This window comes from Podarcis pityusensis, assembly GCF_964106645.2.
Source record: "Podarcis pityusensis genome assembly, chromosome: 4".
Taxonomy (NCBI): Eukaryota; Metazoa; Chordata; class Lepidosauria; order Squamata; family Lacertidae; genus Podarcis; species Podarcis pityusensis.
This window is the reverse complement of record NC_138027.1, coordinates 27,098,797-27,169,877: the sequence shown is the minus strand read 5'-3', so window position 1 is coordinate 27,169,877 and position 71,081 is coordinate 27,098,797. Positions and strand designations below refer to the sequence as shown.

Genomic DNA, 71,081 nt, shown 5'->3' with positions numbered 1-71,081 from the left:
TAAATAATGTTGTGATGAGGAAATTGTTCCAAGTATCAGAACTGAAACTGATCTCATAGTGCTTCCACACACAAATCCACTCTTTGTTACCACCCCACAGCTATTTTCTTTATTTCAGCCACATAATTAGGGGGGGCAGGGAGTCATTTTGTTGCTGTCACTGTTAAACAAGTGGGAGTCAGAAATCCTTGCCAATGTACTGGGAGTCATCCAGAGATTGCCCATAGATCCTGGCCTACCGTCTCCCCACCCCTGATATAAACTGGAGGGTTGATGTTAGGGATTGGCATAATCAGGCACCTGTCTAGACCAGTGCTATTTTTCTAGAAAAAGGGGTGCTGGAACTCACTATGAAGGCCTCCCTTGTTCTTCTTCTTCTATTATTATTATTATTATTATTATTATTATTATTACTATTACTACTACTACTACTACTACTACTATTACTATTATTACTTATTGAATTTATATACTGCCTTTTACCCAGGGGTCTCAGGGTGCTTCACAGAATAAAACCAAGATATAAAACCACAAGATACCTAATAAAAATAAAAACAACAACCCAATAGCCCCCCACAAAGAACACATTTTAAAAGGGCATAGGCTGTAAATTGGATCAACCAAAGGCCTGGTTAAAAAGGAACGTTTTTGCCTGGCGCCTAAAAGTGTATAATGAGGGCACCAGGCAAACTTCCCTGGGGAGAGGATTCCACAGACAGGAAGCCACTGCAGAGAAGGCCCATTCTCGTGTTGCCACCCTCCGAACCTCTGAATTGGTAATGGCACCCACCTGAGAAGTGCCAGAACTGAGTTTCAGCTGAAAAAAAGCCCTGGTCTAGGCCCATGCCCACTACCAATCCCTAGAGCCTCCTGTCCTGACCCTTCCTCTGGTTTCTGCTGTAAACAAGACTATGTTTCCTGTGAGTCCGACTAGGCAGTGAGATATATTTTTCTGTGATAAATGAGGTGAGTGAGCCTTTAGCGGGCTCACTTGTAAAATTATGCCCAAGCATATGCACCCTGAGCCGCTCTACAGTTTCTCCTTCCTTGTTACTCCTCAGGTCCTGCCACACACACAGCCTGCTATGAGGCAGTGTGATAATCCGGTTTTCTCCAAATGGCCGAAGGATGTGACAAATGAAGGGGATGGTCAGTCATAGGACCAGAGGAGGACCAGGGCAGGAGGCAGCAGTTGTGAAAATCATTGCATCAGCTATTGGGCATTACCTATATTTTTCAGAGGAAATCCTTCTGGGCTTCCTATAGGAAATACCTGGAAAATAAAAAATAGGCTAGGAATATGTTGTTGTTTTTCCTTGACAGAGGGTCTGTGCCTTTGGCGGCTGCATGAGAAGCAGAAATTCAAAAGGTGCAGCTTTCCACCTGTTACTGCAGGGATGAGGAACCTGTGGCCCTCCCAGTGTTGCTGGACTACAACTCCCAGAATCCCTAGCACATTGGCCATGCTGGCTGGAGCTGATGGGAGTTGGAGTGCCATAGGTTCCCTTATCCCTGTGTTACTGCGGCTCCATCTGGAGGAAAATGGAGCCTGCTGAATCTCTGCCATGCACAGAGCCTCTTTCAAGAAAAAAAGAATATATGGCAATCATCACAGAGCAAAGGAAAAGAGAAAGAGCACTGCCCTGTAACCCTTCAGAGAGAAAGCCCCAGAAAAACCCTACAAAGCGGGAGGGAAGGTGGAGAAAATAACTCACTGGCTTCGTATATAGTCACCAAAACAGCACAGATAATTCGGCCATCACATCAAACTTAATAGGAGGAAACAAAGATGCCTGGTGTGCTTCTGTCACTAAGTAGACCTGGATCTAGTCAGCCACCTAGATGGGAACAGCTAGGATATCATTCTAGTGATGCATCATCCAATATCCCAAATATGATTCAGTTCTCTGAGTGCCATTACTTTTGTAGCCAAAATGACAATAGTCATGCACAACATGGAGGTATCAGCAAACCAGGGGTAACCTTGAGGTTTTTAGAGAGAGAGAAATGGAGAAGAAGACCCCTCCCCTTCAAACAGCCCAATGAGGGCTGAGCATACTCAGGGCCCACAGAATGCTTTCTGCCGGATGAGTTAAAAAAGAAACCCCGAAAGCTGGGAGGAAAGGGGAATGGAACAGAGAGATGGGGGAAAGGTAGAAGAGGAGACACATAGATATAAAGACACATGCACTTGCTCTCTTGGTAGTAGCCAGCCACTGCCCATTCTCTCTCAGCAGCCAGCAAACAAATGCTATCTTGGGCTGCATATGCAACATACATTTAAAGCACATGACTCCCCCGAAGAATCCTGGGACTGTAGTTTCTTAAGGGTGCTGGGAATTGTAGCCCGGTGGGAGGTAAACTACGGTTCCTAGGATTCTTTGGGGCGAGCCACATACTTGAAATGTCTGGTGTGTATGCAGCCTTGCTCTCCCCCATGGCTCCTGCTCATTCATTGACTCTTGCATCAGCCAGCACCTGCCCGTTCACTTGCTCACTCACTCACTAGTCAGCAAGCCACCCATTCATGTATTCATTCACCAGTAGGCTCTCTGTTGTTCCGCCTCTCACAAGCCATTCACTTGTTCTCTCGCCAGCAACCTGCCTACCAGTTCACTTGTTCTCTTGGCAGCTGCCACTCACTCGTTTACTCGGAGTAGGGAAAGCTTTGAAGGCTCCCCTCTCCAAACATACACATACACACAACTTTTTCTTTCAAGACCCCCAACTTGTCCTCATTCTTTCCCATCTTCAGTCAAAAACATGCACAGCCAAAACAATATCACAAACAGAAAGATATATCAGCAAACTCAGAGGAACCTAGAGGTCAGCAGAAGTAGGAAAGATCTTTAGGGGGAAAGCCCAGGGGGGAGTAGAAAATAAAACCAAACATCCCGATGAAGACTGAGAAATGTTCAGTTGCATTTGAGTGCCGACTGACAGTTTAAGGGTGGGACCACAGGAGGGAGAATGGAGTATCCTGGAAAAGGAAGATGGAGGAAGAGACACATAGATTTAAAAAGTAAGGAGAGAATTATCACATTATCTGGATATGTCATGTCCTGCTTTGCATTGAGCATGACCTCGTGGATGGAAGTGAGAACTGCCCATAGACATCAATGGACAAATCTAAATTCTTAATGTAGTTGGATTTGGGCACCAGTACCCCACCCACCCTAAAAAACCCCCAAAAGGTAGCAGTAGCAGCAAAGAGAAAAGCTCCTGCTGTTTTAACTCAGTTAATATTTCAGGTGAAACATGCATTTAAAAAAATAACCAGCTAATGCAAATTCCAAAGCAAATGATGTCAATTGTCCCGATACTGGAAGTTGGAGAGGCTGTGCTTGGGACAAGGCAGTTTATGACAGCTTTGCAGTGTAGATCCCACTAAACACTGCAAGTGGTTTACAACTCTGGAGTGTTGTCCAGATGTATTAGACCACTACTGCAGTTGGGAATTAGGCAGAGGCTGTGTGTAATATACAACAACCCTGCAATGTTAATCCACTGTTTTTATCCCCACATTGCATGTTGGGCTGAGGAAGTAGCCTGCAACAGCATTGTGTTATGTTATATATCCCTATTACAAGTTGGAGGGCTGTGCTGAGAGAGTAGAGTTGGCTTCCTCCAGTGAGAAATCCCCTCTTAGGTCAATCTACTTAATTTCCCTCTCATACTTCCTCCCAGGTCAATTCAAGTACTCAATAGCATGCAGGAGCCTTATGCTCTACTGACTGCCATGCAAACTGGGGACCCCTGGAAATATTAGAAAACCAAAATTGTGGACATGGACCCAAATTACAGCAGAGACTCCTGTCTTTCATGCTAACTTTTAGGGGAGTTTTCTACCTGCTCAGCCATGGATGGCTACACACATCCAAGATAAACTGCAACATTTTGTTGCAGAAGCCACTTGCATCATTTTAATCTCCTGGACATAGGGCAGGAGATAAATATTATGACTAATTTGATCATGTACATTGTTCAAACTATCCTGGTCCTACAATCTTCCCTGCAGACAAACACAGGCACAGAATCTATAGTAGTTGAAACTGCATGTTTTAAGTCTCAAAACTGTCAAGTAATTCATTTGGCTGAGCAAACAGAATCAGATCAGCTCTACAAATGGAAAAATGAGAACACTTAGAAGATTTTGTCATTCAGGAAGTCTTCGCTGCTTTTGGCTCCCCCAATGCCTATTACACAGTTTATTATCCTCCACCCCCACCTACCTGGATGAGGAGCTCTGTCCACATATGCTTTAATTTCTTCTGGGTCTAAAGAATTCAAAACAGACAGGATCTCATTATAATCTTTCCCAAAATCTCTTTGGTATGTGGTCAGATGTTTGGTATGTTCATGATTCCAGATCTGAGCAAAAGATACTGAAGGAACTGTGAAGAGAAGCCAAAAAGAGAGAAGTGAAACCATGAAATAAAGAAACCACACCACTGTTCCCCCGCCCCTTCCTCTGGAATGCTCTGGCTTTCCAATTCCAAGTTTTGTCATAATAAAGACAAAGGATGCCTCTCAGGTGGTCTGCTGTTCAGGAGTACCCACAACGGTGGAGCATGATTCTGATGGACTTTCCCCTTATAGATCAATAACTCATATGCTGTGATTTCTACTGATGGAACTCATACGTGAATGTAGCCAATGACACCTTTGCCTATAACAAGCACTAATGTAAATAAAATCACAAATCAATATGCAGGACCTAACATTTCACAAAGGCAGGGACTTAGTTAATAATGATCTACAATTTCCAAAGCACATGTACTTTTCCAGATGTGCACTTGTTTTTCAATTATATGGAGTCTAGAATTCTTTCTGTGAGATAGTACTTGGTTTGCCTTTTTCAGGCATTCAAACAGCACATAATTGATAGCTGTGAAAGTACAACTTCCCTATAATAACATGTAATAATTATTAGCCCTTTGTGAAACGTAGTCAACACATTCTCTATTCAATATTGCCTGCAATGCTGAATTAGGGGATATAAAGAAGCAGCTATATTTTCTTTTCCTCTTTTTAGGCAAGGACAATACTGGAGTGGGAAGGAACCTATTTTAGGTTATATGGTGGATTGGGTTTCTCTTGTTAACTGTAATGATTACCGTATTTTTCGCTCTATAAGACGCACATTTTCCCTCCTAAAAAGGGGAAATGTGTGTGCGTCTTATGGAGTGAATGCAGGCTGCGCAGCAATCCCAGAAGCCAGACCTGCAAGAGGGATCACTGCGCAGCGATCCCTCTTGCTGTTCTGGCTTCTGGCTTAGCTGCACGAAGCGTCTTCAGGGCAGGGGGAGCCTTCATCCTGCGCAGTGATCCCTCTTGCTGTTCTGGCTTCGGGGATTCAGAATATTTTTTTTCTTGTTCTCCTCCTCCAAAAACTAGGTGCGTCTTATGGTCTGGTGCGTCTTATAGAGTGAAAAATACGGTAATTATGCTGATGTAAGCCACCTTGGATATTTTTCTTGGAAATACCCTTTAAAAATAAAATTAAAATTAAAACGTTCTTTAAAAATAAAGCAATGATAGAATAATTTAGTGGCGAGTTTCCTTCAAGCTAACCACATGTGTCGCCTTGTCCCTGTGACTGAGGGGGCCCAGGGCTGCATGATGTCAGCGCCCCCAGCGGTGTGCAGACGTCGTCCATGCATGCCATGGGGCATGCTGACATGCGTGTGCACGCCCCATGGTGTGCATACATGGCCGTTGGAAAAGTTTGCAGGGCCTGGCCCTCTGATTTGAAATTTTGGGAGGGACCTTGGCCCCCACTGCCCCCCATACTTGGTGCCGTGGTTTCATTGTGGTGGATGTCAAGACCGTTGCCTATTCCATAGTAAGAGCAATTCTCCTATGCAACCTACTGGGTCTAAGTGGCTCTTGGGAGAATAAATCCTCTTTCTCTCATTTTCTTTGGAAACCTCAGCATCACTGCTCAAATATGTAAACAAAGCTAACCTTGAAAGTATTATCTGCCTACATTTGCAAGAAAATGGGGTTCAGTGAACCAAATTCTAAAACTGGGCTTCAAACCCAGAGTTTCATCTATTTTATTGCACCCAAAAATATCCTTACCAGCGCCTTTCACTGGAATATGGCGCTTCGCATTACATCCATATTTCCAAGTATAGTCCCTTAAATCTGGATTATTGACTTGGGGCTGGTAATTATGCCTGAATTCAGTATCTGGTGGCTTGGGGACTAACATTTTCCAGTCTGAAGGAGCAGGAACACCATCTCTTGGAGCACCTGAAATGAAAAAGTAGCGATGCGGCAAATGTAAAGAGCAAATAAATTTCTTTTTATAAAAAATGTGGAGGAGAAATCACGCAAAAAGCAAATGACAGAAAGCCAGTTAAGCTGCAGTCCTATACACACTTTCATGGGAATTAAGTCCCATGGAACTTAATGAGGCTTACTTCTTAAAAAGTTGGAAGGGACCCCAAGGGCTCATCTAGTCCAACCCTCTGCAATGCATGAATCTTGACTAAAGCATCCATGACAGATGGCCATCCAACCTCTGCTTAAAAACTTCCAAGGAAGGAGAGTCCATAACCTTCCAAGGGATTCTGTTACACAGTTAGTTCTTCCTAATGTTGAGTCAAAATCTCTTTTCTTGTAACTTGAAGCCATTGGTTCAAGTCCTACCCTCCAGAACATAAGACAAGCTTGTTCCATTTCCCATGTGACAGCCCTTCAGATATTTGAAGGTGGCGATCATATCTCCTCTCAATCTCCTCTTTTCCAGGCTAAACATACCCAGTTCTTTCAGCCATTCCTCATAAAGCTTGGTTTCCAGTCATCATGGACATATGCATATGATTTCTTTACCAAACATGAGATTCTTAATCTCAGGATCATGTGTTCAAGCCCCACATTAGGCAAAAGATTCCAGCACTGCAGGGTGTTGTGATCCCTTCCAACTCTACAATTGCATGATTCTTTGATTCTAGGACATACAGAATCTAAGTTAAATGCTATCTTCCATGCCAGACTGGAGATGTTTCTGACTGAAACATGCCTCTTTGGCCTTCAACTATAGATGCAGCCGTAAACCTCAACTTGACCTCAATAATAACATTGTCAAAGAAGGAAGGGAAGCCAAAGTCCTCACCTGGTTGTATTCCTAAATAATCTCTTGCGTAAGCTGTTTTATACTGTTTTTTTAATACATCCTCGATCTCTTGCTTACTAATAGGTTTCGTCCAAGGTGAATAACTTTCTATAGATATTGGTGTTTCCTCTCGAGGCATTTGCCAAATCAGGAACCGCTAACAATGTAGAAAGTGGGGAGGGGGAGGAGAGAGACTGAATATGAAAATGCTGATTAAAAATGCATTTCATATAAACCGGTCTTCTACTTTATTATGCTCTGTTGTTCAATAATCATTTTTCCTCTTTCTAAGGAAAATACCTATAAACATGTCAGATTAAACCACAGTTAAGAGCAAACTGTGGTTTAATAACCACAGTGAATAAGCAAAGTGCTCAGAAGTTCTCGCTGAGTTCCTCCTTGGGCAACCATCGGCCCATTTAGTTTTAGTGCGGAACATAGAAGCTAGATTGTTAACTGAAACAAGAAACTATGAACATATAATGCTGGTCCTGGCACAACCACACTGGTTGCCAATTAGTTTCTGGGCCCAATTCAAAGTGTTGGTTTTGAGCTTTAAAGCCTTAGACGGCTTTAAAGGACCACCTTTCCTCATAGGTACCCACCCAGACCCAGAGATTGCCATCTGAGTCCTCTGTAAACACCACCTTCAAGGAAGGTCTAGAGAGCAGTGACAAGTCTTCTCTGCAGTAGCTCCCCATTTATGATGGAATGCTCTCCCCAAGGAGACCTGCCTGAGCCAACCATGTGATTATTTCAGTGCTAGGCAAATATGTTTTTTCCCCCTGCAACAATGATATATCACACTGACTGGGAGCAGCTCTTCAAGGTTTCAGATAGGATTCTTTCCCAGTCCTACCTCAAGTTCTTGGGGGTTGAATCAGGACCTTCTGCATGCAATGCACGTGCTCTGCTATTGAGCTACAACCCTATGCTTTGTGCATGACTGTCCCAAATTCTGCTGAGGCCAAACTAGATGTGACAATGGGTTCCTGTGTGCTTGGCTTTTGTTTACTAAATCTCAGGCACTGCAACCCCCTCAGCCCAACCCAGAGTAGGATTGCGGCTTGGGAAAAGAACAGATCTAACCTTTTGCCTTGACAGTCTTTTAAATCCAGATTGAATTCCCCACAGCTGCTACCTGCCCCAGAAGCAAAGTGGCTATTAGCATGTTTACTTGGCATCTCATTCAACTCAAGTGAAACTTGCTTCTGAGTAAACACGCATAGAGTTGGGCTGCATGTTTCTGGTTGCTAAGTCTTTCCTTTCCCCTGACAATCCTCTTTGATGATTTGGTGTTTCCAAAATCAGATATCCTCCAATAGGTCATTTCATATAAAAGTAAAATGCAAAGCACATGTAAAAGCTTGGGTACAACAGGTGCATTCCTTACTTCTCCAGGCTGAGGATTGTTTCTCCTTGCAGAGCCAGCCCTTATAGGTTCAGTCTTGGAATAAGGCTTCCAACAGAACTCATCTCTGTAGTTATTCCTTCCAGTAGGCTCATCTACTTGAAAGGGAATGACATGCCCTTTGCCTGCTCTGGCACTGCAAGAAACAATTGAGATGTTCATGAAATACAGTCATGGCTGCTACCTTTCAACTGCTCCTGTTTTAAGTACAGTACAGTGGACGCTCGGGTTGCGAACGTGATCCATTCATCTGTGTGTCTGTGCATGCGCGGGTTGCGATTCGGCGCTTCTGCGCATGCACAAAGCACAATTTAGCACTTCTGTGCATGCACGACCACTGAAACCCGGAAGTAACCCGTTTCAGTTCTTCCAGGTTTCGGCGGTGCATAACCCGAAAAAACACAACCTGAAATGTCTGTAACCCGAGGTATGACTGTACTTAAGAACTGTCTGATTCTAGTTGGATCATCTAGCTGAGTACAGTGGTACCTCTGGTTGCAAATGGGATCCGTTCCGTAGCCCCGTTCCCAACATGAGCAGAATGCAACCCGCGTCTGTGCATGCGCAGGTCATGATTCACTGCTTCTGTGCATGCGCACGACGTCATTTTGAGCGTCTGCGCATGCGCGAACAGCAAAACCTGGAAGTAACCTGTTCCGTTACTTCCGGGTCGCCGCAGGATGTATCCTGAAAGAACGTACCCTGAACCAAACATAACAAGAGTTGACTGTATTGTCTTCACCAGGGGTGGAGGAAGGGGGATGCGGTGGGGACGGGCCACCCCGGGTGTCACTACTGAGGGGGGTGACAAAATGCTGGGCGGCACTCACCACGTGGCCTGCAGAGTGCCCGAGCCACACATCTCTCCTAGGTCCACCCGCCTCCTCTCCCTCAGCTGTAGAGCGGCTGAGGAGGCAGGCAGACTCCTCGGAGGCCCCGCAGAGCATCCTGCCCAAGCTGGCCCCCGCCCCTGGGCACAGGGCACATGTGCTGCCTCAGGCGCCTGATCGGCTTGCTCCATCACTGATCTTCACACAAAATTGGCAGCAGATCACCAGGGTTTCAGATGTGGGTCATTTCCAGCCCTACTTGACTTGAACCTGGGACCGACTGCATGCAGAACATATGCTCTGCCACTGTGCTGAGGCCTTCCCTCCATTGGGAACCAGAGACAAGGGAGAGGTGGAAAAGAGACCATAGCTCAGTGATCGAGAACATACGCTTTGCATGCAGAAGGTTCCAGATTCAGTTATTGGAATCTCCAGTTTAAGGATCAGAGTATGTTAAAGACTTGCACCTGCCACACTGGAGAGCTGCTGCCAGTCAGAGTAGACAATTGGACATTTCAGAGAGGAATGTTTTAAAGGAAGGAACTGTGAATGGAAGGAAAGGGAGGAGTGAGAGCAAAATTTGCTAGCTGTGATGGTTTCATAAGATGGGTGGGGGAGTTGGTCTTCCAGATGTTGCTTGACTACAAGTCCCATCATCCCTAACCATTGGCTATGCTGGCTGGGGTTGTTGGCTACATCTGGAGGGCCAGCTCTGCTCTGCCAGCTTCTTGTGCTATTTTTGGTGGCATATTGCATGTGGCAAGGCAACCTCTAGAAGACAGCAGGAGCTCCCACCTGCCAAATGTCTCTACATGGACATTAAAAGTGCACAGAGCCCCTCCAGCCCAGAATTTCACAGCCTTAAACAACATTTGTATTCCAGACCCAAAAGGTAACAGGGGTTCAATTTCTAGTTGTATTCAGGGCAGAGCGTTCTATATAGTCTCCAAAGTGAAGCATTTTAAATATTATTTCCACATGATAGTTATAGGGCCAAACTACTTGTTACTTTACACAATCTTTTATCTTCACTTTCCTTTTCTAGTGGTGCTAATCAGATACAGCATGGGGAAGGTAATGTTTTAAGATACATGCTAATATAAGGAGCCAAACAGCAAAGGCTTTTGAAAAAATGCTTGAATGGTTTGAATAAGTTAAATCGGTATCATCTTACCAATCTGCACCAGGATCTGTTGCAGGATTAAAGACAAAATCGTGTCTCATTGTCGTTTCATAAGGATCCCACTTTAGTCTGCCTACTAAAAACAGCAACTGTAAGTGCTATAAATTCTAAACACTTACTAGTGTAATTTCTTTTTATTAATCAGTAATGAGAAAAACAGTGGGTGAACTATTTCCCCAAAAACTATTTGAAGTGTCTTGGCACCAATGGGAGCTTGTTTCTCAATGCAAATAACATCCTTTGAGAAGGTGGTAATCTGGATCAGAACCACAGGGTCCTCCTTTTCCCATGAGGTGAACCTGATTGAGATTGCCCTTCCCAAAGCATATTATTTCCTTTAAAAAAAGATAACCATGCAGCAGTTAGTTGCATGGTTATTGTCACATTGAGGTGATCACTTAAGCTACAGATACAGAAAACAGCCTTACATTTTAGCCAGTTCACGAAACTGCCGATTCTGCATTGCCTTTTCTCTCTCTCAGAACCAGCCAACTGGCACTCTAACCTTTGCAAAGAACCTTTACAAAGCAACATTCAGGATCCATTCTGATTTGATTTAAAGAGACAGTACCCTATCCCTCCCAATAACTTTCTGCAACTTATCAAAGTGTTCTCATATACTGTTCTCATAATGTGAGTTGTAGAATTATACTCACAACAACCATCCATGTAACAGTGACCATAAACTGTGAGAATGGTAAAATAAAAAAATAAGAAATCCTCTTGTGTATATTCCAAACTAAATAAAAATAAAAATTAGTCTCATCCTCAGAATCAATTGGCTTTTTAAAAGCTTAATTTTGACCAGAAGGTGTCCTTAAACAGCCTATGTACCAATCAGGTACAGTTAATACACTTTAAAAAAAAGTAAAAATTATTTTTCTTTTACTAAATTTACTTCTTTGCACAATGTTGCCTGCAAGAAAAGATGTGTGAATGAGTACGACCAAAGTTCTGGGTTACTCATCCAGTTTGAATATTATTTCCAAATTTGCTAAGCCTTGCAGGAACACGACTTGCAGGAATTCAACTGGTACATTTTTTTCTGGAAAGCACCAGGCTTGAATGCCAGTGGATAAGAAGTTTTATCCCCCCCCCCCCCCAGTCTCACAGTACCCCTGATTTCTACCATTAAAAGGGCTTTGTGCCTTTATGTTTACATTATGTTTACATAGGCCCACACATATTCAGGTGTATATATATTTAGCCTCAGCTCAAAGAAAAGCATTCTGCTACGTGACACTTTGTACATTTATATTAATTACATATACTGTACTAATATGCAATTTTTTATATTAAAAAACCTTCCATAATTCATATTTATTTTGCCTTTTGTCTCAGGAGCTCATGGTGGCCTTTCCCTATCATATCTTCACAACAAGCCTGTGAGGTAGATTAGCTTGAGAGAGAAAAGGTCCAAAGTCACACTGTGACCTTCATGGCTGAGTGGGGATTTGAACCTGGGTTTTTACCAGTCCAAGACCAACACTCTAACCATGCGGCTGGTTACCAGCAGGGCCTGCTCAATAAATTTTGGCACCTAAGGCGAACCATGAAATGACTAGTTATAACTTGAGGTAGATGAAGTGCCGAAGAAAGATGAAGGGCCGGCCCACCTATGAGGCAAGGTGAGGCAACCGCCTCAGGCGGCAGGATCCACAGGGGCAGCAGATCCAGATGTAGCTCTTTATTCCCCTCTTGTCCCTGATGTAGAGCTTCACTCATCCCCTTTTCCCTGGCGCGGGGGGGGGGGGGGACGACGCCATTTTGTGGTCTGCCTCAGGTGCCAAAATCTCCTGGGCCTGCTTTCATGAGTAGCTTGCATATTTTATTAAAGTATTCCAGGCGTGCATAATATTGTGACCCTAACCATGCATAACATAATCAAACCAATATATGGCCCCCGCCCCGACTCAAATCCCACCTAACTCTTGCTCCCCCTACCCCCTACCCCGCTTTCCATAGCAAAGTTATCTGGCAAGGAGCTAAGGGCAAAGAACTTCACGGTGGGTAATGCGCAAGCTCCTTTCCTTGCGCCTGCGCGTCCTGGCCGTTCTAGATTCCCCCCGCCCCCGCGTTCTAATCCTCTGAGCGAAGCGCGAAAAGTTTTCTCACCCGGGGGCGCCGGCCGCGCTGACCTGGGTCTCCACGGGGGGACAAAGGGAATGGAGGCCGGTGGCGGCGGCATGGCGGTGCCATGGATGGGCGGCAGGAGAGGACCGGCCTCGCGCTCTGGGGGCTCCATGCGGGCCGGGTTAGCTCCAACCCACCCGAGCGCTGTATTCCGCTGCCGGCGAGGGGGGCGCAGAAGAGACGTGGGGCGAGATGGGGAAAGGAGGATGTCGCGCCAAGACGGGCGGCGGAGCTGTCGGGAGGCGGCGGGGGACACCCTGGGCGCTGCTGGCTGCTCGGTTGCCCCGGCGCCCGCCTTGTTATTGTGACCAAGGGAGGGAGCCGGTGACTTTACACCCTTTCCTGCCTCGCCAGGGCAGGGTGAGGTTTCACAGCAGGCAGAAGGGCAGAGAGGGAGGTCGCCTCTGGGGTGGCCAGAGAAAGTGGTCCTTTTAAAGTCCACCACAGCAAGTCCTTGGTTTATTAAGATGCCCGACGGCTCGTTATAATAATTATTATTATTTTGTAGTAGATGGGCATACCTGTTCTTTTTGAATTTTGGAGTTTTTGGATAGATTCCCACGATGGGATCAACACACATATAAAAACCGTTCTGAAAATGCTTTTTTTAAAAAGCGTTTTTTAAAATATATTGAATTTTTCATAAGGCTCATCATCGCCATTATGTTCTATATTGCATCCTTGAGTCACTTTGTATATTGCACATAAAGCACACTTAAAACGTTTTATTTGCAACTGTATACATGAGTTGGTTATCCCACTTGCTCTCACACACACCCCTGCTAAATGTTTAGGGGTTTTTTTTTCTGCTCAGGAATCTAGACTGCCTTTTGTCCCCAGCCATCCCAAATGAACTGATTATATTGAACAGACTAGGGTTGCCAACTTCTTTTTATGCAGGATTCCTGCTACATTAATAGCTGCTTGCCTGAAATAACTTTTAAGAGCTTCACCTTTTCTTTGCTGGGCATGAAGATGCAATGATAGGGAAAGTTTTGTCTGAATTTTTGGGGGGTTTTGTACTTCTCCTAAAAGAATCTGAATCCTGGTGGGGCATGTCAAACAACAGCAATTGCTGGTTTTGGAGTGAAGGCTAAGTAGAATTGCGGCACAGGTGGAATATCTGGATATTTGTAGTTACCCACCCTAGCATTTCAAACATGGACTGCAAGAAACTAGGCATGTGTCAGCATTGTCCTGTCATTCATGTGCCTGCTATCGTCGCTATCCCTTAATTCCTTGTTTGTAAGAAAATAGTAAAAATTATCATGTCCCAGATGGACCATTCCACATCCCATATTTCCTGTTACCCTGTGAATGAGACTAACATGTTCAAAAGTGCATGTATTACATAGCTGCACTTATTTTATTTTTAAAAACATGATTGCTTGGAGCTTCCTATCAAGTAATAAACACAAACTTTGTTATTTCATAGTACATGATCATGGTATGTGTGTATGACATTCTCTTCCCGGAAATATAAAGTGTAGTTGATGCATATAGGTACTCTATAGTTAAACTATGGAATTTGCTCCCACAAGGGGCAGTGATAGCCACCAACCAGGATAGCTTTAAAAGAGGATTAGATAAATTCATGGAGGATAAGGCTGGCATGGCTACTAAGCCTGGTTGGTATTTATTGTATATATTGCATCCATTGCTGTAAGTTGCCATTAGGGCACATCTGAAGGGACACAGGTCCCCCATCCCTGCCTATATATATATATGGGGAATATATTACTGCCCAAGAGCTTCTTAAGCCCCTAACTTTGGCTTTAGGTGTTGTTGTTTTTAATTGTTGGAAATGTCTTTCTCTACTGGAATGCTGGCAGCTGTATTAAAACTCTATTCACTGCGTTTTAGTTGCAACATTCCAAAGGGTTGAAAAAGCCAAGTCTGCCGTAATTTTTCCCTTGCTGCAATGTCATCATATAAGCATGCATGCAGTTAGCATTATTTTATTCATATAAGCCAGGCATAGGCAAACTCAGCCCTCCAGATGTTTTTTGGGACTACAACTCCCATCATCCCTGACCACTGGTCCTGTTAGCTAGGGATCATGGGAGTTGTAGTCCCAAAACACCTGGAGGGCTGAGTTTGCCTATGCCTGTTCTTGTTTCCCCCCTACTAATTACCTTGCTTGACAATGTTACACATTTGGATACATTTTGAGAATTTATGTTGCAAATAGTCATTTATGGTACAGCATCAGACTCTAAACTTTCAGGGAAAATGGATCTCACCTGTTGGTGCTGCTTTGCATTGAAGACATATTAATGTTGCACCTTAATTTGTTGTTTGGGGACTTAAATAAAAGAAGGAGGAATGAGGGCATTGAGGACATAACATAGTAATACATTTTCAGTCATTCTTCTGCTAAAAAGGTCACGTAGCACAGAAAAGCTTTTAAGCAACATTCTAGTTACAGAATCCATTGAGCTGATTTTGGAGCCGTTCATATTCATGAAAACTTTTTATTCTGCCAAATCTTATTTAGTGTTCTAGCATACCACTCTCTGGGCCATCTGATTTCAACAAGTTTTGCAGAGTAGTAAATGTAATGAGTTCATCTTTTTTAAGAGCTTTCTTGTGGGAATTCCTGCCAGACATTATTAGACCAATCCCAGGCTGGATTGTCTGACAAACGTGGAGGAAAAGTGGCATAATTATACATAAATTCTGATATCCATCATTACTAACTGGGAATTGTTGTTAAGGAGGTGTGCCTGGGGGAAAGTATAACCAGAAGTCACTCCTTCTAATAGTGAACACAGCTGGTGAGGGCCAACAGGGTTACAAAATGGACACACTTGAGAAATTAAGAGTGAGCACTGTCAGCATAGGGACGCGGGTGGCGCTGTGGGTTAAACCACAGAGCCTAGGACTTGCCAATCAGAAGGCTGGCGGTTCGAATCCCCACGACAGGGTGAGCTCCCGTTGCTTAGTCCCTGCTCCTGCCAACCTAGCAGTTCGAAAGCACGTCAAAGTGCAACTAGATAAATAAGTACCGCTCCGGCGGGAAGGTAAACGGCGTTTCCGTGTGCTGTTCTGGTTCGCCAGAAGCGGCTTAGTCATGCTGGCCACATGACCCGGAAGCTGTACGCCGGCTCCCTCGGCCAATAAAGCGAGATGAGCGCCGCAACCCCAGAGTCGGCCACGACTGGACCTAATGGTCAGGGGTCCCTTTACTTTTACCTTTACTGTCAGCATACTTGGTGGAACAAGGTTTGCAGAAATACGGGGAAAAACTCAGGAATGAACACTAAGGGTGCAAGAAAACTCAGAAAGTGTTGAATGAGAATGGTGCATGTTCAGTTGGCGTTGACCATAGAACATTTAGTGTCTGTTGCAAAGTGGTGGGAAACTGGGGGACAAGGTGAATCTAATATCTCAAATAGAGGACATGGCTGGTTGCAACGTCGAATAGGAGATCTTTGCCCTGGAATGTTTTGTTGCAGAGATTATATTCTCAGCCATGTAAAGGTAAAGGACCCTGGACAGTTAAGTCCAGTCAAAGGCAACTATGGGGTCCGGCGCTCATCTCACTTCAGGCCAAGGGAGCCGGCATTTGTCCACAGACAGCTTTCCAGGTCATGTAGCCAGCATGACTAAACTGCTTCTGGTCCAACGGGACACTGTGACAAGTGCCAGAGCGCACGGAAACGCCCTTTACCTTCCTGCCACAGTGGAACCTATTTATCTACTCACACTGGTATGCTTTCGAACTGCAGGGTTGGCAGGAGCTGGGAAAGAGCAATAGGAAGCTCACCTCATTGCATGGACTCGAACCGCCAACTTTCTGATTGGCAAATCCAAGAGGCTCAGTGGTTTAGACCACATCACCACCCGCTCAGTCAAGTATTGGTCTTCAAAGGGAACCCAGTCATGTTACTGGCTTTTATATGTAGATAAAAACCTTCGGATTTCTCAGTGGTTGCAAATCATACAGTCGGCTCCAATGCATGGATACTCTGAAGACGGTCTCAATGAATGTCAGTAAAATGTATGTAGGATTGATTGCAATTTCAAACAAGCAATCAAAAGTTTTAATCCATTTCAGTATACATATTTATGGCAGAAACCATGGATCAAATCAATGTTCGGCATAATTGCCTTTAAAAGGGATTTTAGCATATTTCCCCCCAATCACTTTGCCAACAGTATAGCAAGTGTAGATGCTTCCCAAATGCTAGCGCTTTATCCCATTTTGTAAGGGTTCGCTTCAACTAAACCATCAAAGCATTGTGTCTCATCTTTTATTCATATTATTCCCCTTCCACATACCCTTTGAATGATTCCGTACCCTTGAGAAAGTGGTTTAGAAGGCAATTAATAAATCAGCTGTAATATTATCATTATTACTAATTTGTGTTCAGTATACCGCCCCCATTACTGTTTTGCTTCCATACTGCTCTATTTGCAGTATGGCCAAGTGAAGGAATTAGTCCATTTCTTTGTAAATAAGCAAGGTCAATGTGGCAAAGGCCTATTGTAGCTTAGAGAATTCCCAGGAGTGCTAGGAAAAAATTGTGCTCAAGCCAATGTTGCCAGCTCAGTTGGAATGTCCATGCCTGATGCATATGAGTTTCAGGTTTTGCTCAGAATGCTCAGAGGAGACTCCAATTGCAACTTCTTCCCGTACTTCCCTCTCAAGCCACGCCATAGATCACCTACAAGTGTCTTGGTGAAGTTACCAGTGATTTTCCTTTGTCACCTTGACACCTGATGTACTGTAACTGCTATCATTCACACCACACCTAAGTTAAAGCGGTGTGGGATTGCATCATCTTTAGACTCTCACCAAAGTCACCCAGTCTATCCCATTCCACTTCCTCCATGCCAGAAGCAGCATCCTACAAATTGCCCCAACAGACACAGCGTTGAAGTCCCATAATATACTGGAGACAACAATGGCTTTGGGTGGTGTGGAAACCCTGGCCTCTCCAGCCATCTAGAACATTCTCCAGCCAAATTTCTGCTTTGAGACTGGCAAGTCACATTGACTACTTGTACTACCCCTCTCAAAAACAGCTGATACCAAAATTAATTGGAATTTTTATCTAGTATGACAGTGCAGGCAGTTACATTTTCTAACTGAACAGTCACCAAGACTCTGGTGCAGATGAGAATTCTCATGCCTCTGGTAAGGTTCAGTTTTACCTTACCATTATTTAGTCTGGGAGATGTTTTCATGTATCCAGTATAAATCATTGGTGCTTTAACATTAATTTGAAGAAGCTGTGGTGGTAACGGAATATAGTAGTGGGATGAGTTGGATAGTTTTAGGTCAGAAAGCATGACTAATATCTGAGTAATCCCTTTGAAGAGGTGATTCAGCCAGCTCTTTCAATATTTCATCTCACCATGGTAAAAACATGTTTTTTTAAGGTCCACAGTGTATTATATCACTGAACAGCAAATAGAACAACAGCACTTGGTTGCATAATACATTTGATCCGCCACTTCATTAATCTCGAATCATTGTGATAACATGTCAAGGTTCTTGCCCAGTACTGCTAAATAAAAGCTGTGCTTTTCACACTGCAGACAGAATTGAATTCATTATTTAAATTTAGCTTCTTGTGTCATAGTCACTCATCTGCTAACACAGGCGAGCATGATGCAACTATCTGAAACAGTTTACGAAAAGGGCATCTCTCACACTTTGCTTTGGTTCAAAGACTTTGACTGATCTTCATTGAAAGTATCAGCTCAAGCTTCTGTATTCTTTTCTTGCAGCATGCAAAGCTGTCACACATCTGTTTTGGCAACAGCCCACTGGTTTGATGCAGAGCTGCAGGGACAGGGCTGTTGTATGGCCAGTTATGTTAGATGAGACATGGTTGCCCCTTCCTAGTCAAACCCAGACATCGTCATGGAACCATGGACTGAAGGCTCAGTTCTATGCCCTCTTCCTTTGCTGCTGGGCTCGTACATTGCTCCTGGAACCTGTGCTTTTCACCTGGCTTCTTTTTGGGCTCCTCTGCACCAGCCCCAACCATTTTCAGGCTGAATTTTCTCTTAAGTTGTTCCAAGTGGGTGGGATGGGGAACAATATCACTCAAGTTGTTTGGATCCAAAGAACTACTTTGTGCATAGACTTAACAGTTGCTGACACAGGGTCACATTTGAACATTGCCTTTTCACTTTGAAACACAGGGTATGCATGCACACACACATACACACACGAGAGAGAGAGCGAGAGAGAGAGAGAGCGAGAGAGAGAGAGAGCGCGCGCTTTTGAAAGCTGTCCGTTTCAAAAACTAAGATGTCATCTGAACTGGAGGTTTACCATTCAAGAAACAAGCCTAAAGCCCCAATGGACACGTGCAAGTAATTGTTAGAACTCTGGGTCTCGGCCCATGACTTTTAGACTCGAGTTTACAGCAATTTTATTGCTCTGATTTGCTCCAGGTAACATAGCTCTTCAGGAGGAATCTGTTACTTAGGTTGACAGAGGTTCATCTTGCTTCTTCACTATACAGTCCTCAGCAAATGCTAAAGACACACCTCTTTGCCTCTGACACCTGAGATGTGTTTTTTCAGGCCCCATCCTATCCCTGTGACTTACCTGTTTTCATTGCCTTTAATTCTCAATTTTAAATTGTTGTAACTTGCACCCTGGGACATGCTGTTGAAGGTCCAGCAATGAATTTTTCAACCACTGTCACAGTCATCCCAAGCATGGGCAAGTTCATTATATCAACTTTGTTATAGATTCACCAGCTGGAGTCAGATACAAATAGTGACACAAGAGTTGGAGCTGAGTGTCTACAGCACACAATCAGCCATACACCAGCTTCACCTGCATATACACATACAATTCTACAGTGGGGTTCCTAAATACCATGGTTACCACAGGAGTTTGTCAGAATCCAATTCAGAACAGGCTGCTTTTTGTTGTTGTTGTTGTTGTTGCTACTGCTGAACAGCTGGGAGCGAAAATCCCTTGCTGATCTATTGCAAGTCATCCAAGGAGCCGCCACCAGCAGATTCCTTCTACCTACTCTTGTTTTGATGAATCCTGCTTCTTATGACTTGGTATATGGCATGTACAGATACACGGGAACGAAAACTGAAGACACCTATTTAAAAATCTCCCTTTATTGTAAATGGAAAATATACAAAGGCACTGAATAGGCAATCACCGAAAACACACTTTTTGGTGTGGAGATTCAATATGATAACAACAAAAGCCTGCTTTTTTGGGGGCAGAACTCATTCATAGGATTCCTTTTTCCAAGCAAACAAGACAAAAACGATAGTTATTGAAGTCCCATACAGTACCAGTTTAAACCAGTCAGCATACACAGACAGCATTTCCATTGTTGGAAGACATTACACTTTAGCAATATAAAACTGGTTTTCAAACATCATGCTATGGAGTGGGGGAGGAGGTAAAATATTTAGAGAAAGACCTAACACTGTCATGTTGTCCACTGCTGACTGAAAGATGAAAAGTACACCATTCTTAAAAAGTAGCCTGCTTTACTATGGGATGCCTCACGATAAACAGTCCTCAGTCTAAGGTCATTAACCTCCAAGGGAGAGTCTACATGTCATATATTATATTCCTTAGTTCCTAGTTCCATTAGTGTCTGAAGGGAACAGACATTTCCCCTAATCTATATCCCAGTGCAGGTCACCCATATTACTATGAAGCCACTGCTCTGGGTGTAGGGTGATGCCCCATCTACAGAAGGGAAATAAGTGAGTCTTCCTCAGAAGGAAAGGGGTAGTTAAGCTCTTGGGTAAGTTATCAGAGTCCTTGAAACTCTAGCCAAGTGCTATTTGGACCAATTTTCAGTTTGTTTGTGGGGTTTTTTGGAAAAATCTTCAGGAACAATATGCGTTCCCACATCAGTAAAATCTTCAAATACAAGTGAAGAGCAAATCTGGAGATTCTCAGTCAGGCAATCGTATGCCACCTTGACAGTAAACGCGCCCACGTGGTATTGAATATATAGAACCAAATGAGAAATTGAAGATGTGGTTGATATGGTCTTTGCATGATACGGAATTATGTGGACATGGTGGCCCAATGTCTGCTTGCTATGGCTGAAAACCTACATGTTTCTCTGACGTACAGTGATTCGCTGTTTGTGTAAAATGGCTTTTGCCATCAACAGTGGGGTTCGAGAAAAGTTAAGAACAGTTGTGCTCCATTTACAGCAACTGGCAAAGCTCCCAAGAAGAAAACCCTGTTGCTATGTCATCTGCTTAAGGTATGTTATGAAGGCAAGTTAAAGATTGAGTAGAAGATATATTATCCTGCAGGTTAAATGACTGAACTAGGCTTTAATGTAGAAAGCAATGCACATTCCATCTGCCTCCACGTATGACGATTTTCTTACAAGTTACTTAAAAAAACCGGTAATGCATTTATCTTCAGAACTGATGCAGCGTTTTTAAAAAGCACAACCTTTAAAACCTACCATGATTGGCATGCTAGTGATAAAATGTAGCATTTAATACAAAATAGCAGTATCAAAGGAATATGGCATTTTACAGAGGCTGCATCAGAACTTCAGAGACTTCTGTGATCATTACTTGAGGGAATGCAAGAAAAAAAATGTAATTTAAAAAACATAGTGCCAGATTTCCCCAGTGGATTCCTTTAAGTGCTTTGGAAGAAAAGAAATGAACAGTTTATGGTGTAAATTAACTCTCCTTTTGGCCTACGAGAAGATGAAGGACAAAATAAGCTATTTTGACTTGGGGAGATATAGGAAGCTTGTAATGGAACTGAGAATAGTCTCTCAAGCATTCCGAATTGCAGTCACATTTATCTAGGGTGTTTCATCTTTCCAAGCCAGAACAGAACTACAAATCTGGGCACCCATTGACTTTTGATCATCATCTAAAAGCTTTTGGGTTCAAGTATTCCCTCTGCTAGTTCTTTAAGGTCACCATTAGCCATTTTTTTAAAAAACTGCAGGAAGTGTAGCTGCATTTTATGAGCCTCAAAAGCCGTTCTGTATCCCATTAATTTTTTCCACTGGAAAAAGTGCTAAGCTGGAGTAATAATGAAGCTAGCAACATACTACACAGGATTTTAGTGGCGTTTAAAAAACTTGTAATTTAAAACCTCTTGAATAATCTAGATTTAAAATCACTGAAATGACTCTAGCTATATGCATTCTGACTGCAATAACAAGAAAACCCTATCCTCCAGAAAGCTCATAATGTTGAAAGACAAACTCGGCAAGTACTATTTTAAGAACCAAAAGTGGCTTTTCCTGAACCAACAAACTCAGCAGGAATGAAAGAGTTCCCTATTCTTCTGGGCAAAATGCAAATGAAAACAGAAGTCTTCTTTCAATAACTTCTTTCATTCTGTAATTAAGACAATTCCACTTTGGTGGATTTCTTCCTTCATGAAAACCTGATTAATGTATTTGATCCTTCTTCCGATTCCTGAGCCCCTGGAAGTGTCCAAACTACAAAAGGCGACTCCATCCAAGGTGATTGTGGTGTGAAGTTGCCATTAAACACATCATCTACTGAAGCTGCAAGAAAGCACAAGAAGGAGAATTACAACACATCTAAGGAAAGAGGCCACTGTAATCCTTTTGCCTACAAAACTGAGAAACTTTCTAATGCATATAACCTAGTAGGCAAAAAAATATCTTAGTCTGGTAATTCTGGAAGAACCAAAACTTATTTTTAGGCCTCATCTGCACTCTAGCTTAAAAGCAGCATCACACCACTTTAAACAGTCAGGACGTCTCCCAAAGGCTCATAAAATCATAGCTCTGTAGACCTGAAAAGGGACCCCAAGGGTTGCCTAGTCCAACCTCCTGAAATGTGGGAATCAAAACTAAAGAATCCTTGACAGGCGGCCATCCAACCTCTTTAAAAGCCTCCATTGAAGGAGAGTCCATCAGCTTCTGAAGGAGTCTGTTCCACTGTTGGGCAGCTCTTACTGTCAGAAAGTTCTTCCTAATTTTTGGTTGGAATCTCCTTTATTGTAATTTGAATCAATTAGTTTGGGTCCTACCCTCTGGAGCAGCAGAAAACAAGCTTGCTCTATTTTCCATGTGACAGCCCTTTAGATAGTTAAAGATGACTATCTTTTCACCTCTCGGTCTTCTCTTCTCCAGACTAAGCATACCCAATACCCTCAACCGTTCCTCATAAGGCTTGGTTTCCAGACCTTTTATCCTCTTGGTCGCCCTCTTCTGCACACACATTCCAGTTGTCAATATTCTTCTTAAACTGTAGTGCCTAGAACTGGACACAGTACTCCAGGTGGGGTCTGACCAAGGCAGAATACAGCAGTACTATTACTTCCCTTGATGTGGACACTATTATCATGGAATCAGTTGTTTGTTAAGGGTGCTGAGAGTTGTGAGGTGATCCCTACTTCCCTCACACTTCCCAGAGTACCGCAGATTAGTGACTCAAACCAAACCTCCATTTTAGTACTCAAGGTTTGGGTTTCTTCAAATCAAAGGATCCAGGAGCAGTTCAATCATTGTGACCTCTGAACAGTACAGTGGTACCTCAGGTTACATACGCTTCAGGTTACATACACTTCAGGTTACAGACTCTGCTAACCCAGAAATAGTGCTTCAGGTTAAGAACTTTGCTTCAGGATGAGAACAGAAATCATGCTCCAGCGGCGCAGCAGCAGCAGGAGGCCCCATTAGCTAAAGTGGTGCTTCAGGTTAAGTACAGTTTCAGGTTAAGAACGGATCTCCAGAACGAATTAAGTACTTAACCCGAGATACCACTGTATGTGGAGATATAGATTTTAAAAATCTCACTTAAAAACACGACACCAACTTACCCCTGGATGTAACACTAAACTTTCTGTCTGAAAAGCTGTTTGACCGCATGTTTGGTTCACTCATTTTATCCAGAAACTTTGTTATCATCTCTTTCTTCTGTGGATTGGTACTGGACAAATTCAGAACTTTCCCATTCACGGTAACTGTCCTTTTGCTGATCCCAAACCAATAAAAGAAGTCAAATAAGGCGTCGCATTTGAACTCATAGGAAAAAATCAGGCTCTCTTTATTGACCAAATGGGCTCCAGGAGGAAAAAAATTCTTTACAACATCTTGGAAATCAAACTGCATAAAGAAAAAGAAGGTATATTACCAAATTTTGTACCCCTTATACCTCTAGTTATGAAAGCCACTTATATAAAAGTTTTGGAATCAGGTTAAGATTAATCCTACCCCAAAAGCAAACAGTGGTGCAGCTAGGTCATTTTAGACCCTGGACTTAGTAGTCTAACTGGGAGAGCCCTTTAAACAACCATGTTTTATACTTTATAATTGCTTCCACATTCCTGAAATGTTAGAGCAAAAACAAAGGAAGAGCCCTGGAGGGGGGAAACCTCTAAGCACGTGCAGCTTTGCATTTTAAACTTCCTTAAAAGCACAGCACCAGCACAGCTATAGAAATAAAATGGAATTTGCTTCTGCTGCTCTGATGCTAACCACATTTACTTGGTAATATGCACCATTTTGTTGTAGAAAAGTAATTACACTAGATTTGACAGTAAAAATAAGAAAGCATCTGTAACCACGTACGTGCCCAGTTGGCCACTCGACTGTACAATATTTTGAAAAAATAAGAAAGGATGCTGTGATGACCCAACATGGAACCTGTTTGCTGCTACATCCATCATCACCTGCACTCTGGGTAGTCATTTGGGAGCCCCTTGAGCGAAACAGCCCTTAGCTGCACCACTGAGAACCAAGTAATCTTTGTACACAACACCAGGTCAAGAAAGCTGACAAATAGCCAAGAGGGACAAATGTGATATATAATATTCAGTGTCGATGTCCTTTGGAATTTATGTGTCAGACACTTGTCTTTCGTCTGTCGTTTATTTCAACCCAACAAGATTCCAAGATGTTTCAGGGAACATTGCCCTTTACCCATCATAAAAAGTTTCATTTGTACCAGACACAGAGCAATCACACAGGTACAGACAGAAAGATAACAGCCATATGTAGGACAACCTCTCTGTCTAACTCACCTGAAGTTTGTAACTTTCTCCAATCACAGAAGATATTATATTGTTCATTCCATTCTCAATCTGTCTTCTCATCTTAGGATGGCGGGTGTTCACAAGCAAAGCATATGTTTTTTCTAAGGATGGATTAGAAATTATTGTTATTTATTAATGCCAGACCTTACTATTGTATTTCAGATGTTGCTCTTAAACCTTTACACAAAGTTTTGCTAGAGTTCTCTTCTCTTCTGTAGACTGCTGCTGCACACCCACACACTACTAAGTTAGCAAACATGCGTGAGCATGGTACACATCTGTGAAGTACACATCTGTGAATTTGCTTTAGGGAGACACTGTTATGGATCACACAGTATGTATTATACACCATCTAACATGTGTGTCATTTTCTCACGTTACTAAGTGCATCAAACATACGTCTTGTTTGCCTGCTAATCTTGTAAGATGCAAAGCAATCCTTTGATAGTTACATTTGATTGGATGTATAACCGCTGCTGCTGTTATAGATCCCATAGTCTCTTATCGTTAATTCAAAGAGTACTGCACATGGACTTCCAGTGGCTGTATACAAGAATTAAGCCACTTGAAATTACACCTTTCAGAAGGTCTCTGCTCACAGGAGAGCCTAGTTCAACACCATTTTGAGCTGTTCCCCATAGTCTCTAAATTTATTTTGGTTCGCTGCAAAAATCTGAGTTCCTGTTCCTCTTTTAAAACGTTTTATTGCCATTTGAGGTTAAACTGCCTTATGTTTTAGGGAGGAGATATATAAGTATTAAATTCAGATTCCATAGATCTGAAGAGAACACTGCTAAACTTGCCATGATTAAATACTAGACTGGAAGCAAAACCAGTGGGCTGCTTGTGTCCTCTAAAGCACATTTATGCATTTGACAGGCTTTGTGAACCTCAACTTTCTCTTTAAAGTAAAGCCGCCTGGTCCAGCTTATTTAAGTGAAAGTTGAGATTCTCAAAACCCATGAAATGTACAAGAGTAGTCCTCTAATTATGCTTTGTTCCAATCTGATATTTAATCAGTATTTAGCAGTATCTTCTTGGAATCTATGTCGCTGGTTTTCAGAGATTGAAGGCCAGCCCCAACCACCTTCCTTATCCTAAGGTAGCCGCTCTAAAACCACATCCTTGCTGGCAACAACAAGCTCAGCCCATGATCTATTTAATTTTCGTACTCTTTAAACATTTTAACAGGCAAAAAGCCCCAGATCCAGCTTTATGTGCTTTTAAGGTATTTCAGCAAGTTTTGCAGTTCTTGTAGTCCACAGAGAGGTGGACCTAATTGTTTTCAAATTAATCAGAGTACTCATCCATGGAAGGTCCAGCAGAAACATCCTTATCCAACCAAATAGCAATTTGGGAAACCACCAGCGATCAAAACCGGTTCTGCCACTGTGCAAGCATAACTGTGCCACAGCAGGAGGCATGTTTCACTGATATAAAATCAAACAATATTTTTACATGTTATAACTATGTTATAAATCAAAGTTGCCAATCTTACAGGAATGTCACAGCGCAGTGACAGCTTCATTTTTAAAAAGGCACCGCTGAACTGAATTTAACCATACCAGATTCAAATTCAACCATGGCTCTTTACACAGAGTTTATTTAGATCTAAAATATGCCCTTTTAAAAAAAAGGTTCACTCATAGGTTTACCTTTCGAAGAATTATATTTTGTTCTGACGTTGAAGAAGAATACCAATGGGCGACCCAGTATAGTTTCTCTGTAGTTTTTATAGTCATAGTGGGTGTTGAGTTCTACGTATCTGTTGGGAGAAGAAAGCTACATTAACGCAACTTACCGGTAATTGAAAAGCAGGATACAGAAAGTTCCAGTTAAGGTAAAGGATTAAAGCAAACTTTGCAGGAAGCATAGAAATAAAATGAAACAAGTCACGATAAAATGTTTCTGTTATTCAGCCACCAAACATAGCTGTCAACTTTTCCCTTTTCTTGCGAGGAATCCTATTCGGAATAAGGGAATTTCCCTTTAAAAAAGGGAAACGGTGACAGCTATGCCACCAAAGATCATTTACGTAGACAGAGAGGTGAAAACGGAGCTGTACAGAAGGACCCCACCCCACAAACAAATTTAAAGTGACTGTGAAGTAGAACCACTCTTGGTTAGGAAACTATTATTTTTGAAGCGCCCAGTATACTTAATTAGGCAGGAATTACCACATCTCCTGTTTTGAAGGCTATCCTTTTCAATGTGACTGTTTGTTAAAGCAAAAACAGCATCATAAAAAGGAGAGAGTAGGACGTGTGGTTAAGGATGTGTCACCTTTTCCTTTTATGAAGCCAGGCTTCTGGCGGTTTTAACCTTCCTCTTCAACCATGAGAGAGTTGAATTGGAACTTTACTTAGACCACAGTCTTCAAACCACGTACTTTGGCATAGGTCCAGTGAAGTAAAAAGAAGGATAAGTTAAAAAATAAATTAATCCACCCTTTAAAAAGCACAGGTTTAAACGTCTCTGGAAATTGGATCTAGTGCCTACATGCCAGGACTAAGATGCTGGTTTCTGAAGCTATGAGAGTTGGCATCCATTAATCACACATCAGGGATTACCAACCCAGAACTTGAGGGCACCACAGCCACCCTCTGGGGCCTTGTGCATTACCCCTGGGCACCAGGGGCCCTGGATGCTGGTTTGCTGACACTTGTGTATTTTCTGAAACTGTATTATTGTTCTTAATAGGAATGGGGGTGGCAGACGCTTCGGTTGCCCATAAGGGGTTTTTCTGAAGGGGGTTGTGGTTCAAACTTGTTCTTCATGTGTGATTGAGATGCATGCACTTGGGGAGAGGGAGAGAGAGATGTATCTGGTGTGTGTGCAAGTTTCAGAGAAAGAGGTATGTGTGGTTGTGTTTATGTGAAGTATTTGTGTCTGAGGGTGTGTGACTGTGAACAAATTATGTTTTTTTTTCTGGTACTGGGGAATTGCCTCTGTTGTTAGACAGAAACAGTATTTGGGGTGGGGAGCAGGAGAAAACCAATATTGTGTGATTTCCACAGTCAGGACCAGCACATAACAACTGGCTTCCTACAGCAAGTGTGAGGTTGTCCAGGATGCAGGGAGTTGCAACGACTGTCCTCTCCCTAATGTAGTGCTATGCCACAGCCCCATGGCAGCCATGTTACGTTCTACCATGCTCCCCACTGCAGCCATTTTGTGTTATATACCACAAGCTCCATGACAGCCATTTTGTGACAGGTGCCCAAAGCACTTCCTCGGAATTTGAAACTGATGCAAAAAAGTTTGCAACTTGTGCATGAAGCAGATACTAAGTCTCTTTCGTGGTTTTAAACTTTAAAAACAAACTCTTTTAGGTTACAGACATCAAAAGAGGTTTGATTGATCGATTGCTCTGTTTGTGCACCAAGTTGAAGTTTGATGAGCCTGACCAAACTAGTTTAACCAGGGTTATTTGGTTAGAAGGAATCCCTTCTTTCTTTCTTTCTAAAAGAGATAAACACATTTAAGCCTCTTGCATTCCACTGTGCTCACAGGGCAGGGAGCAGCTGAATGCAAGGACATGTTAGCTTTCGCTAGAATGCTTAGTGATCAGTCTGTACATTATTAAGTACAAACCATGGAAGCCCCATATGGGAAAATGCATTAGCCCCACAGAAGTCAAGCAGATCTATTTAAAATTCCAATACCCTGGGGCTCAGCTTTATTTCAGTCAAATGCTTAAGCCTGCTTGGATAGATCCATGTGGTCGCCTTCTATGGAAACTATGGTTTAGAGTAATTTTATTATTTAATAAGTCCCCAAACAGGAACAAGGATAGTGTAGACTGGGGGGGGGGGTGAGAGAGAGAGGTGGGAGGCAGAGGGAGAGATGGTAACAGAAATAAAAAGCAACCTTTTCCTGCTTTATATTACTAGATCAGTTAAATACGGAATACAGTACACCATTACTGCTGCTTCTGTAAACACATCATCACATTTGTTAAGGCAAAGTGGTTTGTTTTTCCCCAGGCAGGCCAATTTTACTCAATTTCACACCATATAAACCGCTAATCCTGCATGGGTTTAGCTATTTGGAGGAATATTATTCCTCTTAATGGCTCGCCATACGATATAGACACATCTTCCCAGCTTGTATCTCCCCAGCTAGTTTAAAACTAAAATTGTTAATGCATTGGAAGTACAGAGACAGTACAACAGACAAGCCAGATTCATTTCCCCACTTCAGCTTATAATGTGGTTGTTGGACTGTGTAAGGTGGTAATGCAGGATACCAGTCAGACACAGGAAAAGTTGGATGGGTGGTACAGTAAGGAAATACACATGCTCCCATGAGTCAGTGTTCCGGCTGAACCACAGTCATGCTGTTTATTCCCTGAAAGTGATTAATTTGAAATGTGCTGGATACAAGTTAGTCCATGCAAAAATTGTACTCCATTTCTTAAATGCCAATTGCAAGGCACTGGAAAAGACGCAAGTCACTACGTCCTTTTGAAAACATCATCTACCAAGACAAATGGGCCTAATTTTCCACCACTGAAAATCAGAGTAGCTGGTAACCAAGCAGATGTTTCTAATCACCATTTCATTTTAATTTATGCTCGTCTTCGCAAATATTTGCCCATATAATATACATATACCAGAATCTTAAATCTTTCAGAGTTGGTAAAAAGGTAAAGGTAAAGGACCCCTGACAGTTAAGTTCAGTCGCAAACGACTCTGGGGTTGTGGCGCTCATCTCGCTTTACTGGCCGAGGGAGCCGGCGTTTGTCCACAGACAGTTTTTCCAGATCATGTGGCCAGCATGACTAAGCTGCTTCTGGCAAAACCAGAGCAGCGCACCGTTTACCTTCCCGCCACAGCGGTACCTATTTATCTACTTGCACTTTGATGTGCTTTCGAACTGCTAGGTTGGCAGGAGCTGGGACCAAGCAATGGGAGCTCACCCCGTCACAGGGATTCAAACCGCCGACCTTCTGATCAGCAAGCCCTAGGCTCAGTGGTTTAGACCACAGCACCACTCATGTCCTTTTCAGAGTTGGTAGCTCATGTCTAGTTGGATTTTGTAAAGAAGAACTTATAGCAAATTCTGCCATAAAATGCATATTTATAAAGTGTCGCTTTTCATACCCACACCATCCCTTGAACTTTGAATTTATTGTTATTCACGCTTTTATACTGTATTTTATGCTGTTTTTTGTTGTATCACAATTAAATGTTTTAAATTTGTTGTTAGCTGCCCTGAGCCCGGTTTTCTGAATCAGGAACGGCGGGGTATAAATAAAAAAATATTATTATTACTCCAATTGTTTTATATATATTTTTAAGGGATTTTGACAGATTGGCCGTCCTCCACACCTAATTATTCTTCCCCTCTTCCCAGTGCACCAATGCAAGTATTTAAATTGGTGCAAAGGCAGGAGGGGCATTACTGTATATCACCCATGTAGACCAGTGGAAGATCCTGGAGGTGCAAATATCAATGAGCTGTGGGACACATAGCAGTTATAGCCACTCAGAAAAAGGATAAATGGCTGCTTTTAGGTGTCAATATACACATTCCTGACATCTTCCAGAAATGGCTAGAAAGATTAAATTTGGGGCACCTCTGGGGACAGGGGACTCAAGAGCATATTGCAACTTTAAGCTTGGCACGATTAAAGTGCTTTGTTGTCCTAGTGCAACAAAACCACTTAATTTTTTAAAATGGAACTTTGTGTGGTTTGGAAAGTTGAAATCCACTGAGAATTGTGGGATGAACAAATTGTCAATGGAAAGACCTGCAAACACTCCACAAGCAAGTTGGAATAAATGCTCAATGAAGTCTGGACGATAAAGACTAAAAGCTTTGAGTCTGAATGCCAACAAACAGGTCATCTGGAAAAGCCCCTGGGATTTTTTTAGTACTGAACTGGGGGCAGATGGGGGGGGGGGGACAGAAAGAATTGTACCATACTGGTACTTGCCTCCTCCCCTGTAAAAGGAATTTAGGGCATTCAAACTGGATAGCAATCCCTACAGAAAGCTTTGGGATTCCTAAACATGGAATGAATAACCAAATTTGGGATAATAAAGAAATGCATAACTATTTCACCTTTAGATTCTAAACACTGGAAACCTGTCATTTAAACTCACTGCCACAAATTCAAAGAGTTTTAGCCAAGCCTAGCAACCATCAGTTTTAAATAACTGCTCAGATTCGTTTTCTCAATAATGTAATGTTAACTGAGCCAGACCCTCTAGAGACATTCCAAATAGTGTCTCACACCCAGCCAGTCTTTTTCTGTTCTTGTATACAGTAACACTGCAGCGTGCCCAAGTGCTCAGATCACAAGGCAAAAGTTGCATCCACAGCTTAAGATTTCCAAAGGCTATGATGCATTCTTTTCTCTGCCGTCCAGATTTTCAGCAAGAACAGCTTCACGGAGCCATGTTTTAGCAAAGGAAGAGTTTCATGCCCGCAACATTGGTTTTAGAGAGGCCAAATCTTTGCATTGTAGGCCTGACAAAACAAAAGAACCAAACAGGATTTCAACTTGTTCCTTTAAACAAACAATCAGAGTAAGTAAGAATAAAAGGATAAGCTGCCACACCCTGTAGTTTTCATTGAAAGAGAACAAGTCTAAATAACAAAGAAGTTACACATAAGAGAAGGTAGTTGCCCCACAATAAGGAAATAATTTTATTTTTTTTAAGCCTCTAATTGAGGAAAGCAACAATATGAAAAAATTAAGAACTTAGCCTATAGCATGCCCACCACTGCAAGCCCTTGAGGAAGGGGCTGTAGTTATTTGGGAGAACAGGTGCTTCATAAGCAGAAAGGCCACAGGGTTTAATCCCTTTCAGACATCAATCTGAAACACTGGGAACTACTGCCAGTCAGTGTATGCAATACTGAGCAAGATGGTCTGACTCTGTATAGGGCAGCTTCTGCTGTTCATATGCCTATTTCTCCAGGCTGCAAGGCCCTCTCCATCTGCTTGGATGGGCTCATAGAATTGTAGAGTTGGAAGGAAGTCTGATATGGAGTCTCCCATTTCAGAGTTGCTTCCCTGAAATGATCACAGAATTGTACAGCAGAGTTGGAAGGGAACCTGACAATCACTCACTGCAATGCAGGAATATGCAGCGGTCCCAAACGGGGATCGAACCTGCAACCTTGGCATTATCAGTACCACACTCTAACCAACTGAGCTACCGTCACAGAAGGAAAAAGCTGGTCCCTGAAATGCCCCATGTTTTTCCTCTTGCCTCCTCATTCCCTTTCTCCTCATGTGTCATGTCTCTTAGACATGAGGCTTCCTTTGATGACAGCTTGGAAACTATAACTAGGGCAGAATTCAGCAGCCAGATTATGTACTGGGACTAGAAAGTCTGAGCACATGACATCAATCCTGGCCCAACAACACTGGCTACTGACTAGTTTCCGGACTCAGTTCAAAGCGCTGGTTTCGACCTATAAAGTCTTATGTGGCTCACGATACCTCAAGGACCATCTCTCCCCATTGGAACCAACCCAGACCTCGTGGTCTTCATCAGAGGCCTTCCTCCATGTACCTCACCTGAGGGTGACCAAACAAGAAAGGGCCTTTTCTGTAGGGTGCATTCCCTGCCCCCCCCAATATGCAAATGGCTCTTCCCAGGGAAATCTGCCTGGTGGCATCATTATATCTTTTTTTTAGGTGCCAGGCTACAACTTTTCCGCCCACTCAGGCCTTGGTAACTAGGCTTCCATGGTGATGACCAGCTAGATGCTGCCAATAAGTTCAGAAACAAGGCATGAAAGATATTACTATTACTGTAGGGTTGGCCTTCTGAACCCTGTTGTCAAGTTAGCACTGGAAAATCCCGAAGCAGTAGGGGGCAGAGAAGCATGCAGACTGAGATCTGCAAGACCTCTGGTGGTCTGTAGTGGCTCAGCAAGTGTTTTTGACTCAGCAGCTTAACAGAAACAGCTGAAACAACAAAGGGGGTGGGGGGAAGGATCCTCTACAATAACTGGCCTTGTGCTAATCCCTTCTCTGTCTGCTTTGGCGTTTTCAGATCAAGGGAAGAAATCCCTGGGCTCAACATGTGCTCAGAGGCATCCTGTTCCTTAGATTTTCTTTTTAATGTTCAGCAGAAACCAAGTTAAAAAGGAAAAACTTAAAGGGAGTGAAGCACTGTAGCCTTGGAGGGGTTGTGGGTGGCTGAAGGGATCTCTAGGTCCTGGGAGACAGCCGATGATAGTATCAGACCTTGGTCTCTCCCGAAAACTCAGGAGAAATGCCCCTTTCCCTCAGTTCTAAGGCCACATTCACACCCACCTACATTTAAACCACTATGATACCACTTTAAATGGTCATGGCTCCCCATAAATAATTATGGGCCCTGTTGCTAAGAGTTGTTAGAAGACCCCTACTAAAGTCCCCTCCCTGAGTTCCCTGCAAAGAGGAATTGATTGATAAATTACTCTGAGAATCCTGGCTGTGCAAGAGGAACATGGGTCTCCTAACAACTCTCAGCACCTTTAACAAACTACAGCTCCCAGGATTCTTTGTGGGAAAGCCGTAACTGCTTAAAGTGGTAGCAAAATGCACATATGTATGGGGTGAATGGGGCCTAAGTTTATGTCTTCCTGAAATTTCCCATTTGGTTCCGGTTGGTGAACCTTGAGAGTTCTAGTATGAAAACCAAGCCTGATGTCTTTTCTAACGCACCCCACAGTGGAAAAGTGGTGGTGCCCAGTTAACCACTAATGGACCCTTCAGATCCCCAAAGCCTGAAGTCCCTTGGATACTCTTTTCCAAGACACTGCCTGGCATTCACGCTTATCCAATACCTTCTCAATACTTCTTTTTACGAATTGACCTGCCGACCTTTGTATGATGACACACCTTTAGTAATTACCATTATCAGTCTTCATATGCTCAGGCTGGGAGCAGGAAAAGGAAAGGCATATTCCTCATGCTCAGATGCACTCATTTATTAACATTTCACATGTTCCAGAGCTAAGCCATAGATCTGAAAAATTTCCATCCAGAGAAAAGAGAGCAAAGGAGCTTCAAATACCCAGTTAGGTGACAATAAGAACAAGATGGAAAATGAAGTTGGTACAGGAGTAAGCTACTACTGTTGTTTGAAAGAGCAGGTAGTAAAAGATGGCTATCTATATAAAACCCTCTAAGCAGTTTCCATAACCCCTGGGCTATGGCTTAATGGGGAATGGCCCTCCCAGCTAAGTGATAAGAGTATCTGCTTTGCATGCAGAAGACCCCTGCCTGAAACCCTGGGGAGCAGCTGCCAGCCAGTGTCAACAACATGGAGCTAGATGGACAAATGCTCTTGACTTGGTATAAGGCAGCTTCCTAGGAACCCACACCTATTTCATCTCCTTCCAGCCCATTTTCACAACAAACCAACCAGGTCCGCACAAACACCCCCGAAGACTACATACTGTACTGCTATAGTTTCATACCACCCGCTATAAATCCAGAGCTTTTATACTTTTCATCTAGGTTCCGGCAACCTTACAAAGTACCAATCCTGCTTCTGGTCTAAGATGAGCTATAGGGGTTTGGACCTGCAAATAAGTCTCTCTTTATTCTCGCTCCCTCCCCGCAAGGGCTCCAGTGCCTTTGCTAGCCCGCATGGCATGTAACAATTCAACAGGTGTAGTTTCCCAGCTAGCAGGGCGGAGGATCTGCTAGACTTGCTGGAGGCATCACACCCACTGCCCCAAAATGATGCTAGGAGAAGAAACTGGGTGCCTTCTCCCCCCCCCCCATCAGGGAATGAGAAGGAGGTGAAGTTCTACCTCTTGAAGTAGTCGGTGAGCTTGCAATGGTACTGCCCGTCCACGTGGACGGAGCCGTCGCTGATCACCGTGAAGCCGCCTCCCAGCCGCCGGCTCGGCGGGCTCCGCACGGTCAAGGCGCCCCCCGACAGCTGGAAGGACTCCGGCTGCAGCAGCGCCAGCTGTTGCAGAGGCAGCACAGCCATCTCGCAGTTGCACGTCCGCAGGCTCTGCAGCTCCCCCGACGAGACCGAGGTCAAGCTGGGCCGGACCGAGTAGCACGAGTCGGACCCGCTCCAGACGGCCATGGCGGCTGAGGGGCAGCAAACGGAGGGGCGAGAGCAGCAGCAGCAGCAGCAGCGACGGGCTGTGCAATGCACTGCTAGCAAGCGGCGTCCGCGCGGGCGAGAAAAGCGCTTCGGCGCAGCTCCGCCTCCGAGCCGCCGGGGAGCGAAAGGGAGGCGGAGCAAAGGGCCGACGGCCGCGGTTGACGCCTCCTTGCTTCAGGAGGGGGCAAAATCTGCAGAGTTTAGGCGGCCTTGGCCTGCAAACTTGGCCTACCAAAGCAGCGGTGAGCAATCGGCTGTCCGCTTTCTCCGCCCTCTCCGTCTCTTTCCCCGTCGGGGAGTCACGGACTCCAATGTGGCCTTTGGAAGCCGGCAGCGGCGCGCTTCTTATGGGGGTGTTATTCTTGCCTGCAGCAGCACAACGGGACGCCTTCCTCTGCCCCACTCCCCAGCTGCAATAAAACATGTCTCTTCTTTGTGGGTCTCTGCAGCCACAGACGTTGTTGGCGCACTCCTCCATTGCCTCTTAAACAAGCTGTAGCTTGGGGGCCCCCAAAAAATTTAAAGGAAAAAAACCGGGATGTTCATTTCCAAAATATAAGATAAAAAACAAATAAAATAAAACCAACATAAAGCAACAGTGGCAAATGGCTTTAGATACCTGTTAGGTTCATAAATTACCATATAGCATATATTCAACAAAAAACAGCAACAATTTGTTGTTGACAAAGGACAGCTGGACATATAAAGGGCCACATTACCTTCAGTAGCTTAGGGCCTCATCAAACCTAAATCCAGCCCTGCTCCTGAGACAGACGGGTGCCAAAAATATTTATTTATACCCCGCCTCTTTTCCCCTAACAGGACTCAAGGCAGCTTGCGGATAAAAAGAACTGCTAGAAACATAGAAAAAACAATTAAACAGTGGTAGAACTAAAACCATATGCATGCACAACATCTGTTAAAACCACACAAGAATTACAGTAAAAACAGCACAGCGCCTTTCATTAAAAGCAGTTGGTTCCCAAAAGCCTGTTAGAGCAGGAAAGTTGTTACCTGCTGGTTCCTTCTGGGTTAAAGTAGGTTGCATGACTGCACCATGCGCTGCGTGCAGTCTTGTGCTGCACGTGAGTTTACTCACGCATGCATGTGTGCCAGATCACATTGACATGTGCATTATAGTATAGCCCATACATGCCTACTCAGAATGGAGGCATATTGCATTCCTGGGTGAGTGAAGAGGACCTCAGCCTTCAAGAGTGCAACACCAAGGGTTCACATGTGTGAACCAGGTCACCACCATGAATGGGAAGGGCCATAGCTCAGTGGTATAGATTTTGCACACAGAAGGTCCCTAGTTCATTCACCGGCATCTCTAGGTAGGGCTGGGAAAGGACCGTAAACAGCACTGTACTGAGCTAGATGGACCAAAGGTCTGACTCTGTAAGGCAGATGCCTATGTTCCTGTGTGATCATCTCAAATTCTTTCCCATCTGCCTTTGCTCATCTCTCAGCAAGCTTGGTGGAATCTTTTGTAAACTGGCAACTGAGATCCACAGACTGTATTAATTATCCGGGAGTGACAATACTTTGGAGCTACAACTCAATCCCTGGATTCGATGGAGATGCATTGGCGTAATTGGCCCAAGGTTTTAATAATATACAGTGTGCTTTTTCCTGGGAGAAAGCCCCATTTAATTCAGTGGGGCTTGCTTCTAAATAAATGGGCCTAGAAAGCAGTAATCCTGTGCAATACAGTGGTGCCCCGCAAGACGAATGCCTCGCAAGACGAAAAACTCGCCAGACGAAAGGGTTTTGCTGTTTTTGAGCTGCTTCGCAAGACGAATTTCCCTATGGGCTTGCTTCGCAAGACGAAAATGTATTGCGTTTTTTGCAAGTTTGTTTCCTTTTTCTTAACACCGTTAATACAGTTGCGACTTGACTTCGAGGAGCAACTCATAGAACGCGGTGTGGTAGCCTTTTTTGAGGTTTTTGGCGATTTTTGAAGCTTTTCCAAAACTTTTCCAACACCGTGCTTCGCAAGACGAAAAATTCGCTAGACGAAAAAACTCACGGAACGAATTAATTTCGTCTTGCGAGGCACCACTGTACTTAACTTGCAAGTTGGTAGTGAGTCAACAGGACTTAATGTCTAAATCACCATGCATTGAATGAGGCTGGAAGACAAGTTGTTTAGAGAGATTTGGCTGACATAGCTTGTCCTGCAAAGGTGAAATAAGTTACACCCTGCTGCAGTTTCTTCTAGGTGCATGCACGACACAAATCTGCACAAACTTTGATTATGCTGATCTACAAGTCCCTTTTCACCAGTCAATACTATCCACCCATGATATCCAGCAACCAGAGATCAATACAACCAAAGCCACAACTGGAAGGCAGGGAAATGCCCCATGCGCAAATCAAATAACTCCAGAAAGCTGGCCAAGCCACCACTTTTGGTTTGTCAAAAAAGAGGAAATGCCTCACCCAAAAGAGGACACAGATTTATTTACAGTCTGCACATGCTACTTTTTATGCATAGAAGTTTGTTTGGAAATATTTGCAATAACATTAATAGAAATATGATTACCGGTAATTGCCCCGTAGGTGGAAAGTTAACCAGGTGCCTGCTTCTCTTGCTGTTCAGGTGCTAACGATTGATGGGAAATTCAAGTCCCTTGGTGCTGCTATTGCTATGTTTAGGTTCTTCATTTTAAAAGTGGACTGAGACTGGACAGCAGCTCTTTCAAAGAGAGGACGCCTTCAAACAGAGTTCTGTCCTCTGTAAAGTAGGGCACATTGGCACCCTAATTATATTAAGCACACAGAAGATATTAAAAAAAAAAAATCTGTCTATTAGCTGGGAATGTACAACTTAAGCTTGATAGATGTAAACATGTTTTCTTTAAAAAGTCTAAGAGTTTATAGCACAACAGCCATCACTCTTTCTGAGTTCCAGACGGGACAAGCAACTTATGTCCTTATGTCTCACCTGGAAACTGCCCAGAGATAGTTTGCAGCTGTAGCCTGATAGAATGGAAACTGCTAGGTGAAAGGGAGGATGAAGCCTGGCGGAGCTGACCTCTCAGCAGAGTTGTTAGCTTGCCTTCTCCTGCTTCCCTTCTAACCCTCGCTGCAACCTGATGGAATAGCTGCTGCAAGATTTACTCTTTAACACTCTTCAGTATATGTGTGTGTGTGTCCGTGTCCTTTTGCACCAGACCCACCTCCTATACTCTGAATTAAAATCTGCTTTTTAAAAAAGCTGCTTCTATTTTAGTGTATTCATCATACGTTGCATGCCACCCAGAAATCCACATTGCATATAAATGTTTTAATAAAAGCATTTTTTATGTATAAGAGTCTGATCCGTTCTATAATAAAATTGTAGATAGAAGGGAAGAACCCTGAATGCTTTTGTGAGCTCCTTGAAAAAAGGGGGCTTGGATAAACTAGTTCTTCCTGTATCTTAGTAAAAAAAATTCAACCAAAAAGGGGAAAAGAAAGGGCTGGATAAAAATAGACTAAACAAAAATTTCACAATCATTACAGGAATCACTGTGTCAAACATTTGTATCATGGGAGTCTTATGAAAGCATTTGCTGCGTTTCCAGAGTTGTTTTGAAAGTTCGTAGAACATTTGTTGCAAAACTCTCAGGGTGCAGAATAAGAAGTTTATTTTAGTGAGACCTCAGCTTGTTTTCAGTTACTGCAAATTGGAAAAGCATGTCCAGAAATGAGTGGCCCTTTTGGTATTATAGCTATAGAAATTTGTGCACACTCTCCCTCTGATATGAATTACCACAGATGCATTTGCAGCAGAACTGATCTCATCTTTCTGGCTGAGATCCATTTACGGACGAAACATTCACATATGTGACCAGATTGTGTGAATGAAGGAGAATGAGTGTGTGCTGCTAGGTGGGGATGAGGGAGCTGTACATTCAAGAACTGAAATAGTTTCCATTTGAGATAACATGCTCCAAAGGCAGAAACCTTGAGAAATCTGAGAAATCCTAGATCAGTGGTACAGGTTTGATCTCTCTTAATTTTGTGTGTGTGCATTTGAAATAGGAATATTCAGTCCAAGTCCTATCAATTTGTTTTAAAACAAGGCAGAGAAAACACAAGCACTGACGCGATGGGCCTGTCTTACATGCATCTAATTGTGCATCTGTAACAGAATGTTGTCACCATCTGGAAGTGGAAGCAAGTGTTCAATGAAAATGCAGAATTCTGAAGCCGCTTCACATACAGAATCCAGACCTGTACAGAGAAAAATATCCTAAGACAAAAATAATAATAATAGAGTCTTGTAGCACACATTTATTGTGGCACATGGCTGAACTGCCTTGTGGCAATGGAAGGCAAATGGATAGGCTAATAAAATTCCACTCAAATTAAGGTGAAATATATGCCATGGGCTTCTAATATACTGTACAAACAATGTTCTTACGTTTCTGGCATCCTACTGATGCTGCGATCTCAGAGTTTCAGGGCACACTAAGGGCCAGATGATTTTGTTGGCTTTGTCCTACTGTAGCATCTCATGTAGAGAAAGCTTTCTCCAATTAATAACTCCTTCTCACACATCAAAACAACAAGAAGCCTGGAGGAAGACTCTCTCTCTCTCTCTCTCTCTCTCTCTCTCTCTCTCTCTCTCTCTCTCTGTGTGTGTGTGTGTATAGATCACTACATAGATCACTACATCCTTGCATTGTTACACCCACCCCAATCTCAGCTGTGAGAGATTTTAGGGATCTCAGTACACATCTTATGTTTGGTTTCCTTGGAATGAAAGTTGCTGCAGAATTGATGTCTTCTGTCACACAAGGTTTGTTTTCACTTATACTAGTACTCCTTTAAGTTTATAGGGAGCTTTCTAACGCTGCAACGCTGGATCACAAGGGAGCCCATCCTCTTCAGTAGAAATTCTGTCTGAGAAAAGTTTAAGACAACAACCTGGTTTTTTTCCACCATGGAAATTCTTGCATGGGGCGAGTCTGCTAGAGCTTATGTTAGTTTAACCTACTTGGTGACCTGTCATTTAAATGAACGCTCATCAGGCACATCCTTGATTGTGGTTTATGGCAGATGTTGAGTAAGAAGAATGATGTTATAGCAGGGAAGGGTAAGATTATTTACACCAAACATTCAAACCACAAGGATGGAGAAAGTGGAGAAATTCTACAGCACTAAGCTTTGTCAAAACAGGAGGCAAAAAATGATTGGAAGTGGAGGGAAATCTGGTTTTACTCATGTTGCCTCCATCCTGCAGGAGTTAGTCACCATGGAGACTTGCTTATTTTCTCCCAGAGTGACTCACAAAATGAGCTTGCAACATTGCAAAGAATTTAGATTAGCGATACTTTGCAAAGAAGCATTGGTGTTTTAGAACATGATATATATATATGTTTATTCTGCTACAATATTGGGTGGCACCAATGGGGGGACAGGAAGGGCATGCATTCTCCAAAACCAAAAGCTCAGCCCCTCCCCCCTTGCTTCAGCGATCTTAATTTGGGAGATAACTAGCCCACCTAGAAATATACTTTGTCCCTTCTGTGCCTCCTCCCACCCCCACCAATCCCCCCCCCCGGTGCTGCCACTGGAAAACAAGTGCTATTTTATATTCCTTTTGCACACCGCTTTGAACATTCTTTGATTCAAAAGTGGTTTGTAAGTGTTGTGAACAAACAAAATTTGAGAACCAACCAATGTGCTCACACTGATAATAAAACAACTACAAGGCTCAAGCAAACAGAATGCATTTGGGTCTCCACTTAGGTACAGTGGTACCTCGGGTTAAGAACTTAATTCATTCTGGAGGTCCGTTCTTAACCTGAAACTGTTCTTAACCTGAGGTACCACTTTAACTAATGGGGCCTCCCACTGCCGCCACACCACCACCATGCGATTTCTGTTCTCATCCTGAAGCAAAGTTCTTAACCTGAAGCACTATTTCTGGGTTAGCGGAGTCTGTAACCTGAAGCGTCTGTAACCTGAGGTACCACTGTATATGAATATACAGATAATTATTTCAAGCAGAACAGTGAAGGAACTGCCTTCAGCCATGGAACCAGTACTTTAAAACAACAAGCATAACACATACATCTTTTGAAAAGCGATGATTGCAGCCTTCTTCAGGTGTTCAGTGCAAATGTATGAAGAGAGTCACAGGGCTGTACACAAAAGCCCTCTCCCTGCTGGAGAACATCCTGCATTGAGTAGGAAAAGGGCTTGTAAAGGCATTCAGCTGAAAATGCTTTCAAGTCTCCTTGTCCTTTCAGACAAGGGTCTCTTCCAGCCCTGCTTTGGGAGTCGGGATGCTGGGAATTGATGTAGATGCTCTTATCGCTGAGCTACAGACCTCCCCCAAGTAAAAAACCTGATGGTCTGATATTCAAAGAAAATATTGACAGACCTGAAATCATTGAAACCTGACGCTGCAACAGCAAGGGACAAGTCATAACAGGAGAGTTGGGCAGGCTCAAGAGAATATGAGATTATGTGTGAAAGATGGCACAGAGTCAAATGGGCTTAATGTTCTCAACAGACCATGTTGGCAATGAAGCATCCTCAAGGATACTTATGCAATGGCCCCCAAAGCCATATTGAGAAACTACAAGAGCGGTATGTGGAGTCAAAGTGTCTGACTGCAGTTCTCTTCATATTGATTGTGTAACTGTTATCTCTAGGAATGCTGAAGAGTTTACATTTTTGGACACCGTAAAAGATTGTGTCTCCAAACAAGCACGCCCATGCCTTGAGTACTGAATTCTGCTCTACGAATATTTCAGGAAAGCTGTTGTCAAGTCAGCTGTGCAGTAGGGAATTTCAAAGTGGAGGAGCGTGTTGTGAGAGACCCCATAACAACCACATTCCTAAGGAGAACACCTTTAGCTGTGATTCATGCAGTGCCGCAGGGTTTGATTAGATCATCGTTGGGTTCTCTTCCAACTCTACAGTTCTGTTATTCATCTGGAGGGCACCATATTGTCTATCCCTGCTGACTGACTGGATTAAGAGAAACTACTGTTTTGGTGGTAGACTAAGAAGAGTCCATCATTGCTGTTTTCAGAACTGTGGCCACAAGTCTGCAGTGAGCCCTGAGGGATAGCTTAGTTGGTAGAGCATGAGATTCTTAATCTCAAGGTTGTGAGCGTGAAAGATTCCTAGATGATACTTGTGGTCCCTTCCAACTCCCTTCCAAATTTGTGATTCTAAATTGATTAGAATAACTCTGTCACTTTTCTATCACAACACCACCAGAGCAGTTTTGTTTGGTCTGGATTTTATTTATCTGATTTATATCTATCCCAGGGGCTCAGAGTTGCTTACAGCCAGTGTTATTTTTTCCTAGAGAAAGAGGTGCAGGAACTCACACTTCTTTTGACGGATAACCCTAAATTGAGGTGTCGGAACGCACCAAAGAGGTGGTGGAACTCAGTTCCGGCTGAAAAAAAAAGCCCTGCTTACAGACCTAAATGTTAATAATTCTGACTCCCAATGGCTAATTATCTTAGGGTCACAATCTTTGTGCCACAGCTTCCTGTGCCACAGCTTCCACACGAATGCCAGACCTTCCAAGTGTCCCTATTTTCTAGAGAAAATCCCAGATTTACAGAAGGCATCCTGGTTTCTGATTTGGTCCTGGAATGTCCTGCTTTTTGTTAAGATATCCCTATTTTCATCAGAGAAATGTTGGAGGGCATGGAGTTATGTGACCCCCCCCCCCAAGTCATGGAGATAAGTAATTTATACTTTAGAAGACATCTGAAGGCAACCCTGTATAGGGAGGCTTTTTTAATGTTTAATGTTTTGTTATGTTTTTATATATGTTGGAAGCTGCCCAGAGTGGCTGGGGCAACCCAGTCAGATGGACAGGGTATTCTTATTCTTATTCTTATTCTTATTCTTATTCTTATTCTTATTCTTATTCAATCGGACGTCTCTGTTTTCATTGGAGAAATGTTGGAGGGTATGGAATCTTAATGGAATGGGGAACGTTTTCATTCTGAGGGCCACATTCTTTTCTGGACAACCTTCTGAGGGCCACATGACAGTGGGGACCGAGGTCAGAGCATATCCCTAAACTGTCCCGGGAAAACTGAGTCATATCCCTGCCCCCCATGTGAGAGCACTGCCGCCATTTTGGACATTGTGGTCTCATGCTGTGATCTCACCCTGGAAAAAGTGCTTTTGAGGGGGCTGCGGTCTCGTGACCTTGCCCCAGGAGCATGACCTGGAAAAAACATGGTCCCAGTTTTTGGCCTGGGCATGTTGAAGTGTATGTCATAGGCACAAGTGTGTGGAGCAAAAAAAATAAATGTGAATTTTACCTATTGTACAGTAGGCTATGTTCTTCACTCTCACACACCCTACCCAGGCAAGCAAGAAGCATGGTTGCAGTTCAAGGGCACATTCCAGTCAGGCAAAAACATGCAAGGAGGGTGTGAAGCAGTGCTGATGAAGGGTATATGGCTCAGAAGTATATGGGACCTGGGAAGAGGCTCCAGGCCTGGTTGGTGTCCTCCATGTTATGAACTACAACTCATCCTGGCTTGGGCCCGTGGAAGTTCTGGCCCACAATATCTGGAAGGCACAAGTTGGCTGCCCATGGAATAATCACGTCAGAAATGTAGTGTGGTTGGCATGAAAGATGGTTTAGGGTGCTTCAAAGAGAACGTTATAATTTTGTTCCTTGGGACTTAAATACTACATGGAAGTAGTCCATGGCAGAGCAAGAGCTGCAGTTCACATAACACTATTATTATTATTATTATATTGAATTTATATCCGGCCCTTCCTTCCAACAGTGCCCAGGGCAACAGACACATCAACAGCGAACAATATTGAGAAGCATTCTTAAACAGTTAAAAACATTCTAAAAACAGCTACAGTGGTAAGGGTGGGGTGGAATTCTGAAAACCAAGAGCCTTCTTTAAAGATGGTTTGTTTTCTTCCCTTGTGCTTTGCAGCTCTTTTTTCGGCTCTTTGTCTTGCTTGTGCATCACACAAAATAAACCTGACAGCCATATGTTGTGTGGATGACATTTTAAGTGTGCGTGTGCTTGCATGTTTGGCAGGGAGGCTGGAAATGCTGTAATATTGGTGCAATTAGTAGCCCTACTGCCACCTCCTGGTCAAAACGATGCCGGCAGCACAAGAAAAGAAAAAGAGGATTCAAAGAGGAACCATCATATTTGCTTTATTTGTTTATTATCTGCAAGTTTTAAAAAAATACACAAGGCAAGATGCCAGCTGTCGTATCCATTTGGCAGCTTAATGATGTTTCGAGACAGGTAATGAATTGGGATTACGGGGAAAGAATAAAGTAAGTACTTGAAAGTGACTTCTAAAAAGTGGTGCCTGTGTTTGCTTGTTTTTCTCTTTACCCCTCAATTCCTTTTTTCCTTCAGTAAAGGAAATGAGTGCAGAACATGCCGTTGGAAAGTGCCTTGTATTTACTGACATTTTGTAAGCCGCTCTGGAAATCTTTTTGGCTGAAGGGCAGGGTAAAAAATGCTTGCACTAAAATATAGGGGTTGTCTTGATGGATCGGACCAACATGGAGATTCTAGATGTCATTGCAAATAGGCCCGAATAGACGTATTAGCCATGAACCTGCCTAATTCCATATACAGTGGTACCTCAGGTTAAGTACGTAATTCGTTCCGGAGGTCTGTACTTAACCTGAAACTGTTCTTAACCTGAAGCACCACTTTAGCTAATGGGGCCTCCTACTGCTGCTGCACCGCCGGAGCCCAATTTCTGTTCTCATCTTGAAGCAAAGTTCTTAACCTGAAGCACTATTTCTGGGTTAGCGGAGTCTGTAACCTGAAGCGTATGTAACCTGAAGCGTATGTAACCTGAGGTACCACTGTATTTATAAGAACATAAGAAAAGCACTGTTAGATCAGGCCAAAGGTCTATCTAATCCAGCACTCTGTTCTCACAGTGGCCTACAGAAAGCATGAAAGCAGGACCTGAGTGAGACTGTACTCTCCTCACTTGTGATTCCCAGTGACTGATATTCAGAGGCGTACAGCCTCCAACAGTGGAGGAAGAACATAGTCACTGTGGCTAGTAGCCATTGGCAGCCAGACCCTCTATGGACCTGTCTAATCCTCTTTTCTTTTTCTTTTTCGTTTTTTGTATTTTTCTTAAAGATTTTCTTGAAAGCCCTCCAAGTTGATGATCATCATCACATCTTGTGGCTGCGAATTCCAACATTGAAAACAGGATTGCATGTAACTGCCCTGATACCATCGTGAGCACAAAGCGTTGCAAATGCACAATGAAAAGGACATGGGGGTAGAAATTTTGATTACCCAACAAGCCTGGCTCAAGAACTGGCCTTAGGTGAGAAATCCTATAAGGCAAATACAGTGGTACCTCGGGTTACATATGCTTCAGGTTACATACGCTTCAGGTTACAGACTCCGCTAACCCAGAAATAGTGCTTCAGGTTAAGAACTTTGCTTCAGGATGAGAACAGAAATTGTGCTCTGGCGGCGCGGCAGCAGCGGGAGGCCACATTAGCTAAAGTGGTGCTTCAGATTAAGAACAGTTTCAGGTTAAGAACGGACCTTCAGAACAAATTAAGTACTTAACCCGAGGTACCACTACAGTCCTGGAACAGGAACCGGCAAGCCACTCCAGTATCCCTGCCAAGAAAACTCCATGGACAAAGACGGCGTGCTCTGGTCCATGGGGTCACAGAGAGTCGGACACAACTAAAGAACTAATAAACAACAACAACAACAACCACCTGCCGCCAAGGTACTATTTCTGGGTTAGCGGAGGCTGTAACCTGAAGTGTATGTAACCTGAAGCGTATGTAACCCGAGGTACCACTGTATAACTGATATAATGACCCAGAGGCCACCTTCTGAGCTTGGAAAAAACTTTCAAAGTCAACAGGTTACTTCCAAATGTACTCAAACAGAGAGAGACGGCTATCTTCAGGACCAGTTCCACTTGATATGCACGGACCTCTCCAGCGTGAAAATATTTCTAACGATAACAAATGGGCTACTTCTGACTCTAGTGGAAAATTTTACACCTCAAGAAAGAGGCACAGGGCCAAATGACACTGACCAAATGAACAACCTACCCGAGCCAGCAGATATGAATCGCCCAGTAACCAGCAAGAAATCACAAAGACATGGTGGTGGGTGCTCCTGAATTTCTCTATAATTTCGTCGATCGCAGTCGTGGGTTTAAAAAACACTGACAATGGGGAGCAGGCTCATTTCTCACAAAGCAGCTGATGTGAACGGTGCCTGCACCTCTTGTTTCATAACTCTTAAGTCCTGCAAGGCAGACTAAATACTTTAAAAGCAAAATAAACAAAAGCCTGAGCTCCTCGCTGGCCCTGATACAGCAGTACTCTCTGTACCCACTTCTCGATGAGCCTGCTTGTTACTATGATCCCTGCCTCCAGTCGGTCTTGCTGCAGGTTAGACTCATTGGAATCAAAACATAAAGAGTTGCTTGAGGGCTTTGACCTCCTTTGGCACACAAGCTATGCCTGCACTAACCACAGCTTGGCTGCAAAGGATTATGCCAAAAGTACCCTGTAGATGGCACTATTACTTCTGGTAAAATAAAATTTCAGGGTCTGCGTTAGTTAGGTTCCTTATTGCAAGGCTGTCTGTTGAAAGGCTGTCTGTCCTATACAACATGCAGCGGGGAAATGAGGGGGCAGCTTCACTGAGCTATAATTTTCTGAGTCAAGTAACTAGGGGAATTGTAGCTCTGCGAGCAGAACAGGGGTTTCCTAACAACTCTCAACACCCTTAACTGTTCCCAGGATTCATTGGGGAACCCATGGCTGTTTAAAGTGGCATGATACTGCTTTCAGCGCATAGTGCAGATGGGGCCTAAGAATAGTGTGAAAAGCTTACATTGAGGTTTATGAAGCGACTGAGTCCTTGAAAGCTCCACAAACAGTATGTGCACAGGGGTTGGTTTCTGCTGCCTCTTATCTTTTTCCTTTTCTTTGATAGGGTATGTGGGATATGTTAGGTAGAAACTATGTGCTTTATAGAACTGAGTATCATGCTGCAGGTCTGAATCGATTCGGAAAACGTCAACAATACCCTAAATTAGAACCTGCTTTTTTTTAGATGTCAGTCCTCAGAGGGGCTGGCCCTACCTTTTTGAAGAGTGAGGTGGCCACCTCAGGCCGCTGGCTCCGGGTGTCATGAAAGGGCACCAAATTGTTTGTTACTGCAGTTTAATAATTAGTAGCATTAGCAATATTAGCATTGTGTTTTTTTACTGCTGTGGTGGGGGAGAGGTGCTTGAGGGATTCCCTGCCTCAGGTGCCGAAATAACTTGGCTGGCTGTATTTTATTTTTTTTTAACATAACTCTTTTTTAAAAAAAAATAATATTTATTAAAATTTCAAAAGAAGAAAAATCACATTAATAAGAAAATTAACAATAAAAAGGAAAAATACAAAATACAAAAAAGAAAAAACAGTTAAAAACAATTCCATCTTTTCATCACTTCTTTTAGATTTACTTGTTTCCCGGACCTCCTCATACCTCCCTCTTTTGTATTCCAATTCAATATGTTAATCCAGCAATTCCTTTCCCTCCTTTTTAATCCTAATCTTTAATCTTGATAAATTATAACATTAAATTTTTACATATTAAAAACCAATTTTTCCGTATTTTTTTATACCATTACCGCTAGAAACCGCTTAACTTCAATCCGTCATCATTCTAACTTTCATTAATTTTACAATATTTCTGTAACTAGTCTTTAAATTTCTTCCAATCTTCTTCCACCAACTCTTCTCCCTGGTCTCGGATTCTGCCAGTCATTTCCGCCAATTCCATATAGTCCATCATTTTCATCTGCCATTCCTCCAGAGTGGGGTTGTTGTTGTTTTGTTTTTTTTAAACAGAACTCTTGGGCCTAGACAGTACTGGGCAAGCTGCTGTCAATCTCATTTCCCCGTAGTCAGGATAGAAGATGATGAATGTGATAAGAATTTCTAAGTAATGCAGAAGGATAAAGTTTCCAAGTAGTATTAATGTTTTCAAGTGAAAGCATTTCACAATCACATTTTGTAAAATACTTTGGCCACCTCATGAGAAGAGAAGACTCCCTGGAAAAGGCCCTGATGTTGGGAAAGATGGCAGGCACAAGGAGAAGGGGATGACAGAGGACGAGATGGTTGGACAGTGTTCTTGAAACGACCAACATGAGTTTGACCAAGCTGCGGGAGGCAGTGGAAGACAGGAGTGCCTGGCGTGCTCTGGTCCATGGGGTCATGAAGAGTTGGGCACGACTAAACGACTAAACAACAAAAACGGTTTGTGGAATAATCAGCATTGTTTTGACAGTACAAAAGAATCATCTTCACTTTCTTTCTTGTTTTCCCCTAAGATGAAAACAATTGTGAGGTTTTTTTCCATCTCAGTTGAAAGCATATGATCCTCATTTATTAAAAGGTAAAAAAGGAAAAGTATTGAGTCAGCCTGGTCAGTCCTACAAGAGCCTGGCAGTCCCCATCAGCTCACACACATTTTGTGAAATGCATTTATTCTGAAGAAGTTTTTTAAGGTATAGCAAATGGCAGACTTTGAGCTCTGAGTCTGAGGGAGGATATGTGTGGCAACTTGAAGCTGCCAAAGTGGGGCGGGATAGAGGAAAGACGTTTGGAAAACCACCAATCTGAATAGATCTGTATAATGAAGATATTGGAAGACAACCCTCCCCCCCCACCCAGATGAGCTGGATAGAGGACCAAAATAAGACTTACAAAATGACTATGTCCTATATATAGGAATGTTTTAGAAGTGTGCTTCTCAGTTTAAGACAGGGGTGAGGATTTTGTGGGGTCAAAATTCACTGCTTAGGAATGCATTAAAAAAATCCCCATAGGAATCAATAGAAATCATGGACTCGTTATACAAACACTCGCCTAACAAACTATTTCCTGAGAAGGCATTGTGTTTGGATAGTGAGGCTTGCATGTACAATCCCCACAGGGATCACACTGGTGAAACAGCAGCCAGCAGGACTAAACTTCACCAGTGGCATCAGACGATTGACAGCTGGGCAAAATTGGCCTGTGGGCAGGAGGGTCCCCATCGCTGGTTTAAGAGAAGGCAGCTCAAACACAAATGAAATGTTTGTCCTAGTTACAACCTAGGCAACAACAATATTTGATGGCTGTGCATTCCCTCAGTGAATTTGTGTTATTTTGTGTTATTGTTCGAAACAAGCTCTGTAGCAATAATAATAATAATAATAATAATAATAATAATAATAATTTATACCCCACCCATCTGGCTGCGGCTGCCAACAAAATATTTAAAATACAATAAAACATCAAACATTAAAAACTTCCCTAAACAGGGCCACCTTCAGATGTCTTCTAAAAGTCAGATAGTTGTTTATTTCTTTGACATCTGATGGGAGGGCTTTCCACAGGGTGGGCGCCACTACCAAGAAGGCCCTCTGCCTGGTTCCCTGGTTCTGCCTGAAGGTAAAATCTTATCTAAAATGTACAAGCTTTTGTTGGAGTGGCATATGAAAGATGAACAAGTTAAATCGGTGATGATAGATTGGGCAAGAGATTTAGGACATAACATAATGTTTGAGAACTGGGAAAGATTGTGGAAGAAAGGGGTGAAGTTCACCGCATGTACTTTGCTAAAGGAAAATATTATGAAAATGATGTATAGATGGTATTTGACTCCTGTAAAATTAGCAAAGATGTATCATAATTGTGATAATAAATGTTGGAAATGTAAAGAAAAGGAAGGAACATTCTTTCATATGTGGTGGACCTGCTCCAAGGTGAAAGACTTCTGGGAAAAGATTTATAATGAATTGAAAAAAATGTTGAAATATACATTTATAAAGAAACCAGAGGCCTTTCTTCTTGGAATAACAGGTTTGGAATTGCCCAAGAAAGATGTTAATCTATTTTTGTATGCCACAACTGCGGCTTGTATTTTGTTAGCTAAAAAGTGGAAAACCCAAGAATTACCAACAGTAGAAGAATGGCAGATGAAGATGATGGATTTTATGGAGCTAGCCGATCTAACCGGAAGAGTCCGCGACCAGAAGGAGGAGGAACACCATGAAGAATGGAAGAAATTTAATGATTCTTTAGTTAAATTTGTTAAGCTAAAATAACTGGAAATAGCCTCCAGATACTTAATGGGCTTAGGATTGTATTTATGTTAACTGATAAAATAATATGTTTAATACAAGAAGGAGAAGATTTAAAGATGTTAATGTTTAATTTAAAGGGTATTAAAATTGGGATTTGGAAAACCGTTATAAGGATATGCAATGAAATTCAACTAAGCGGAAACAAGGAAGTCGTTCTACAAAGTAAATAACTGTTATTTTCAATAAGGTTATGATTTATGTTTGTTATGTTTTGTTTGTTTTATGTTTTTGTTTGTCATTGATATTGTAAAAACTAATAATTTTTTTGCAAAAAATAGGAAAAAGAAGGCCCTCTGCCTGGTTCCCTATAGCTTCACTTCTCGCAGTGAGGGAACCACCAGAAGGCCCTCAGAGCTGGATCTCAGTGTCTGGGCTGAACGATGGGGGTGGAGATGCTCCTTCAGATATACTGGGCTGAGGCCATTGGGCTTTAAAGGTCAGCACCAACACTTTGAATTGTGCTCAGAAACGTACTGTTACTTTTGAGCAGCAGTATAACGGCATAAATAGATGTGCTCTGGGGTGCAGTTGACTCTGGATTAATACAGACTAGAGGTGGCACAGAATGAATTTAAATAACTGGGAGTCAGAAGACTGAGACTTGTATAATGAGTTCTCTGTTGTATTATGGATCTGCATTATCTTCCTAGAAATATAGATCTCCAGACCTTCAAATGATCTTTAAAGGTCATCTGCCATGAGGCAGAATTTATGATATTACATCTAATCCAGTTTTGGTTTGGTTGCTTGAACACCCACTGTGGAGAACTCTGTAACTTGCTTTGCTCATTTGCTCTACTGATTAATCCTAAAATTGGATCTTTCCCCCTCTGTCTTAAAAGTTATTTCTTCTCCTGCTCTTAGTGAGTAAATGGATCCTATTCCATTGATAATTTTACCTTCACTACAGCAAACTACATTGCCTTTCTTTCCAACAAATGAACATGGCAAGTAATTGATCCCTAGTGTTCATATGCTCCCGTGAGACAGCAACCGGGGGCAGTGTGATGCCACCACACAGAGGGTGGCGCTGTGGTCTAAACCACCAAGCTTCTTGGGCTTGCTGATTGGAAGGTCAGTGGTTCGAATCCCAATGACGGAGTGAGCTCCTGTTGCTCTGTCCCAGCTCCTGCCAACCTAGCAGTTCGCAATAACGCATTCCGAATAAGTGCAAGTAGATAAATAGGTACTGCTGCGGCAGGAAGGTAAACGGCGTTTCTGTGCGCTCTGGCTTCAGTCATGGTGTCCCGTTGTGCCAGAAGCGGTTTAGTCATGCTGGCCAAACGACTCGGAAAGCTCTCTGTGGACAAACACTGACTCCCTTGGCCTGAAAGCGAGATGAGCGGGGCAACCCCATAGTCGCCTTTGACTGGACTTAACCGTCCAGGGGTCCTTTACCTTTTTACCTATCAAGCAAAGCACAGCTCCAGTAGGCTCCAGTAAATGAGATAGCTTATGTATGCTATGTATAGCCCATAACAAGTGAAGCTTTCATCAAAATGTTGCAGTATATCCTCCCTCCAGAAAAGGAGTGCTTCCAGCCATTGTTCAAGCCAAGTATTTCCTCTAGGTAGAACATTCCTCTCTTTGCCCCCCTTGCCAGTCCCATCTGCAATACCCCAGACATCTCCATACATTATCCCTCTGACATTTAAATGGAAGCAAGCAGCCACCAAGAGATGGGAAGGACACCCTCCTGAGAAGCTGGAGAACTGCTTTGGGAGGGAAATAAAAACCAGGGGAGGGAAATGGAATGGAGTATCCTGGGAGAGGGTGCAGCTAGCTGGGACCCTGAACAGGAGGACTCCACACAACAACTTTGGTGCAGATTCTCCTTGTGTTATATTTGTGGAGAAATGAATTATTGGTAGAAATGTAACATGCCTGTAGCAACACTTTTAGGATCCCTTCTGAGACTGCCTTTGTTCTATAAACTCGACATCTCTGACCAGGCAAATATATGCAAAGTCGTGTACAGGAGTAAATGAAGATTACAGAAGCATTTGCACAGCGGAACACTTTCTGAGCAACTTTAGGTTTAATCAAGGCTCTGTGGAAGAGCGTCGCAGCACATCATACGGCTGTGTTGTTGTTTTTTAAGTTGCTGATTTCAGAAGTAGCAGTCTGAGAAATATGAGAGGAATAGTTAACAAGAATAACTTCACTCACCTTTGTTCTCAAGCTGCTGAGAAAATCCCTATCCATCACTGGCGAAACTACAGCATATTGGGATTGTGGATGATTCAAATATACAGCTTGATATGCAAAACCCTTTCTTGCCACACAATTCCATGCAAAAAAATAAAATAAACCGCCCTCGAATAACACTACAACTTGTGGGCTTCAAATGAAGCTGAATGTTGGAGGATTCAAGAGAGGCTGAAGAAAGTACTTCTTCAGTCAGTGTAGAATTAAAACTATGGAATTTATTTCTGCAGGAGGCAGTCATGGCCACCAATTTGGATGGCTCTGAAAGAGGATTAGACAAACCCGCTGAAGACAAGGCTGCCAATAGTTACTAGCCAAAACGGCTATGTTCTGCCTCCATGCTGGAGGCAGTATGCTTCTGAATGGCTGGAACTTGCAGGAGAGGAGAGTGCTATGTAGATATGCAGATGACACAACCTTGATAGCAGAAAGTGAGGAGGAATTAAAGAACCTTTTATTGAGGGTGAAAGAGGAGAGCGCAAAATATGGTCTGAAGCTCAGTATCAAAAAAACGAAGATCATGGCCACTGGGCCCATCACCTCCTGGCACATAGAAGGGGAAGGAATGGAGGCAGTGAGAGATTTTACTTTCTTGGACTCCATGATCACTGCAGATGGTGACAGCAGTCACAAAATTAAAAGATGCCTGCTCCTTGGGAGAAAGGCAATGGCAAACCTAGACAGCATCTTAAAAAGCAGAGACATCACCTTGCCAACAAAGGTCCGTATAGTTAAAGCTATGGTTTTCCCAGTAGTGATGTATGGAAGTGAGAGCTGGACCATAAAGAAGGCTGATCACTGAAGAATTGATGCTTTTGAATTATGGTGCTGGAGGAGACTCTTGAGAGTCCCATGGACTGCAAGAAGATCAAACCTATCCATTCTGAAGGAAATCAGCCCTGAGTGCTCACTGGAAGGACAGATCGTGAAGCTCCAATACTTTGGCCACCTCATGAGAAGAGAAGACTCCATGGAAAAGACCCTGATGTTGGGAAAGATGGAGGGCAGAAGGAGAAGGGGACGACAGAGGACGAGATGGTTGGATAGTGTTCTCGAAGCTACCAGCATGAGTTTGACTAAACTGCGGGAGGCAGTGGAAGACAGGAGTGCCTGGCGTGCTCTGGTCCATGGGGTCACAAAGAGTCGGACATGACTAGACGACTAAACAACAACAACAACAACAACAGAGTGCTATTCCTTTCAGGTCCTTCTTGTGGCCTTCTCAGAGCCATCTGTTCAGTCACTGTGAGAACAGGATGCTGGACTTGATGGGCCATTGACCTGATCCCGCAGGCTCTTCTTATGTTCTTACTATAGATACATCTTTCTATGCAGCTTTTTGAGCATGTTCAACCCCTCCCATCCCCCAAAAAACCGCAGCAGCCCACAAACATAATGAAATAAAATTGGATATCATCTGTGGAAAAGAAGGACAACAATATAAAATAATACGATAGGAAGAATATATTCCATTTTAAAAACACACAGCCGACAATATTTGGTGCTTATTATTTCCTACAGAAAAGTGCTTTCCAATTTTCATGTAGTAATGATCAGCTCAGCGCATGAAGTGAGCTATGTTCAGTCCCACTCACTGGGTAGCTAGGCAAGGTTCAAATCAGGTTTTGATTAGAAAGCGTGTAGAATGCTTTCAAGAGGGCAGGTTCCAGGCACATCTCAGCCTTGAGGTCATTATAAAAGCTTTCTTTTGTGGCAGTGACGCCAGGAAGGTTCTGTGAAGCCACATGAGAATGAAAGAAATCTTATTTTTAATGAATCGCAAATGGCAACTTCTTGCAAACTTGCTATTTTTTGCCTGGAAGTCTGTTCTCTGCCTCTGAAGTATGGGTCAGGTTTGACCCTATAGGGCCGCTGTTTCCTGCAGTGATGCTGACTGCAGTGGAGATAATTCCATTCCAAGGAGCAGGGGAACAGCAGGTGCATCACCTGTATAAAGACAAGCAGGTGTTTGCAATGGCTAAAAATATTTGGGTGGCAGTGGCACATTCATTTATTGCTTATGATTGCCGCACGTTCCCTATAGCAAAGGACATTACTTAAAGGACCCTTCTTTATTCCTTTTATAGCATTACAGACTGGTTTTTTTTGGTTTGTTTGTTTTTTAATTTCAAAACATTTCAGACCCATAATACTTCACAGAACAGACATTGTGGCTCCACAGGTCCAATCTGATCATTCAAGCTTGCTCTGTGAGTGGAAAAGGCAGTCTGAGATCAATTACACAAGATGATCAATGTTTATATACCCTGTTTATGCTAGGCAGGCAGAAAGTTGTAAAGATATGATTAATACCATCCAGCGCATCAGGGGCCCTGCTGTAATGAGTTAGGAATTTTTGGTTTTGTTTGTTTATTTTGGTAAATATCCTGCACTAGACGGGAGACAAAAATGCCACCAGTGCCATGCCAACCCAGAATGGTAGCTGTTGACATATTATGTGCACTGACTGACAATAAAGGCCGTCAGAAAATGCTTTATAAGAAATATGAACCTTGATCTAAGGAAATGCAAAGACAGGATGAACACTTGTTTTCTTTTTGAGAGCCAGTGTGGTGTAGTGGTTAAGAGGGGTAGACTCGTAATCTGGTGAACCGGGTTTGCGTCCCCGCTCCTCCACATGCAGCTGCTGGGTGACCTTGGGCTAGTCACACTTCTTTGCAGTCTCTCAGCCTCACTCACCTCACAGAGTGTTTGTTGTGGGGGAGGAAGGGAAAGGAGAATGTTAGCCGCTTTGAGACTCCTGAAGGGGAGTGATAAAGCGGGATATCAAATCCAAACTCTTCTCTTCTTCTTCTCTTTTATGAGCAAAACAGCTCCCCCCTGAATGTGCTTCATTGCACATTGCTTTTCAATTTCCCCAGAATTAAAACAGAACTAGCAAAAGAAACATGGGGGGCAGAATAAGCGATGCTCTTCAGAAAATGAAAAAGTGGGAAAAACCTGCTATGTGTTCACTACAAGTCTCTGAACAGGGAAAAAAATTAAAAACAGGGTGGACAGAAGACTGGGTAGTCATTCTAGTTTTATCTTGTTCTTGTTAATTAGCATCAATATCAATGTTAATTAGCATATTATACATAAAAAGGAAATAATGTTGTATATCATTTGAGTATTGAGTGACTTTAAATCTGTTCCCTGTTTGCACAACCAGTTTTCACCAATATTACCAAAGCTAGTCATATAACACTTTCATGCCTTTTTATTTTTATTGTTTTTTGTTTTAAACTCTTACACCTGGTGAAGATTTTGTGTTACCTCTCAAGATCACACCCAGCACTTTGGACATGATTTGGTCTGATAAAAACATTGTGGACTTCAGGAATGACAGGGATCAAAGAATAAAAGTAATAGTTTTGTCACTGTAAATAACTTTATTAAAATAACAGCATGTTCCAAAACATATACCATACTTTATTCTTATGTATATTAAGCCAATATGATAATGATAAAAATAGGGCTTTGAGCCAGATGGCTGGTTCTATTTCTACCAAAATGGAAGCCTCAGTGCCATTAACTATCATAGGAATTACAAATTCAAGAAGACTAAAAAAACCAAGGATTATGTCTTAGAATCTTGTAAAAAAATTTTTTTTTAATGATGGCAGCATAAAATTTTCCTTGCACTTAAGAATTCTGTGACCAAACCCATTTATAGGAGGGAGCCTGATAAATTACAGGAACATATTACTCTTCTCCCAAAGACATGCCAACTGTGCACAATAAATCATTTTCTTGTAGGGGGGAAAAATCTGTGTTAAATGAAAACTACAAAGTCCCAAGGAGCATTGGATTTATGGCAATCTAAAAGCAGCTTTGTAGGTTCATTTCAAACATCTGCTTCTGGATATTGATTGGCTAAGCACACTGACCTCCATTCTTTTTTACCTCCTTCCCTCTCTTTCTACAGAGATTTAAGGAATAAGCAGCAGTGGGGAGATGGTACCAGTTATGGTTTTTATATACATTTGAAAATCGCTTCCAAAAAAGTAACCCAGGTAATAGTTGAGGACTCCAGCGGCAGACATAAGGAACAGGAAAGCTATGATGCGTTTTCCGAAAATGTAACCAGGAGTGCTAAGAGAGAGAGAAAGAGAGAGAAAAAGCAGTAGGTAAGAATATATTGATTTGCAAGAAACGAGCTAAACCTCTCTATCTGTCATGAAGGTCAAGCTCAACTTAAATAGAGCTCAGATGTTCAGATTAATGGGGTCAAACTCTGCACTGATGTATGTCTTGGCAAGCACAATTAATTTTGAGTGAGCCGCGCAGGTGTAAATCAGCAGATGAATTCGGTGCACAGGGCAAAATTTATGCATCCCAGTAACCAAGACGGTTCCATTTAAGAGACGTATATATCTTATCCGAGCTATTAAAAATGATAGCCACTGATTATACTTGAAACAAAATTCAATAGCCTTGCATATTTAATTCAGGAACGTGATAGGGTATGTGGAAGCCAAGCAGTATAAGACAACCAGAGACCCTCTGTGTAAGGTCCATTGACTTCAGTAGGGTTTTGTGGATTTAGGGTTGTGGGCTCGTTTTACCTTCAGGGATTTTGCAGTGAGGACACTGACTGCTGTAATTCTAATGGTGCCTAAACATCATACAACTCCAGTGTGTGCAGTTGAGAGCTGATACAGCAGTAACAATAGCACCCATGACATCCAGTCTTTGTGAAATACTATCAGGATTGAAAGGGAAGGTGAAGGGCCTAGTCTAGGACTAGAAGCCATGACTATTACAGTGGTATAAGAGTGCTTTAAATGAATGTGACCGTATATTTTTGCTCCATGGAGGGAAAACACAGAGAAATACACAAGATGTGCTCTTTTCTCATATTTTCATTACTGAAAAATCTACATTCCAAAGAAGCATTTTCCCACATGTATTTCTCCACAGGCATTATTCTAGGTGAAAAGGAAAACACAATGTCAGAATAAGCCCAACAAACTGATTAGGAGAATCTAGAATAGTGGCAGGAAATCGACGGGCCTCCAGACACTGGTGGACTCCAACTCCCATCAGCTCCAGCCAACATGGCCAATGGGCTGAAATATTTTAATTTATTTCCATTTCTACCCTGCCCTTTCTCCTAAAGGGCGGCAATAGAATCTGTAGTCCAATAACATACGGAGAGCCAGAACATCTCTTGTTATGGGGTGGGGAGGGGAGGGCAAACAAGGAATGGACAAGTGAGCCGCGATCTTAGAACTTTTGAGCAGATGTAAGTGGGGAATTACCTCTGTGTCCTTTCCCCCATATAGCCAACAAAGTACTTCTGTCTCACAAACAAGTACATCAGTCCAGCAAAGGCAGCAGGAGCTAAAGAGAAGTAGGAAAGGCATTTGTCATTAGACATTGTCACTTTACTTGGATTAAAATGCAACCTTGAGCACGATTCAACTACGGTAAGTTTGTTATTGGTATGAGCTTTCGTGTGCATGCACACTTCTTCAGATACCATGCACACGAAAGCTCATCCCAATAACAAACTTAGTTGGTCTCTAAGGTGCTACTGGAAGGAATTTTTTCTATTTTGTTTTGACGATTCAAAGTGGTTTAACTATTATGGCTTTCAGAGGACGAGCCCTGTGGAAATATAAATATAGTAGTTTAAACTCAGTTGCAGCATTCGAGGAACTTGCAAGGGAGATATAAGAATTAAGATATATTAAGAAAAAGTTTAATTATGATAAAAGTGTGTTTTGGCAATAAGTTATATGAAATTGAAATATGGAATAGACTGGGGGGTTAGGTCTTTAGTGTTAAGACCAATTTATGTCTTACTGTTTGTTAAGAAAATTCTGTGCCTATTGTTATTCCTGTGTGTAATTTGGTATTTGTGTTTTCTCTTTTTTCTTTTCTTGCTGTATCAATAAAAAAAGAGGAAACAGTATTTGCTATTTTGCCTTGATAAATGCAAAACCTAGGCTACGTACACACGCGGGTCTGAAATGCACAGGGCTCTCTCTTTTTTTGCAGATCGCTTTTGTTGATAGTGATTTGCGGTTGTGCATCCCTTGGCACAATAACATTGCCTAAAGCAGGAAATACTGCTTGTGTTGTCTGTACTTACAGGTGGGAGTGTATGTGAAGTAGTACACATGAAGGTGCTCTGCTCCCCTCCCCTCATTAGGTTAGTCACCCACCTCCCAAGCTCTGGTGGAAATGATGTAACACTTTGATGCATCTGCGTATGCACAGTTCCTTCCTCACTCCCTCCCCCCATGCATTACAATATGCTGCGGAAGTCTTGTAGGAGAGAGGAAGTGGCCCAGTCTTGCACCATGATGAGGTCTTCCCCAGTAGGAGGTGACCTAAGAAAACACTCTCTGTGTATATTTGAATGCAGCAAGCACTTGAGGGCTGAGCTCTTTGCAAAAACCGGATTAAAACTGTTGCTGCAGAATTCACTTTAGCTTAACCAGGGACGGCATAGGGACAACATCATGTGCACAGCCCCCTCCCAAGCATGTCTGCATCTAGCACTGAATGCACATTATCAGGCAATGTGTACACACCCCCTAGGGAGATGGTGTGAAGAGGACTCTGAATACATTACCTTGACTACACAGCAAGCCAGCACACCAAAGCACGGCAAGAAAGGTAGGGTAGGCGTCTCTGCAGTTTTGGCTAGGAAATTATTTTTAGAAAGGGATATCGTCATACTGAGAGCAAGAAAATGTATCCATGCAATTCGAAGCAAAGGACAAGGCGCCTGTCAATCACAGGGAAGCTTAATGTAAAATCAGAAAGATAGCAATCTCAAAGGGATGTTCATGTCTCAACTGTTATCTACAATTTTTTTTGACGTAGGTACAGTGCACAAATTGAAACACAGACAATTGGGGAAGGAAGCTTTTAATCTGAACCATGATTTGTTAGCTAGGTAAACCTTGATTTCAGGTTGGCTCATTTCAGCAAACCATGGTTAAGACTAACCACATATTGTCCAGGTATGAACATCATAACAAACTGTGGTTAATCTAAAATGTAAGCATAACCTTCCAGACCCATCCTGGTGGCTCTGCCAGAGGAGGTGAGGGGTGAGCATAAGAACAAGCCTTACTTCATCTCATTCGCCTAACTAGCAAAGCCTTGTGTTTCAAAAACCGGAGTCAACAACAACATGAAGGAGAGAGCCACACCGTACATTTAAAGGACATCCAATGCACATTTAAAGCACATGACTTCCCCAGTTAATCCTGGGAACATCTAACAGAGCCAGAGTCCCCAGGATTCTCTGGGGGAAGTCATGTGCTTTAAATATGCATTGAATACGCTTTAAATGTATGGTGTGGATCTACTCAAAGTCTTAGAAGGCCAGCTTTCTGGGATGGAGGTGGTGGGTAGGAATAGTATCAAAGCAAATTTGGGCCCCAAAATCTCTCTTTAGATTCATGCCTTGGGTCTGCAACAATTACAGCTGTATTGTTTGCCATTTCACTCCTCTTTCCCATGACACGCAAAATAAATACTCACTTGGCTGTAAAGACTCGCTCAAAGGGAGATGTACCGCCACGGTGAACAATTTTGCCTGTACTGTTCTTGCTTTCCTGTTCTACTTTGCTTGCAAAAAAAGCTGTTTTAGAATGGATGGATGGATGGATGGATGGATGGAAGGAAGGAAGGAAGAAAGAAAGAAAGAAAGGCTTACTTTCATTTCATTTCAATATTAACGTCCCACTTTTCCTACCTGTGGGAAGCCCAAAGTGGCTGAGAAACAATGTCAAAGACAGAAACAACAAACAGTTCCATAAACCAATGCAATGCAAATTAATTTTTCCAAAAAATTGATGTAATAAACAGTTAAATTATAAATCAGAATATTTCTGTAACATAGTAACATCAAACAACGACTTAACAAAATATCAACTTAATGTTTCACAAATATCACTTTCAATTTTCGGACGCTTGAAGGAATGGAATTTGGGATAGTAAAGCAAGGAAAGTCAATATATATGGAAAATCAATGCCTAGAATATGTTATCCCTATCCAGACAAACAAGCATTGCTGTTGGTAGTCTTGCAGGTGTCTTTGTAAGGTGTGAAGGTCCAGAAGCACCTTTCATGAGTCAGTTCCAGCAGCAACCGACACCAATCTAAGCCTGACGCTGCTGGCTGAGAGCCACTGAAATTATTGGGGAGGAAAGATTAAGAACTCCTTTCATTCCTCTGCTGAAAACCCCCTCTCTCAAACTGCTTTTTAAATTTTCAGTAATGGTGCTGGGACTCCAAAACATAAGGGTGGTTTTTAAGGGGGTTGCAAATCTCCCAAGTTCTGTTGCCTTAGCCATTACTGTGTGTTTTTCTTTGAAATATGCACACGATGTCTCTCTAGCCTTGGAAAGCACTGCAGCAATTTCAGTAAGGCCTTCAGCCAGAAAGAACTGTTGGTTCCCACCTGAATTGGTAGTTCTTGGGTTACCAATTCAGAGTGCTTTGGAATCTGATACTCCTTGCTGCCTTGCTGCAGTATCCTGAGAATTTAACATAAGAAGAATGGCCTCCAGGCACAGAGCCTGACTCGTTTACACAATTGCACTGAACTCATGCTGCTTACTCAAGAGGAGAGCAGGACAGAGAACGGTGCTACTAGCTGTGTTGCTAAATCAGTGTCCTGCATCTACCACCGTGGCCACAGCACCCTCTGAGTCATGTTGGGGCATCTGAAGAATGCCGGGAAACCCAAACATTTTGCTGCAGGTTGTTAGTCACTATAACAAAGATACGGTTTCAGTGATCAACGGCGTCCCTCCAGGATCCAGAACAAACTTGTCTGAAAGGGCAGCTTGGTGCTCTAAATAGAATCTCCTCCTCCCTCTACTGCTTCTCAAACTTTTTGTTCTCCTTCTGGACTTTATGCTCACTGTTGCATATACAGAGGTACCTTGGGTTAAGTACTTAATTCGTTCTGGAGGTCCGTTCTTAACCTGAAACTATTCTTAACCTGAAGCACCACTTTAGCTAATAGGGCACCCTGCTGCCGCCGCGCCGCTGGAGCACGATTTCTGTTCTCATCCTGAAGCAAAGTTCTTAACCTGAAGCACTATTTCCGGGTTAGCGGAGTCTGTAACCTGAAGTGTATGTAACCTGAGGTACCACTGTATAATGTTGCTCTGTGTGTGGACCTGTGAGTTGGAGAGAATGTAAGTTGAAGTTCAAATATATAAAAGGATGTCACATAGAGGAGGGAGAAAGGTTGTTTTCTGCTGCTCCAGAGAAGCGGACACGGAGCAATGGATCCAAACTACAAGAAAGAAGATTCCACCTAAACATTAGGAAGAACTTCCTGACAGTAGGAATTTGCTGCCAAGGAGTGTGGTGGAGTCTCCTTCTTTGGAGGTCTTTAAGCAGAGGCTTGACAACCATATGTCAGGAATGCTCTGATGGTGTTTCCTGCTTGGCAGGGGGTTGGACTCGATGGCCCTTGTGGTCTCTTCCAACTCTATGATTCTATGATTCTATGATTCTAAGTTTTTCTAAAAACAACAACTCAGAAATCCCATTCTCCATTAATCCCCTTCTCTCCTCGCTACTCCTCACTGAACCCAAAAAGTTCAGTGCAGCAGGGAAGAGGAAATGTGGAAGGGCAGCAGCTTTGAAAGAAGAAGGTTACCAGGTCCAATCCGCAGGCAGCTTCTCCCAGTGGCGATGGGAAAGACCCCAGTCTGAAACCCCAGAGTCACTGCTTGTTCTTCTTCTTTGGAGATCACTCGTAGTTGAATAAGTTTGTCTTCCATAAACACAGTTTTAACAATGAGTGCGTAAGTGACTGTGGAGGCCAATTCTGGATCCACACGTCCTTCCACAGTGGGGACATTGGATTCCGGGCGGGAGTTGATCACTGCTGGTCAGTACCGACAAGATGGTACTGAATCGGTGTAGAGCAGCTAAGGTGATGCTGGCATTGATGCTAGGTGAGGTGTCAGCCCTGCTCAGTGTTTCCCTTCAGGTAAGAGTCTGGTCCCCCCCCCCCCACCTAAGGGAGCCCACCTCCCACTCCCAGTCAACCTAGGCAGCAGCCCGGTCACCTCCTGCTATCACCAGAAGGAACATTTCCATCCCCACCAGCCTGCGACTTGCCACATGTGAGATTCTTCCCCCTGCCATTCTCTCAGTGTTAATTTAACATGGAAGTTAGTGTCAATATTGCTAGGCTAAGGAATCTGGAACACACATTGCAAGTATTTAATTTAAAACCCAGACAAATCAACAAAAAGAGGGGCGGGATTCTGAGAGGAGCTCTGAAACAACATGTACAAATACAGATTATTATTATTTAAATGCATTCATTCAAATCTTTCTCACCCCATGCCTAATGCTCAGGTCTGCCTCTTTTTCTGACCTCCCCCCTCCCTTGTTCTTTCTTACCATTCTGGACGACGCTTAAAAGCGTAACGATGACCAGGAGGACAATGTACCCCACCACTTCTTGGTCCATGCTGACGGCAGGCTTGCCAGGATATTCTGCTCAGCCTTTTTTTAGCAACTCAGCCAGACAAACCACAGAGGGAGGAAGTGATCCTCTCCCTTATCTTGCATCATGTAACTTTTCTGATGGCTCCACAGCTAAAATGCGGCATGATAGTAGCATATCATCTTCAAAACTGCTATCAGTGCATTGCATTTATCAGCTGTGAAGGCCATGCCTCTCAATCTTTTTGTTTCGGCTTCCATAATCTGCATATCTAGGTGACGTGCCCATGTGAAGAAGCAGAAGTGCCTGTTGCTTTGAACCAATCCATATCGTGCAACCTGCGTGGATCTGAATTAGCAGTGCCATTGCATTTGTGACTCAAAGGCTCAATGGTTTACTCCCAGGGGCATGAGACGACAGAATTTCTCTGCCACAATCTGTTTGGACCATCTTCAGAACAAGATCCTGCAGAGATACCAATAAGAACTGGAAAACTAAGCAATTAAGTGGCAATTAAGTGGTTGAGTTAGTTGTTATTATTTTATCCATTTAAATCATCTTACTCTGCCCTTAAGCCAGAAAGGATCTCAAAGTGCCTTACATGAGAGCAAGACGGTCCCTGTCCACAGATTTATAATCTAAAACACAACACAAAAGGAAAAAGGGTTGAGGAGGGAAAAGGAAAAAATAATGTGCTACAAGTCAGAGTTATGCACTTCCTTCCTTCCCTGATTCTCCCTTGCATTTGCCCCATCATCACATTTTCCTTGCAAGTAAAATATGGGATTGGGAATCTCATGTTTTCTTATGTCCGTGTAGTTCTGCCCTCCATGTAGACATAGAAGCTGGATCCCCCATTTGAACACAGCATTAAAATCTTTCTTTCATGCTTTGTGTACAAATAGCACATGAAAGGCTATCAATGGCTGCTAGGCCTGATGTCAGTGTTCTACCTTCAGTTATCAGTGACTTTGAATACCAGTTCCTAGGGAACACTACAAACTTAATTCTTTTTAAAACAGCATGAGACCACTGTCAATTAAAATTAGCTTTTGCTTTTCAGTGGAAATTGCAGTTTACAATGGAGGAACCTAAGATATGAAACAATCTCAGACAGATGATGGAGTAACAGCCAGCAGATTGGGTAAAAAGAAGGTGGAGGAATGTTCCCTGCGTGAAGCACATGGTGTGTAACTTTGAAACTGGTAGAAATTAGTCATAGCTTTGAGGATTTTTCCAAAAACAAATTTACAACTGTTTTATCTTGCAAACTTCCTTTGCATGCTTCATTTGTGCTGCGTTTTGTGGCTGCGAAAGGGAAGCTGCTCTCCAGTTTGCATGTGTAATAAGATTCGTGTGACACGTGCTGCAATATCAAGGAACATAGGAAGTGGCCTTATATGTGGTTCATCTAATCCAGTCTTCTGTGCACTGACTGGTAGGCATGTGTATCTGCAGGAATTTTTTTCCAGGGAAGGCAAATCCTCCAAATAAACAAGCAAACATCTGGACTTTCACTTTTTGAAATATGGCAGCCCTACCACTGTGAGAACAGGATGCTGGACTAGGTGGGTCCTTGACCTTGTCCAGCAGGCTCTCCTTATTTTCTTAACCAGCATCAGAGAACACCTTTAGTAGATCTGGTGGCTGGTGGCAAAGCTTGGGTAGATCAGGCTTCTTAGAAACCTATACTCCAGCTCTTCCTGTCCATTGCTCCAGCAGCATAAGAAATATGCCAGAATAACAACACTGGACGACACTTCAGGATGGTCAGAGACTACTTTAATCTCCTGCCCCATCCCGCAGGAAAATGGGTTTAGCAACAGCAGGTTACTTTACTGGGTTGGCATAAACCACATTCAGCTACAGCTCTGACCCCGGCAATATGCGTACAATATTGATGGGCTTCATCTGCATTGATAATGGCCATTAAAAAAAATGTTTACAAAGAAAAAAACCCCACTTTTTTTTGGGGGGGGGTTAGAAGTGATAAAATAAGGCCTGAGGTTTGGGGTTTGGGTTGACAACCTCCTCCCTAATCAGAGCTATACTCAGAGCTACTTGTTTTCTATGGAGCAGCAGCAGTACCAGGGAAGACTAACATAAAAACCTTAAAAATGACCCCAGAAGTTCCATCTCTAGAATTTCTTTTTCTTTCTCTTTGTCTAATTGGCTAGACCTGCTTGCTACAACCTCATTCACTGATTAAAAATACAGGCAGGCAGATGCAGGACAGTTGGTCACAAAACAAAGGAGGGAAATAGGGCCTGCCAGTTTTGTTCTCGTATATCTGGTTCTAAAAGTGCTAAAACCACCCTTTAAAAATAAAGTGAAATGTTCAAAGCTGAGAATCTGCAGTTTATGGCTCATGCCCACCGCTCTGCACTGCTACGCTGTCTTTCCAAACCTACCTTGCTGGAGACTAAACAAGGGACTGACCCTGGCAGCTATAGCAGGTGCTCTGCCAGTGAGTTACTGCCTCAGATGCAAGAGATATATGTAGTGGTGAGACATGAATACCTAATATTATCCTACCTGTGTGCTAACAAAATTGCCCAGTATATCCAACGATGCTATTATTTGCATGGGCAAATAAACAGAGAGGAAGAACATAGGAGTGTTCTTTGTTAAATAGTTCCTGCAGCCTGCATGGCTATTTCAGATTGATCTGAACTGTTGCAATTTATTGTAAGGGATGCATTGCTGGTCTGTTACACAGGAGGAACTCTGGTCCTCTAGATGCTACTAGACTCCAACTCCCATCAGCCCCAGCCAGCATGACCAATGAACAGGGATGATGGGAGAGGTAGTCCGTCATCATCTGAAGAATCACAGGTCTGTCATCCCAGGGCTGCTCTCACAACCGCCATACTCCGTATTTACTCCACCCCATGGAAACCCAGCCATGTCTACCTTTCACTGTACGTGAAGAGGGGCTTTCGGAATGCCAAAATTTTGGTAGCACACTAAAATCTGAACCCAATGTGTAGCATCAGGTGTGTGCGACTGTCTCACTGTTCACTTGGAAGAAAACAGGCTTTTCACCCAGTACTGGTTATGAGAATAGACCCTGACGTCTGATCTCTCCAGTAAGATTTGAGAGCCACATATTGCTGTGGGGTGTCTTGTGACGGCATCATTCCTTTCAATTCTGCTTCCTCTCTTTGTATCATATTTTCACCATCTGGCAACCTATCCTATTTTTCTTTTCTCTTGTTTTCTCTTACTCTTTTTTTTTCCTGGCCCACTTCAGTCTTTACAAATTCCTTCCCCACCTTGTCTAGGAGATGACATAGGAACATAGGAAGATGCCTTAAGGTAAAGGTAAAGGACCCCTGACAGTTAAGTCCAGTTGCGAACGACTCTGGGGTTGCGGCGCTCATCTCGCTTTACTGGCCGAGGGAGCCGATGTTTGTCCGCAGACAGTTTTTCCGGGTCATGTGGCCAGCATGACTAAACTGCTTCTGGCAAAACCAGAGCAGAGCACAGAAACGCCTTCCCGCCAGAGCAGTACCTATTTATCTACTTGCACTGGCGTACTTTCAAACTGCTAGGTTGGCAGGAGCAGGGACCGAGGAACGGGAGCTCACCCCGTCGCGGGGATTCGAACCGCCGACCTTCCGATCGGCAAGCCCTAGGCGCTGTGGTCTAAACCACCTGAGTCAAACCATTGGTCCATCTAGTTTGGTATTGTCTACACTGACTGGCAGCAGCTGTCCAGGAATTCAGAAGGCAGGGGCCTCTCTCAGACCTTGCTGGAGATGTCTGGGATTGAAGCTGGGGCCTCCTGCATGCGCAGCAGATTTTCTGCCACTGCTCTACAGAACCTCCCTGTTCCCAGTTCCTGTTCCCATTAACCTCTAAAGCATCTTGAGCGGTCGAACTCAGAACATAGGGAGGTGCAATTGTGAATACCTTTTCAGGATCACACAAATTCAAAACAAGGCAATACATAGTCATTTTGATACTCTCATTCTGCATCCTGGTTGAGACACACTTTTTCACCGGCTTTCATGGATACTTAGTTATTGTGTGTGTGTTGCTGTTGCAGCTTGGCTTAATTTTGTTTTTTTTGAATCTTTACTTACCCACAAAGGATGTGGTTTCCTTGTTCTTTTCCTTTTCAACAGGCCTGTTAGAAGCAGCACAAAGAAAGAGGAACTAGGCAATAGACTTCCTTATTAAACCATAAGATCCTTTAAAAATTTATGCATTTATTATAAAACACTCCATTTATTGTAAAATCTTTGTTAGCGATGTACCTTTATTGTTGTTGTTGTTGTTTAGTCGTTTAGTCGTGTCCGACTCTTCATGACCCCATGGACCAGAGCACGCCAGGCACACCTGTCTTCCACTGCCTCCCGCAGTTTAGTCAAACTCATGCTGGTAGCTTCAAGAACACTGTCCAACCATCTCGTCCTCTGTCGTCCCCTTGTACTTGTGCCCTCCATCTTTCCCAACATCAGGGTCTTTTCCAGGGAGTCTTCTCTTCTCATGAGGTGGCCAAAGTATTGGAGCCTTAGCTTCAGGATCTGTCCTTCCAGTGAGCACTCAGGGCTGATTTCCTTAAGAATGGAGAGATTTGATCTTCTTGCAGTCCATGGCACTCTCAAGAGTCTCCTCCAGCACCATAATTCAAAAGCATCAATTCTTCGGCGATCAGCCTTCTTTATGGTCCAGCTCTCACTTCCATACATCACTACTGGGAAAACCATAGCTTTAACCTTAAAGTACCTTTATTAGGTCAACCAAAATGCACAAGCTTACTTCAAACTCTTCATCAAGCTAGAATCTAGGTGTTAGATGGGAAACAGAGGATGGTGAGGAAATAAAAAAAAATTATCTGGTGGTGAAGTCATGGGTCTGCCTTGGGTCAAAGTCTTAAAATGGAATGTAGAAGGAAGTAGCAGACCTTCAAACGAGGCCGTTAGGTGCTGGGCAGGTTTCATGTTGCACCAATAGCTGCTGAGCCGAAGGAACATACCAAGGTGGATTCCCCATATTTGGAAATAGAAAACCCAGCTGTTTATATAATGAAATTCTCCTGTTTACTATAAACTTATAAAATACTGTTATAGGCCACCCCAATCTCTGCTGAGCGGTGCAAGATTCCAGTGGTCTTGGCACTTCACCAGAGTTAGTGTTTCCTTTGGAAAAAATGAGGCACAGCGAAGGCTATAGTGTCTTTCTGAAATATGGCTTATTTACTGTGGCGAGAGTTGCCAACATTCACATCACAAGAGAGTGCTTTGTTACTCTCCTAAAAACAGCAAGCTTGGATCTACAAGCAGCTGAATCAGCCATGCTGCCTCTGCCTCGTGGTGATAGCTTCTTCCCCTTGGCCCCCATATGGCATTTCCATACCTCCTCCTCCTTCTTCCTTTTCTTTTCTAGCTTTCTTTTCCTAAAAGCAAAGGAAGGGTGAGTACCACCCTTATAGTTCAAGCATTGGTGTTAGCCTCCTGCATATCACCCCCCTTTTATTGATAAGATCTAGTGTAATGACTCTTGAGAGTCCCATGGACTGCAAGAAGAACAAACCTATCCATTCTGAAGGAAATCAGCCCTGAGTGCTCACTGGAAGGACAGATTGTGAAGCTGAGGCTCCAATACTTTGGCCACCTCATGAGAAGAGAAGACTCCCTGGAAAAGACCCTGATGTTGGGAAAGATGGAGGGCACAAGGAGAAGGGGACGACAGAGGACGAGATGGTTGGACAGTGTTCTCGAAGCTACCAGCATGAGTTTGAGCAGACTGCGGGAGGCAGTGGAAGACAGGAGTGCCTGGCGTGCTCTGGTCCATGGGGTCACGAAGAGTCGGACATGACTAGACGACTAAACAACAACAAAGTGTAATGACTCTCCCATGGACCAAATTATACTCCAGACATGATTATATACCATTATCATTCCCTCTATTTCTAATATCCAAGCTCTGAGTGTCATTCCTATAAAGCCAAATTTGCATATAGCCAAAAGAAAGTTGGGTTCATTGATGGGTGGGATTGCCAAAGTCTTTCTTCCTGGATGCCCACCCTCTTCCCACCCGTTTTAATTTTTGGCCAAGTGCATGAAGCTGAAGGTGCACCAGTTAAATGTGCATAAGTTACTAGTTACCCATATGGCTAAAATGGTGTCAGTTGGCTTGGGGAAGTTTGCAGTACAGTGGTACCTCGGGTTAAGCACTTAATTCGTTCTGGAGGTCTGTTCTTAACCTGAAACTGTTCTTAACCTGAGGTACCACTTTACCTAATGGGGCCTCTCGCTGCCGCGCAATTTCTGTTCTCATCCTGAAGCAAAGTTCTTAACCTGAGGTACTATTTCTGGGTTAGCGGAGTCTGTAACCTGAAGAGTCTGTAACCTGAAGCGTCTGTAACCCGAGGTACCACTGTAGTATACAAAATATTTAGGTACAAAAAAAGAGAGAGGTGGTGGCGGCAAACCCAAAACAGGCTAATTAGGACTGAGTATGCTCAGTGGGCACAGAATGTTTTGTGGCTGTTGGAGGGTGGAATGAGGAATTGAGCATGGAATTGAAGGCTGGAAACTGGCCAGGAACACGGCACGCTACAACATTTTGTTGCAGCCCACGAGGGGGGGGTGCGTGCTCAAAAAGTATAGAAAAGCATTAAAAATACTAAATTAACTGAGGTTCCACTCCCCTAGCAGAAGCCTGCCTCCTCTAACAAAAGCCTGCCTTCTGTAATGTCCTCCCTTTGGGGTGGATTTTTACCCGTGATCTCCCCCAAAAAGCTCAACAACAAAATGCCCCCCTAAAAATAAATAAATGCTGGGCTACGCCCATGTTGCGGTCCCCACTTGTTTTTATTTATTATTTATGAACAAGCCAGCCAGATGGGCGGGTATCAATAAAAACACCACCACCACCATCATCAGTGTTATAACCTTAAATCAGGGTTGACAGGAGGTGAAAAGGATGTTAGGCAGTTGCAACATATGGGAGGAGGGAGTTGCAGGAGGTTAGGCTGGGGGTGGGTTGTGCAAGGCGGGGGGGGGGGCATGCCCATGGGTGTGAAGGTGAAGGTGGGTGCAAAGCAGAACAGAATAGAGAAGCGGCTTCAGAAAGGGCGTTGGGGAGGTGGAAAGAGAAGTAATTCAGTGTGGGATTAAGGGCCAAGCGGCATCTGTTAAGAGACTGCAATAAGGATACCCAGAAGCTTATGATCGATTGATTCATGAATGCCGGGTACCAGGGTGCCTTTCCCAGAAACTGCTGCCTGGCTAGGTCAAAGCAGCAGCCAGGCACGCGCATCAAAATCAAAGGGAGAAGGAACTGGGATAATATCCCCACTTTTAACTTGCCCTTTTTTCTCCCCCTGGAGGAATCATGCTAGTTTGCGCTGGGCGATCACGAACCCCAAGAAAGGGTGAAATTTAGGGCAGGCGTTTTGTGCAAGTTCCCCCGTTTGGGGCTCTTATCTTATTATCTTATCATTTGCTGCTGCTGCTGCAAGAGCCTTCCTCGTCCAGCCTTCCTGCCTCGCTCATTAGGAAGGAGGTTTGTTTCCGGGGTTTTTGCAACAGCTATTTTGGAGGTGGAAGTGATGGTGGAAGAATGAATTAAAGGAAGCGCGTTAGCAGTCGAAAGAACAGCAAGGCTTGAAACCATTAGTACTTTCCTGGCAGACACCCGAAACCAGCGGAGTCTCTGTGGCGCAATCGGTTAGCGCGTTCGGCTGTTAACCGAAAGGTTGGTGGTTCGAGCCCACCCAGGGACGGGGAGAGCGGATCTTTTTTACTTCTCTCTTTCCCAGTCTTGCTCTGCAAACTTTGTCGCATCGTTAGAACGGATTTATCTCACTCTGCAATTTAATTCTGCAAAGCAGCTCTGGTTTGGAAGAAGGAAGTACCTTGCATTTAATTCATAGATACCACTCTGAACTGCTGATTTTTATTTATTTATTTTTTAACCGGGAAACTCGTGTAGTCGAAGCAGGTGCAGGGAAACTACCGGGCATGCCGCTTTTTCTCCGTGTCTCCTACAGGGAAGTGCACCAAGTACAGAAACTTGCACATTGTAAATTAGGTCTGTCGAATGTTGCAAAGTAGCTGTTGGACATGGATGGATCCAGACTGCCAAGTTTAGGCGTGACTTTTAACCACACTTGATGGCACCTTACTTTGCAAAAATAATAAACTAGTATTATAGAACAGAATTTTGTCTGTGTTTGTGTGTGTGTGCGTGTGTGTGTACATATCCATGTTTATGTATGTATCTTATGCATGCAATCTAGCGGTTTTTCCTTCCCCGTCCCCAGCACGCGGCTAAACGCTAAAGCTTGCAAAATTCTGAAAATTGCAAGAAATGCACATGCTAATTCTGCTATAAGAATCATGTGGGGGAACCTTGAGTCGACCTGGGTTTCCGTAGTGTAGTGGTTATCACGTTCGCCTAACACGCGAAAGGTCCCCGGTTCGAAACCGGGCGGAAACACTTTTTTATTTTTCTGGATACAGTTTGTGAGACGTTTTACGATC

At 43.1% G+C, this 71,081-nt stretch overlaps 3 protein-coding genes across 17 annotated transcripts in view; all 3 read right to left on the bottom strand.

Annotated features, from left to right (window-relative positions):
* The window catches only part of TEX26 (testis expressed 26), a 14,701-nt gene extending 1,715 nt beyond the window's left edge, over positions 1–12,986 (bottom strand). The window contains exons 1-8 of one of the 15 annotated variants that reach the window (XR_013985921.1): positions 12,663–12,985; positions 10,539–10,623; positions 8,517–8,670; positions 7,124–7,280; positions 6,085–6,258; positions 4,233–4,394; positions 1,716–1,838; positions 1,228–1,273 (exon numbers count right to left, since the gene is read on the bottom strand). Coding sequence is in view for 13 of the 15 variants with exons in the window: in XM_081004152.1 (XP_080860278.1) it covers positions 1,228–1,273; positions 4,233–4,394; positions 6,085–6,258; positions 7,124–7,280; positions 8,517–8,670; positions 10,539–10,623; positions 12,663–12,792 (908 nt within the window). In the remaining 2 variants the exon portion in view is untranslated. Of the gene's footprint in view, positions 1–1,227; positions 1,839–4,232; positions 4,395–6,084; positions 6,259–7,123; positions 7,281–8,516; positions 8,671–10,538; positions 10,624–10,975; positions 11,173–11,203; positions 11,623–12,163; positions 12,493–12,662 lie in introns of those variants that run through there. The other 14 variants (XR_013985920.1, XM_081004152.1, XM_081004153.1 and 11 more) reach the window with 14 other exon arrangements.
* Positions 12,987–19,768: 6,782 nt separating this feature from the next.
* Positions 19,769–34,835, bottom strand: MEDAG (mesenteric estrogen dependent adipogenesis). The gene is made up of 5 exons (XM_081004205.1): positions 34,459–34,835; positions 26,343–26,452; positions 24,676–24,788; positions 23,473–23,758; positions 19,769–22,189 (listed from the first exon to the last, which is right to left on the bottom strand). Exons 1-5 carry the CDS (start codon positions 34,743–34,745, stop codon positions 22,056–22,058), a joined length of 930 nt encoding a protein of 309 aa, XP_080860331.1. The 5' UTR covers positions 34,746–34,835; the 3' UTR covers positions 19,769–22,055.
* Positions 34,836–55,418: 20,583 nt separating this feature from the next.
* ALOX5AP (arachidonate 5-lipoxygenase activating protein) lies at positions 55,419–62,790 on the bottom strand. The gene is made up of 5 exons (XM_081004225.1): positions 62,538–62,790; positions 59,646–59,745; positions 58,726–58,796; positions 57,404–57,485; positions 55,419–56,234 (listed from the first exon to the last, which is right to left on the bottom strand). Exons 1-5 carry the CDS (start codon positions 62,605–62,607, stop codon positions 56,072–56,074), a joined length of 486 nt encoding a protein of 161 aa, XP_080860351.1. The 5' UTR covers positions 62,608–62,790; the 3' UTR covers positions 55,419–56,071.
* Between the last annotated feature and the right edge of the window lie 8,291 nt (positions 62,791–71,081).

Excerpts from the sequence above, each read along its gene's own strand:
- MEDAG (XM_081004205.1), bottom strand. The coding sequence starts at position 34,745 with ATGGCCGTCTGGAGCGGGTCCGACTCGTGCTACTCGGTCCGGCCCAGC. Across the intron at positions 26,453-34,458 it reads CTCACCGACTACTTCAAGAG|ATACGTAGAACTCAACACCC; the intron begins GTAGAACTTCAC and ends TTCTCCCAACAG. Across the intron at positions 23,759-24,675 it reads GAGAAAGTTACAAACTTCAG|TTTGATTTCCAAGATGTTGT; the intron begins GTGAGTTAGACA and ends TTCTTTATGCAG.
- ALOX5AP (XM_081004225.1), bottom strand. The coding sequence starts at position 62,607 with ATGGACCAAGAAGTGGTGGGGTACATTGTCCTCCTGGTCATCGTTACG. Across the intron at positions 58,797-59,645 it reads GAGCGAGTCTTTACAGCCAA|CCAAAACTGCAGAGACGCCT; the intron begins GTGAGTATTTAT and ends ATAATTTCCTAG. Across the intron at positions 57,486-58,725 it reads TGGCTTGCTGTGTAGTCAAG|CTCCTGCTGCCTTTGCTGGA; the intron begins GTAATGTATTCA and ends ACTTCTCTTTAG.